We start from the raw sequence: 72089 nt of genomic DNA, 5'->3' as shown, positions 1-72089 counted from the left end.
GCTTCAGCGGCTCCGCACCTATAGGACCCAACCGCAGGTGCGGTTATGACAAAAATCAGCAGCTTCACCTGCAACTCCAAAATTCCAAATGCTTTCGCCAACCATTTGAAATAATCCCGAGGCCCCCAGGACCTCAACCAAAAGCACAAACAAGTCTAATACCACTGTCCAAACTTATACAAATCCTTAAAAAAAACTAAAACAACATCGAAACACTGAATCAACCATGGATTCAAGCCTAAGAACTCCAAAACTCTCAATTTACGCTTTCGATCAAAAAAAGTCTATCAAACCTCGTCCGAATGACTTGAAATTTTGCACACATGTCAGATTCAACACTACTGAGCTACTCCAACTTCCGGAATCCCATTCCGACCCTTAGATTAAAATCACACTATCGAACCGGAAACTTAAAAAATTCAACTTTCGGCATTTTAAGCATAAATTAGCTACGACCCTCCAAAACACAATCCAATCATGTCCCTAAGCCCGAAATTACTCAACGGAGCTAACGGAACCAATAAAATTCCATTCTGAGGATGTCTTCACACCACTCCGACTGCAGTCTAATTTCTAGAACTTTAACTCTCATTTAGGGACTAAGTGTCCCAAAACACTCCGAAACTCGAAACCAAACATCCCGGCGAATCAAAATAGCAGAAACAAACACGGGGAAATTGGTTAATAGAGGATCGGGGCGTAATTTCTTAAAACGACCGGCTAGGTTGTTACATCTTCCCACACTTAAACATTCGTTCGTTCTCGAACGATCATAAAGACATACCTGAAGTAGTGAAATGATGAGGGTAATAGCTGCACATATCCTGCTCGGTCTCCCAGGTCGCCTTCTCGGCCGGCTGACCCCGCCACTGAACCTTCACTGATGCAATGTTCTTTGATCTCATCTTTGGACCATGTCTATCTAATATTGCCACTGGCTCCTCAACATAATATAGATCCTTGTCCAACCGAACTGAACTAAAATCCAACATGTGCAACGAATTACCGTGATACCTCCGGAGCATCAAAACATGAAATACCGGATGAACCCCTGCCAAGCTGGGAGGTAAGGCGAGCTCATAAGAAATATCCCCAACACGCCTCAATATCTCAAAAGGGCCAATTAACCTCGGACTCAACTTCCCTTTCTTCCCAAATCTCATAATGCCCTTTATAAGCAAAACCCAAAGCAGAACCCGCTCTCTAACCATATAGGAAACATCACGAACCTTCCGGTCCGTATAACTCTTCTGTCTGGATTGGGCTGTGCAGAGTTATCCTGAATCACCTTAACCTTCTCCAAAGCATCTAGAACCAAGTCTATGCCCAATAATCTAGCCTCACCCGACTCAAACCAACCTACCGGGAGTATACACTGCATACCATATAAAGCCTCATACAGTGCCATCTGAATGCTGGATTTATAGTTGTTGTTGTAGGAAAACTCCACCAATGGCAAGAACTGATCCCAAGACCCTCCAAACTCAATCACACACGCATGGATCATATCTACAAAAATCTGAAATAGTGCAGTCGGACTATCCGTCCGTTTGAGGGTGAAATGTTGTACTCAACTCCACCCGAGTACCCAACTTATGCTATACGACCCTCTAGAACCGTGATGTGAATTGAGTACCTCTATCTGAAATGATGGAAACTGGAATACCATGCAGACAAACAATCTCCCGGATATAAATCTCCGCTAGACGCTCTAAAAAATGGGTAGTACACAAAGGAATGAAATGCGCGAACTTGGTCAGCCGATCTACAATCACCCAGCCGATCCTGAAAGAAGTTTTTGGGATATATGGATCCCGAATATTCAACTGATGGTACTCTGAACGCAAGTCAATCTTAGAAAACACTTGTGCACTCTGTAACTGGTCAAGCATATCATAAATACGAGGCAAAGGATAGCGGTTCTTCACTGTAACTTTGTTCAACTAGCGATAATCAATGCACATACACATAGAACCATCCTTTTTCTTCACAAACAAGACAGGAGCACCCCAAGGTGATACACTGGGCCGAATAAAACCCTTATCAAGCAATTCCTGTAATTGATCCTTCAACTCAGGAGGGGCCATATGATACAGAGGAATATAAATGGGCTGAGTTCCAAACAACAGATCAATGCCAAAATTAATATCTCTATCGGGCGGCATGCCCGGAACGTCAACTGGAAACACATCAGGAAAATACCGTACTATTGGGACTGAATCAACTCTAGTGGTATCAATACTGATATCTCTCACATAAGCTAGATATGCGTCAGACCCCTTCTCAACCATACACTGAGCGTTAAGGAAAGAAATAACTTTACTGGAAGTCAGATCTAAGGTACCCATTCACTCTACCCTCGGAGCACCTCGCATAGCCAACATCACAGTTTTGGCGTGACAATCAAGAATAGCATAATGGGGCATCAACTAGTTCATGCCCAAGCTAACATCGAAATCTACCATGCTGAGTAATAACAAATTGGCTCTGGTCTCAAAACCAGTAAGATCAATCAAACACGACCGATAAATACGGTCCACAATAAGAGAATCTCCCACAGGAGTAGAAACATTAATAGGGGTACTCAAAGAATCCTGAGGTATACCCAAATGCGGGGCAAAATAAGAAGACAAATAAGAATAGGTGGATCCTAGATCGAATAAAACCGATGCATCTCCATGACAAACCATGACAATACCTGTGATGACAGAATCAGAGGCAACAACCTCGGTATGGGAAGGAAGGGCATAATATGTGGCCTGGACTCCCCCTCTAGGGCGACCTTTACCTCGCCGACCTCCACCTCTAGCTGGCTAAGCATGTGGGGTAGCAATTAGAGCCGTAGCCATAGCCTGAGAACTCTGCGGGGCACGTTGTGGCTGAGAAGTCTGTGGAGGTGCACCCCTCCTAAGTCTGGGGCAATCCCTCACCATATGGCATGTGTCGCAACACTCAAAGCAAGCACTAGGAGGACGTGGTAGCTGTGACTGGCTCGGGCCAAGTCTGTTGTACTGACTAATCGCAGCCTACTCTGTACCACTAATAAGTAGCGAGAGAGGGTCGCAATAGCTTTTACCCGATTTTGGGTCGGCACCGATTTCCACAAAGAGCTAGAAATGGGGTGGTGTATCTATTTAGCTTAGGATTGCACAGAGTTCCAAATTGCATTTCTCATAAGTTTTGCGGTTATCTTTTAATTCTACTTTTAACAAACTACAAATTGTAAATTAAGCTAAGAGTTAAATGCTACGGGCTGTTCAAACAGTTAAAGGCACTAAGGTAGTGACATCCGCCTAGGTGGTAAATTTACGGGTACTTGAAACTGAGGCACAATTGACATGATTGGGGAGTATGATATAACCGTTGCACTACTTTACCCACTCTACACCTCTCGGTGATTCAAGTGATTTTGCCCAATTGACTTTCTCAAGACCAATTGGGTATGCAAATTTGCACAAGCAACTTAGGGTTGAAGTCGGGTATTACTCTCTCGAGGTTTAACCCTTTTATTGGGGCTATCAATCTCTTGAGTATGCCCCAATATCTTGTTGGATCAATTTCAGAGACTTAGGCTCTCTTTCTCAAGAAGAGCCCTAGTAAACTAAATACAAACTAGTGTTTGCAACCACTAATTCAACAATTAACCATGAAATTGACCCAAATATCAGACACCCATAGTCAATTAAGCCCTAAAATGCAAGACCCATCAATTACCCACATTATGGTTGAGCCACAACCCTAGCTATAGGGTCTAGCTACTCATATTCAAAGAAGAAAAATAAGAAATAGATGAAGATAAACACATATTAATTAATTGCTAAGTTAAATACAAAGAGATGAAAAGTAAGTAACATTGCCCAAAATGGCTACAAGAGTCGTTCCCACGAACGAAGCTGCTTCTAAAATCTGTCTCATCACCTAAAAATGGAAAAATGTTCTATTTATACTAAGCTAAAAAATCTAGACAAAAATACCCCTGCGGGGTTAGTGCGGACCGCACAGAATGGACTGCGGCCGTACTAGGACTTTTGGCTTCAAAATCCAGCTCCCTAAACTCAGGCTCCGCGGACCGCATAGAATGGACTGCGGCTGCGGTGACTTCTAGTGCGGTCCGCACAAAGTGGACTGTGGACTACATTGGCTTGAAAGATCCACTTCAACTTCTCTGAATCTAGTGCGGTCGCATTGCCTTTTATCCTGAAAAACCTGCTCTATGAACCTCCTATGCGTACCGCACTGGACCTATTTTTCCTGAGCTTGTCTTGTCTTCGGCACTTGTGCAGGTTTCACTCCTTTTGAGCTGCTCTTTGACATCTTGTCACTTTATTGATTAAACCTGCAATCAAGCAGAACTTATGAGCCTTTTGGGACTATTTTGTATGAATATTTAACCAAAGCATAAGCAAGAAGGAGTATAAAATGCGTCAAAATCCCTAGTTATAAACTCCCCCAAACTTAAGCTTTTGCTTGTCCTCAAACAAACAAAATAAAACCCAACCTTTTAGGGGAACATCCAAGAAATTTTCAGCTATCCTAAAGCAACCTCAACTAGCATCAATTGGGACTAACAATTGTCCTCAATACAAATGAATCATTAACATCATTTACTCTTTGAAAAACCATGGATCAAGTGTGACACAAGAGCATCAAGAGTAGACTCAACATATAAAAGAACTCTTTCAATTACTTTGGTCACTGTGGAACCCAAACTCACACATCCTCAACTCTCCCTAAGCAAACCTCACCTTTAGAATAGTGGCACGCAAAATAAGGTTAATGGAAATTCACTCATCTCTCTCAAGAAAAAGTCACGAGTCCGACTCTAAGTACCATAAGCTTGCCCCTTATGTGAGTATCCACTAATGCAAGCTTCATTCAACTCAAGATCATATAGGGCTTTTGTGGAGACATTGTTAAGGCTTTTGGTTCAGGGTAGGAAATGTTTTGGTCTAAATGGGTTCCATCTTTCCTTAAGCACTTCTTTCGATTCATTTGGCATTCATTCAGTTGACTCTTTGAGTCATTTTCACTTCTTTTTAAGGGGTTAGTGAGACACATTGTAACCTTTTCTTATGCACTTCAAAACCCTTTTCTCCTCTTTCAACTTTCCACGCCTTTCATTCTTTGTTTTTTTTGAATCCCTTTTTATTCTTTTTCACATTGATCATTCTTTTTGTCTTTTTGCTTTTCTTTCTTTTTCATTGCCTTTACTTTTCTTCATTTTTGTGCCTTTTTACCACTTTGTCACAATCCTCATCTCTCCCCCCAAACATATACTTTTGCCATGTGGTAAAGGAAAGATTGGGGTGCCAAGAGAGGGTATCTTTTAGAATGGGTATAGTCTTGTATCATGGTTCTTGAAAGGCTCAAAAGGGTTGACTAGGGATCATATTATTAGTAGGCTATGGCATTGTTCAAACTATCATTTGGATCAAAGAGAGCCTATAATCATGTCTCAAGTCAAAATTCACTTATGATTTTGCCTCAACAAACATTTAGGACAAGTTATAGACCAATGGCTCGGGACTTGGACTTGCAATTCAATTACTGACCACACAAGCTAAGGAATTGCTAAAGACATAGAGTCAGGGACCCACAATCATCTTAGAAACAATTTGAGCACACAATGGTCCTGAAAAATCACTTGATGATTATCGGTCAACACAACAGTCTCAAGGTCACGACTTTCACCATCCTAAACACAACCAATTATTTTTGGCCATAAGATAAAAGGTAAATGTGCTAGGCCCAAGTGAAGCTTTGCTTGAGTCACCCATAACTACTAACTACTAAAGACCAAAAAGAAAAACAGACTCAAACCCTTCAGAAGGTTGTCACACCATCCATCATTGGGAAGAGCCAACCGGTTCACACAACATTCCACCTTTGTAAAGAACCGTGGCATTAAGAAAACCAAAGGCTTATTGCAAACTTCAAAAACAAAAAGCTACGAATCACAAATAAGGAGCTAAAAATAAAAAAATTTGCGGAAAATAGAATGAATATATACAAGAGGGGATTTGTCGAATATACAATAGTTGGGGATGAATATGTACAATGTAGCATAACTTTATATTCAAATCCAAAGTAAAATAAAAGTATGATAAATGTAACGAAATATCAAAATTATATACAGACCAAAGATAAAAAGATAAAGAAAAAATAAAAATGTATCAAATATATATACAATCATCCAAATGAATAGTAGGGACTACCCCCTCAAATAAAAGCTGGCATTGCCCCCAATGCAAACCAGTCTAAATAAATCATCAAAAGATAAGATAAAAAGGATATAGGAAACTCCCTAAGGCCTGTCTGTCTGCTTAGGGTCATGTGTGGTCCCTAGGTCCTTTCTGTGCTTGGGGACCTCAGACTGGTTCACTGTGGTCTGCTGCTCTGCTATTGGGACCTAGGCCTGGACCTGGACAGGCTTTGTAGGTAGTGCATCTTGTGGCTGACTAGAAGAGGTCTCCTGTGGGTCAGCCAGCTGGATGACTGCATCATCAGTTCGAGGGATCATCCTTTTCCTCTTAGGAGGCCTCTGTGACTGCTCCGGCTCTAGATGAACTATTGGGGCTGGGTCCTGGAGAAATAAATATAAAGGCAGGTAATTTGCCTACAATCTGTCTATATCTGCTCTCAGCTCCTTCACGGACTCTTTGGAGGCTCGTGTCTTTCTTAGCTTCTTGTGCTCCCGAGCAAGCTCCATGAGAGCCTTGCTATGTGAATACACTGCCTTGGAAAGCATTGCCTGAGTGTCGAGGATCTTCTTCTGGTTGTCTAGTATCTCCTTAAGCGCATCCGCTATCGGCTGTGGAACTTGTGTAGGCTGAGGTGCCAACTGAGCCTCTACCACAGTGGTGAGTGTGGACAACTTGGATGAGGCAGTCTATATCCAGTTGTTTATGCTAAGAAGCGCCTGGCTCAGTCGGTGAGCAGTAATAGAATGGGACTGAAATGATGGAATCTCCGGGCCTACTGAGGAGGATGGACCGGCAGTAGTGGCTGTGGATATGGAAGGACCGGGGGATGTCTGTAGAAGTGGAGGTAGGCTCAGCAGGAGCCACTACCACAACATGCTCTTCAGACTGGCCAGTTGTAGTAGTAGCGGTACCTTTGATGTTCTAGCTTTTGGGGTTGTCATCCCTCTGCATGTTGTACTAGGAAAATGGGGCTTTCGCCTTGACCTTTATGTCATAGGGCCTCTTGTCCACATTCAGGTACCGGAAGTACATTGTGAGGAAATTGGGGAAAGGATAGTTCCAGTCATGCTCCGCGCCCACAATAGTAATGATTCTGGACATAATATTCCCCCATGTTGATGGGATACCCTGCCATGATAGAAGCCACTAATACAGCCCGGTGAAGAGTTAAGGTGTTGTCACGAGTTATAGGGTCTAACCAGCTACAAACAACGGTCTCCCATCCCCTTGCTTCAAAGTTCAAGCTCCTTCTTAATATCTTGACTCCAACAGTCAACCAGTCGGGGACGGTACCTGGGATTGACAGGTACTATGCTACCCATGGACGGACCTCCTCGTCCATTTCCATCTTCGCCATGTACAAGGTCTCATCCTCCTCATTGAAGCCCAGGTATTCATTGATCGACTTCCCATCAAACAACACTTTTATATTCCGAACCTTGGTCACTTTGGAGCCCTTTTTGATGTGGCATACATTGCAATAAAATTCCTTGACCAAGTGTTCGTTGGCGTCCACACAGTCATCCATAAAGTGCTCCCAGCCCACTTTAGTCCTAAACTGTCTTTGCACGTCGGGGTTGTGAGGTAATAGGTCACTATCTATGAAGCTCCTCTCTTGAATCAATTTTCTCACCGGCCACCACTCCCAAAACTTATGGTACACCACCTCACTCACAAATCTATCTTCCCAAACTTCAGGCTTCCTAGTTCTAGCAACGCCTCCCAACCGTGGCTCACCTCATTCAGCTACCTCCTCATTTTCTTGTACTTCCTCCTCACCTCCTTCTGCACCCTTCTCAGATAATGAAGTTATGGGAGAGGTGGAGTATTCCCCACTACCTGCTACTGAGCCCTCAGACAACTCAGAAGAAATTTTCATTGATGCTTGGGCAGCGGGGGAAGTGGGAGAAGTGTCTCTCAGTCTGTGCCTCTCTGAATACGGGATGTATTCTGGTATTGAGTCTGAAGAGATCTCCCGGGAGGGCTCGTACTCACTCCCCGACTGTCAATCTCTCTGTCACCAGCTTTTATGGCCTTCCTCATGTTTTTAATGTTTTGTCTAACTTGGGGAGTGAGTCTGACCATTTTCTATTTCCCTCCCCGGGAAGATTCACCCCTGCCAGATTGTGTGGATCCTTTACCTTGTTTTTTCACCATTGTCTGCAATTACCTTTCAAATGACTTGTTAGTATAAGTTGCATCAGCTAAGAAGCAGTCAAAAGCAGTGTTGCAGAACAGAGAAAATTGCAAAAGGGTTGCAGAAGCCACCCAAAGTGGACCACAAAAAATGGTGTGCGGCCGGATAGGGGTCAATGTGGACCGCACAAAATAGCCATGCGATCCTCACATGTATAGGGATTAGACTACCCATCCTCTATATCTATGCAGTGCGGACTGCATAAAATGGTAGTGCGGCCACACTTCCCAAGGTTCAGCTTCGAAGAAGATCATCTGTGTGGTCCGCACAAAATGGTACTACGGACCGCATAGGGTCACCGCGGACCGCACAGAAATGACTGCGGTCCGCACAGGGTGCCCAGCTATGGCACTAAGTTAGGGTTCCAAAATTTTGAAATTATGTCTAATCTAACACCTAAATCATGCTCCTACGTGTTTGCCCAAAGTATTTAACTAACTAAGCCTATTTTAAACAAGAAATCAAATACCCTATAATAATCGAATGAAGAAACATACGGGAAAAAGAGAAAAAGAGCAAAAAATAACAAAAATTTAAAAGAAAATGACAAAATCAATCAAGTAAGAGGAAAGGAATGGTACCAGATGTGAGATGCAATGAGACTAATCGGTTCCAAACAATGAAATATGAGCAAAGGAGGATGAGCAGTGTTTTTAATATCTCAGAGATGGAAAAGTTCAAAAAGTTTGAACAGGAAGGCCTTAGGGACTATTTATAGAAAAGCCCTGGGGCCTAGCTTACCTACCCTAGTGTGGACCGCACAAAATGGAGCTTGAGGAGGCGACGCTCTGCGGTCCGCACAAAATTTATTGCGGCCGCAGAGGTCCACTGCGGACTGCACAAAATGTAGTGTGGCCGCAGTGGCAAACTTTAGAGAGGCTGCATTTTACCCATGCCAGTGCGGTCTACATAGAATGTAGTACAACCGCACTGGAGAATTCAGAGACCTGTGCAATTTTTCCACTATGTCTTGCCCTGCATCAATACATCCCTTTAACATCTCACGACCAGTTAGCCCAAAAATCAATCCCATACTTCAAAGAAAAATCAAAGAAGAACAAAAAGAAAAACACATGGGTTGCCTCCCAAGAAGCGCCTGATTTAACATCACGGCACGATGCAGGGTACCATCACATCATTTGAAATGAAGAAGTGCCACCACGTGGCTGTCATCAATTTTTCCAAGATAATGCTTGACGCAGTGCCCATTAACTCTAAAAACTTCACCATTTTTGTTCTTTAAATCAAGAGCACCAAACGGGGTCATACACACCATTTCAAAAGGTCCACTCCATTTTGATTTGAGCTTTCCCGGAAATAGACGTAACTGGGAGTTGAACAAGAGAACCAAATCACTTACTTTGAACTCCTTTCCACGAGCATATTTATCATGAATGTGCTTTATCTTGACCTTATACAAGGACGAACTGGAGTAGGCATGGAATCTGAATTCTTCAAGTTCATTGAGCTGCTCCATATGAAGATTGGCTGCAACATCCCACTCAAGATTAAGCTTCCTCAAAGACCACATGGCCTTGTGATCTAACTCAACCGGTTGATGGCAAGCTTTCCCAAACACCAAACGATACGGGGACATACCAATCAGAGTCTTGAAAGCCGTCCTATAAGCCCATAGAGAATCCAACTTCTTCGACCAATCGGTCCTATTTGCATTGACTGTCTTTGACAATATGCTTTTGATTTCCCTGTTGGAGACTTCCACTTGAACACTTGCTTGAGGATGATAGGGGGTAGAAACTTTGTGATTGACACCGTACCTAGAAAGCAGCGCGTCGAAAGCTTTATTGCAAAAATGAGACCCCCCATTACCTATGATTGCATGAGGAGTACCAAACCTTGTAAAAATGCTTTTCTTGAGAAATGCAACAACACTCCAGGCCTCATTGTTGGGCAAAGCCACGGCTTCAACCCACTTTGAAACATAGTCCACCACCATAAGAATGTAACTGTTCCCACAAGAGCTAACAAATGGGCCCATGAAATCAATGTCTCATACATCAAAAATATCAACCTCAAGAATGGTATTGAGAGGCATCTCATCTTTCTTCGAAATTCCACTCGTTCTTTGGCATTCATCGTATATCTTCACAAAATCACCCGCATCTTTGAACAAAGTTGGCCAATAAAACCCACAACTAAGAACTTTAGAAGCTGTCCTCACCCCGCCATGATGGCCACCATAGGAAGAGGAATGACAAGCCTCCAAGATACTCAATTGCTCCTCCTCCGGGACACACCTTCGGATCACACCATCCGTGCAAATCTTGAACAAGTATGGCTCATCCCAATAAAAATCCAAACTATCCCATTTGAGCTTCTTCCTTTGGTTAGAAGAGAGCTCACACGGGATTATTCCGGCCACAAGGTAATTAGCAACATCACCAAACCATGGCATATCATTTACCGACACCGCAAGGAGTTGTTCATCGGGAAATGAATCGTTGATCTCTACGCCATCACTAGGCCTCCCCTCCTCCTCCGAACGGGACAAGTGGTCCGCACTACTAATAAGTAGCGAGAGAGGGTGAAATAGCTTTTACCCGATTTTGGGTCGGGATGGATTTCCACAGAGAGCTAGAAATGGAGTGGTGTATCTATTTAGCTTAGGATTGTGCAGAGTTCCAAATTTCACTTCTCATAATTTTTGGGGTTTTCTTTTAATTCTACTTTTAAAAAACTACAAATTGTAAATTAAGCTAAGAGTTAAATACTATGGGTTGTTCAAATAGTTAAAGGTACTAGGGTAGTGACATCCGCCTAAGTGCTCAATTGACTGGTACTTGAAACTGAGGCACAATTGACATGATTGGGGAGTATGATATAATCGTTGCACGACTTTACGCACTCTACACCTCTCGGTGGTTCAAGTGATTTTGCCCAATTGACTTTCTCAAGACCAATTGGGTATGCAAATTTGCACAAACAACTTAGGGTTCAAGTCGGGTATTACTCTCTTGAGGTTTAACCCTTTTACTGGGCCTATCAATCTGTTTAGTACGCCCCAATATCTTGTTGGATCAATTTTAGAGTAATGTTGTACGGTGGGCCGGGATGGGACAGGGACCGGACCGGGCCCGCGGTCCTAACGGGCTAAACGGGCCTGGCAGGCCGGTCCTTAATGGTGGAAAAAGCCCGTGGCGGGCCGGGTATGGTAAAAAAGCCCACGAGCCCGGGACCGCTAAGACCGGGAAAAATTAAAATTATAGTCGTTGGGCTGCAATTTTGACCGTTTGGAAGTTTAAAAAATAGCCATTTGGCCCCCAAATTTATTTAACCCCAAACTTTATATAATAATACTTTTTCCCAATTTTCAACTATAAATACCCCCTCATTTTTTCATTTTTACTCACCAATTCATCAATCTCTCTCAATCTCTCTCAATCTCTCTACTATAATTGCTTATTTTATTGTTGAAATTTCGTGAAAAATTGTGAAGTTGGTGAATTGAAGTATTCAAGTCTTCAACGATTTTCAATTTTCAAGAAGTTGTTCGGCAATTCGGTAAACGCGTTCCAACTCTTAAGTTTTAATATTATAGTTTTGTTAGTTTTATTTAGTATAATTATAATTAATATGGCATTTTCTTTGAAAAATATTTTTGGTGGTAAGGGTAAAGCTAAAATTGGTGAAAGTAGTGGCCAACCTACTACCCTTCCCCCGGCTCCCCGACCCAGACCTGGTAGACGTCCTGCTGCTCCTATTATTCTTGATAGTGATAACCCCTGTTTTCAATTTTCCGATAGTCAATTTTTCCATAATGTTGCACCAGGTCCAAATTTAGATGATTAAACTATGAATGCTCTTTATCCTAATGAAACTATCTTTGAAAATGATGAGGAAAATGAGGATGAAGATGAAACCCAACCGGATTTAGATGATACACCTACTAGTCCTGTTAATAACCCAACTGATGTACCGTCCGACCCACCTGTAGAAACCCCTAGTTTTAATAGTCAACCTTCTAAATGCCTAGAAACATCATTAGTTTGGAATTCTTTTACTCAAGTAAGAGAACAAAATAAGGCTAAGTGTAAAACATGTGGGAAATTACTGGCGCATAAATATACTGGAGACCGTAGCGGCACGGGTAGTTTGACTAGGCACATAAAAACATACCCTAGAGATAAAGCTATATATTTACAAATGAAAGCGCAGCTAGAGGGAACACATGTAGATTCTGATGTTAACCCTAGTACAGGTTCAAATCTAGTTCAACCAGGAATTAACACTGTGACCGGAGGTATTTTATATTACGATCCAAATAGAGATCGTGAAGAATTAGCAAAGATGGTTACCGTTATGTGCTTACCCTATTCTTTTCCCTCTAATCCTAATTGGGTGCATTATATTAGAAGAGTTTTTAATCCTACTTATAAAGGTTGGCCTCGCGCAACAGTTAAGAGCGATATTTATAAATATAAACATGAATATGAACAATATTTGCGGTATTTATTTACTCATATAAGTAATCGGATTTCTATTACTACTGATATTGGTAGAAGTGGTAATGATTGTGATTATCTAACTATTACAAGTCATTGGATAGATGAGGAGTGGACAATGCAAAAACGCATTATTGCGTATAGAATAATTAATTCATGTCACACATGTAAGTTTATAGCTAACACTGTTGCAGATATTTGTAGATATTTTTGCTTTAGAGATAAAATAATGGTAATTTCTATGGATAATGCTTCTAGTAACACTAGTGCTATAGGAATACTTACAACAACACTAAATCCCGCATTTAGGAATATATTCCATGTTAGATGTATTTGTCATATTTATCATTTAATTGTCGGTGATGGTATGCTAATTTTAAATTTAGAAATTGAAAAGGTTAGAATGACTCTTAATTGGCTTTTTTATTCAAACCGTAGAAGTAGACTAAGAGAATATTTTAAAAAATGTGATGAATATGGCCTTAGAGAAAGAAAGGTTCCTAAAGCTTGCCCGACTAGATGGAATTATATGTACGAAAGTTTAGTAGTTGCATATGAATATAGAAACCCAATTAATGCAACGTTTAATGCTCGGGTGGGTAGTGAAGATGATGATGAAATGCTTACTACTCAAGATTGGACGAATGTTAAAATTCTTATAGATTTTTTAGAACATTTTCAAATTGCTACAAATGCATTTTCTGGGCAATATTATCCTACTATTTCAAACTGTTTAGTTTATATTGCAGCACTATGTGATTTGTTTGTTGAATTTTCGGAGGGTGGGGAAATTTATCAACTTGCTATAAATGCAATGAAAGAAAAGTTTAAAAATTATTGTTTCCCTATCCCTCCTATTTATGGTGTTGCTGCAATGTTAAATCCTACAATGAAATTAGGAGGTCCTCATTTTTGGTACTCAAATATTTATAAGGCTTTAGATCTTTCAAATGAGAAATTTGCTACACTTGCAGATGCAAAAGCCTCAATTAAAATTAATGCTCAAACAATTTATAATGATTATCAACTTGCCTTAGAACATGCTAGGCCAAATGTTCCAACCCCTACTTCGTCTAGTTCACAATCGTCTAAAAGAGTTGCGGGCTTAAAAGCACTTAAATCTTGGACGGAGTTCAGGGGTTCTCAAGGTGATAATTATGATGAAACTTCACATCTAAATGAGCTTCAAGTTTATTGGTCGCAGGGACTTGAAAAGGAAAATCCAGACGACACTTTTGATCTTTTGGAATGGTGGAAGGAAAGGGAAAAACATTTTCCTGTTCTTGCAAGGATGGCTCGGGATATTTTATCTATTCAAGCTTCAACTGTTGCATCAGAGAGCGCTTTCATTCAAGAAAGACTTCAAATAGGTGATCATAGAGCGTCAATGAGGGAGAGCTTGGAAAAATCTGTACTGTTCAGAGATTGGATCCGCTCGGAAAGAAGAAACTTTGGAATTGCGGAATCACAACTGGCGATAGATGAAGCTTATGAAGAAATGATTGCAGAACTTGCGGAGGATGCTGCTTCGCCCGGAAGTGGTGATGAACAAGTTTCTTTTCCACCATCACCAACGCAACCTCCTTCGAACCTTGAAGGATTTATAAAATTTGTTAGAGATACAATGTAGATTATGGTGTACCTTGTACTTTGGCATATCTTCTTTTAGTTTTTTCCCTTTTAATGGTGGTATTAGTACCTTGTTGTGCTCATTTCATTGGGGGGAGGAAGACTAAGAAAGATATACCATTTTTGGTAATAAAAATTATAAGACATGCCCTTGAATATCTTTTTGCAATATTTTTTTGTCTTTAACTTGCAATTATTTATAAGCTATAATATATATACATAACATACAATATATACTACAAGAAAATATATAAGGTAATATATATACATAGCATACAATATATACTACAAGAAAATATATATATACACATAACATACAATATATACTACAAGAAAAAAAAAATATATATATATATATACATAACATGCAATATATACTACAAGAAAATTTATAAGATAATATATATACATAACATACAATATATACTACAAGAAAATATATAAGGTAATATATATACATAACATACAATATATACTACAAGAAAATATATATATATATATATACTACAAAACATTATAAGAAATTATATTTGGAAATATATATACATAACATACTATATATAGCATACTATACTGGTATACTATATATAGAAAATATATATATATATTATATACTATACTAGTATACTATATATACTACAAAACAAGATTTTTCAAAATTCAAAATGTGGGCCCCACCCCCAATGACCACCAACGGACATATTGCACAAATAGCCATTTTTTTTTCAATTTACAAAACTAACCTTCTCTAACACTATAAATACCCCCTCCCTCTTCTTCATTTCAATACTCAATACTCATTTCTTAGTCTAAATTTCTCTCAATCTCTCAATCTCCAATTTTCAAGACTTCAAGTCTCAATCTTAATTTTCAAGTTACATCATGCCTCGTTCGGAAAGAGTGCGCTTATTTGTTTCGCACTACTATGAAGTGCTTGAAGAAAATGAAGAAGGCCAAATATTAAAATGCAAGAACTGTGGAAGAGTCTTAAATTTTCGTTCAGGGTGTACCACAGGCATTTTAAGGAGGCATATAATGTATTGTGTTGATGGTATTTATCCGCAAATTCGTCTTTAAGATATTTCAACAATTTGTGTTATTTTAAAATTATTAGACGTATTTATGCTTCAAGTTGTACTTTCTTATTAATTTATTATGCATGGCAATTTAGTTTTACTATTGTTTTATTATTTTACTTTTTCGTCAAGAACTTTAATAATTAGATTTCTACATATATATTATTTATATAGCCATGATATGGTTTACAAGAAATTGCCTTAAACAAAATTTTTTTTTTAAAAAACCCCGTTAGGCCCGCTAAGCCCACGAGCCCGGCCCGTTTAGCCCAGGACTATATGGGCTTAGGCCCGTCACGGGCTGGTTCCACCCGTTGAGCCCACGAAGCCCGGGACCGTGAGGCCCGGGACCGTGAGGCCTGGCCCGTTAAGCCCGGCCCGTTTGGCCTATTTAGGCCTGAGCCCGGCCCAGAATACAACATTATTTCAGAAACTTAGGCTCTCTTTCTCAAGAATAGCCCTAGTTAACTAAACACAAACTAGTGTTTGCAACCACTAATTCAGCAATTAACCACGAAATTGACCCAAATATCAAACATACATAGTCAATTTAGCCTTAAAATGCAAGACCCATCAATTACCCACACTAGGGTTGAGCCACAACCCTAGCTATAGGGTCTAGCTGCTCATCAAAGAAGAAAAACAAGAAATAGATGAAGATAAACACATATTAATTAATTGCCAAGTTAAATACAAAGATTCAATGATGAAAAGTAAGTAAAATTGCCCAAAATGGCTACAAGAGTCATTCCCACGAGCACAACTACTTCTAAAATATGTCTCATCACCTAAAAATTGAAAAAGATTCTATTTATACTAAGCTGAAAAATCTGGACAAAAATGCCCTTGGAGGGTTAGTGCGGACCGCACAAAATGCACTGCGGCCGCACTAGGACTCTTGACTTCAAAATCCAGCTCCTTGAACTCAGGCTCCGTGGACCGCACAAAATGGACTGCGACCGCGGTGACTTCTAGTGCGGTCCGCACCAAGTGTACTGTGGCCCGCATTGGCTTGAAAGCTCCAACTTCAACTTCTCTAAATCTTGGCTCTATAAAACACACAAAATGGTAGTGCGGCCGGATGGACTCCAGTGCAGACCACACTAAATCTAGTGCGGCCGCACTGGACCTATTTTGCCTGAGCTTGTCTTGTCTTTGGAACTTGTGCAAGTTTCACTCCTTTTGAGCTAATCTTTGACATATTGTCACTTTGTTGATGAAACATGCAATCAAGCACAATTTATGATCCTTTTGGGACTATTTTGTATTAATATTTAACTAAAGTATAAGCAAGAAGGAGTATAAAATGCGTCCAAATCCCTAGTTATCACTAACCACTGAAAGCACCCCGCGTAGGAGGTGCACTACATACTGGAGGTGCATAATAAGGCTCCTGAGGCCAAGGAGGAGCTGGAATACCCCCGGATGCTGGAAGAGCTGAATGAACGGGGAGACTCATATGACCCCTACCATGACGAACTGTAGCTGGTGCACGGGCACCAGAATAATGGCCCTACTCTCGAGACCTCTTGGCCTCCCTCTCCTCTCTCTCCCTGGCATGCATACCCTCAATCCTCCTAGAAATGCTCACCACTTGCTGATAAGAAATACCCATCTCCAACTCACGAGCCATGCTAGACCTGATGTTGGGTATAAGCCCCTCAATAAACCGGTAAACCCTCTCTGAACAGTAAAAACCAAAGCTGGGGCATGTCTAGCCAAGCTAGTGTAATGGACATCACACTCCGAGGTAGTCATAGTACCCTAGCTCAAATGCTAAAACTCTACGCTTCGTCAGGCGGACTATCTAACTCATAGGTACGCCACCACTCATAGGCGGCTCCCTAAAGCTGGAAGGCAGTGAAAGAAACCCCACTCGATCCTGATATATCCATAATGCAGAGGATACAGTGACACTACTCCAGAAATCCCAAGGCATCATCGGATGCTAACCCACTAAATACAGAATGATCATATTTCTTAAACCTCTCAAGCCTCCACTGCTCATCATCTGAAGCCGCTACCCTATTCTCGGGCTGAGCTGGGTCTGCAGGCGGTACAGGAATAATATCTAGGACCTGATTAACATGCACTCGCTGTTCAGGAGTGTAGGCGGCAGGAGTCTGTACTCCTCCCCCAACCTGAGATGTGGCTGCAGTAATGGGAAACAACCCTACCTGAGCCAGAGTGCTGTACATGTTCATAAACTATGCAAGAGTCTCCTGAAGTGCTAGAGTAGTAGTAGCAGTAGGCGTATCAAGTTCCTGGACCCCGGCTAGAACTGCTGGTGGTACCTCGGTGGCAGCTCATGCGGGTGCTCTGGTTGCACCATGTGCACGTCCTCGGCCTCTACCCCGGCCTCGATCTCTAATGACTGCAGTAAGGGGAACGAGTGCCTGATCATCTCGGGTAGCACGTGTACTCACCATCTGTGAGAGAATAGAACATTCAAGTTTAGAGTTGTGACATCAAAATCTCGCACGAGAAGAAAATCAAATGAAGTAGAATTTTCCTAACAGTTACATAGCCTCTCACAGATAAGTACAGACGTATCCGTACTGATCCGCGAGACGTTAATAAACCGACTTGTGATTCATGACTCCGATGAACCTAGAGCTCTGGTACCAACTTATCATGACCCCAGTTCGCCCTCCGTGAACTGTCGTGATGGCATCTAGTCTCCACGACTAGGTAAGCCTAACAAATGCGAAAAATAAACAATTTGTGGAAGAAATAATTAAAACCAAGATAACCAAATGAAACAATATTTAAGATGTCGCTCGACATATACAATACAACCTTCGAAGCTAACAACATTTCCCAAAACCCGGAATCTCATGAAATCACAAGCCTTTGAATGCCTACAAGTTTCTAACTCCAGAATGTCTAACAAAAATAAGTATAGAAGGGCTAATACTTAAAGAGAGAATAGAAAGGGACTCCTAGGTCTGTGGACACGAAAGATATACCTCGAAGTCTCTGGGAAAGTCACCTCGTCTCAAGGGTGACAGGACGGAGTCGAAGTACCTGGATCTGCACATAAAAAACATGCGCAGAACGCGCATGAGTACACCACAATGGTACTCAGTAAGTGCCAAGTCTAACCTCGGTCGGGTAGTGACGAGGAAGGTCAGGGCCCTACTGAAGTTAAACGAAATACAAGGTATAAAAGTGTAAAAATAATACACTGTCATAAGTAGAACAATAAGGTGTAGCACAGAATAGAAAGAACAGCATCAACTACTACAAAGGCAAAGTAAACACAGAGAGAAATACATCTCAACACAGAAATAACAATCGGGGATCTCCTAGGATATCGTCCTATAGTCCCAAATATAAATATCCAGTGGATCTCCCGGGATATCATCCCGTAGTCCAACTCATAATGCGAGGGGATCTCCCGAAATACCGATCCGTTGTCCCAAATGTAAATACTCAGTACAAGGGGAATCTATTAGGTGCAGTCCTGTAGTTCCAATGTAAATGTGCAGGGTGATATCCCGGGGTACCGTTTCATAGTCCCAAAGTAAACATACAGGGGGATCTCCTGGGATACCGTCACGTAGTCCCAAAGTAAACATACATCAACAACACGAAGAATACACAATTCGATTTAAATTCCATACAAAGGTACAAAAAGGTATTTCTAGCCTAGCATGTTGCACATAATCCAAATAAGGCAGTTTGAGCAAGTAAAGCAATTAAGGCAATTAGACATGCTTTCCTAAGCTAGTAACATGCTTAAATTGCAAGAAGTATAAACATGAGAAGAAACACAATTAAAATTACTTAAAGAAAATTGGGTTTTTCAACAATTAGCACAAGTACGCACTCGTCACCTCACGTACAAGGCATTTAAATTATCAATAATACCAAATCCTCGGGGGAGTTCCCCCACACAAGTTTAGGCAAGTCACTTACCTCAAACCGGCTCAAAGTCAACCCGAAACCACGTTCTTGCCACGAGTACTCGACTCCAAATGGCACAAATCTATTCAATTCAATTGCATAATGTAAATAACACTTCAAGTAACCAATTCTACAAATAAATTCTAGGCTAATACGCGAAATTAGGTAAAATGACCAAAATGCCCTCCGGCCCCATATCTCAAAATCGGGTAAAATTTATATTTTCATAATCTTCATACTCTCACGAGTTTAGTCATACAAAAAGTACCAAATTCGCACCTCAAATGGTCCCTCAAATCATCACTCAAAGCTCTCTAATTAACAAAGCGTTAACCCCCAATTTACTATTAATTTTCCTTAAATTTTCATGCTTACAATGATAAAAGTCATCTCAATAATGAGTTTAAGGACCAAAGACCTTTTCCCACCTCTGAAAATCTCCCTTGAAAATGCTCCCCAAAGTTTCTTCCCATTTGAAAAGAGGTAAAAAATAAATCAAATTCGTGAAGGCAACTATTTATATGTTCTGCCCAGCGAATCCGCTTCTGGGATCATGGGACCGCACCTGCGCTCCCGCTTTTGCGGAACAAAAGTCGCATCTGCGACAATTACTAAACTCAGATTTCGCACCTGCAGTTACCCATACGCAGATGCGGTACCGCTTTTGTGGCTCTTGGTGGCTCTCCCCCTCTCCGCTTCTGCGATTCTAACGCCGCTTCTACATTTCCGCACCTGTGGGACCCAACAACAAGTGCGGTTATGACAGAAATCAGCAGCTTCAGCTGCAACTCCAAATTCCAAATCCTTCTGCCAACCATCCAAAATCATCCCGAAGCCCCCGGGACCTCAACCAAAAGCACAAACAAGTCTAATACCACTGTCCAAACTTATACCAATCCTTAAAATTCCTAAAAAAACATCGAAACATCAAATCAACCACAGATTCAAGCCTAGGAACTCCAAAGCTCTCAATTTATGCTTTCGATAAAAAAGTCTATCAAACCTCGTCCGAATGACCTAAAATTTTGCACACACGTCAGATTCAACACTACAAAGCTACTCCGACTTCCGGAATCCCATTCTGACTCTTATATCAAAATCTCACTATCGAACCGGAAACTTCAAAAATTCAACTTTATGCATTTTAAGCCTAAATTAGCTACGGACCTCCAAAACACAATCCGATCACACGCCTTAGCCCGAAATCACTCAACAGAGCTAACGGAACCAACAGAATTCCATTCCGAGGTTGTCTTCACAGTGCTCCGACTACGTTCCAATTTCTAGAACTTAAACTCTCATTTAGGGACTAAGTGTCCAGAAACACTCCGAAACACGAAATCAAACATCCCAACGAAGGAAAATACCAGAAACAAACACAGGGAAAGCAGTTAATGGGGGATCAGGGCGTAATTTCTTAAAATGACTGGCTGGGTCGTTATATCCTCCCACACTTAAACATTCGTTTGTCCTCGAACGAGCATAGAGACATACCAGAAGTAGTGAAAAGATAAGGGTAATGGCTGCGCATATCCTTCTCGGTCTCCCAAGTCGTCTCCTCGACTGGCTAACCCCTCCACTGAACCTTCACTGATGCAATGTTCTTTGATCTCAGTTTTGGACTTGTCTGTCCAATATTGCCACTGGCTCCTCAACATAAGATAGATCCTTGTCCAATTGAACTGAACTGAAATCCAACACGTGCAATGGATCACCATGATACCTTCGGAGCTTCGAAACATGAAATACCGGAAGAACCCCTACCAAGCTGGGAGGTAAGGCAAGTTCATAAGAAACCTCCCCAGCACACCTCAATATCTCAAAAGGGCCAATAAACCTCAGACTCAACTTCCCTTTCTTCCCAAATCTCATAAAGCCCATCATAGACGAAACCCGAAGCAGAACCCGCTCTCCAACCATATAGGGAACATCACGAACCTTCTGCTCTGTGTAACTCTTCTGTCTGGACTAGGCTGTGTGAAGTCTATCTTGAATCACCTTAACCCTCTCCAAAGCATCTAGAACCAAGTCTGTGCCTAATAATCTAGCCTCACCCGGCTCAAACCAACCCACCGGGGATCTACACTGCCTACCATATAAACCCTCATATGGTGCCATCTGATTGTTGTACTGATAGCTGTTGTTGTAGGCAAACTCCGCCAATGGCAAGAACTGATCCCAAGACCCTCCAAACTCAATCACACATGCATGAAGCATATCCTCAAGAATCTGAATAGTATGCTCGGACTGTCCGTCCGTCTGAGGGTGAAATGTTGTACTCAACTCTACCAGAGTACCCAACTCATGCTGTACGGCCCTCTAGAACCGTGATGTGAACTGAGTACCTCTATCTAAAATGATGGAAACTGGAATACCATACAGACAAACAATCTCCCTGATATAAATCTCCGTTAGACGCTCCGAAGAATAGGTAGTACACATAGGAATGAAATGCGTGGACTTGGTCAGCCAATCCACAATCACCTAAATGGCATCGAACTTCCTAAAAGTCCATGGAAGCCCAACTACAAAGTCCATGGTGATCCGCTCCCACTTCCACTCTGGAATCTCTATTTGCTGAAGCAACCCACCCGACCTCTAGTACTCATACTTCACCTGCTGACAATTGAGGCATCGAGCTACAAACACAACTATGTCTTTCTTCATCCGCCTCCACCAATAGTGCTGTATCAAATCATGATACATCTTCGCGACACCCGGATGAATAAAATACCGCGAGCTATGGGCCTCCTCTAAAATCAACTCCCGAAGCCTATCAACATTGGGTATACAGACCCGACCCTGTGTCCTTAATACCCCATCATCACCAATAGTCACATCTCTAGCATCACCATGCTGAACCTTATCCTTGAGGACAAGAAAATGAGGTTCATCAAACTTACACTCCCTAATACGATCAAATAAGGAAGACTGAGAAACCACACAATCTAGAACCCGACTAGGCTCCGAAAGATCCAATCTCGCAAACTAGCTGGCTAAGGCCTGAACATCCATTGCCATGGGTCTCTCCGCTGCTGGTAAATAAGCCAAGCTCTCCAAACTCTCTGCCCGACAACTCAAAGCATCAACCACCACATTGGTCTTGCCCGAGTGATACAAAATAGTGATATCATAGTCCTTCAGGAACTCTAACCACCTCCTCTGGCGCAAATTAAGGTCCTTTTGCTTGAATAGGTGTTGCAAGCTCCGATGGTCAGCATAAATCTCACAAGGAACACCGTTCAAATAATGGCTCCGGATCTTCAGGGCGTGTACAATAGTAGGTAACTCAAGGTCGTGGACAAGATAATTCTTCTCATGAACCTTTAACTATCTGGGCGCGTAGGCAATCACCCTACCATCCTGCATCAATATTGCTCAAAGGACAATGCTCGAAGCATCACAATAGATAGTGTAAGACCCTGAACTGGTAGGTTATGTCAAAATTAGGGTTGTGGTCAAAGCTATCTTGAGCTTCTGAAAGCTCACCTCACACTCTTCCGTCCACTGGAACAGAGCACCCTTCTGGGTTAGCCTGGTCATAAGGGCTGCAATCAATGAAAACCCCTCCACAAAATGATGGTAGTAACCCACAAAGCCAAGAAAACTGCTGATCTCTGTAGCTGAGGATAGTCTGGGCCAACTCTACACTGCCTCTACTTTCTTTGGATCCACCTAAATACCCTCAGTCGACACCACGTGGCCTAAGAATGCCACGGAATCCAACCAAAACTCACATTTCGAGAACTTAGCATATAACTTCTTTTCTCTCAAGGTCTGAAGCACAGTCCTCAGGTGCTGCTCATGATCTTCCCGACTCTGGGAGTATACCTGAGTATCATCAATAAAAACAATGATGAATGAGTCAAGATATGGCCGAAAGACACTATGCATCAAATGCATGAAGGCTGTTGGGGCATTGGTCAGCCCAAATGACATAACAAGGAACTCGTGATGACCATACCGAGTACTAAAAGCAGTCTTCGGGATATTTGGCTCCCAAATTTTCAATTGATGGTAACGTAAATGCAAGTCAATCTTAGGAAACACTCATGCACCCTGTAACTAGTCAAACCAATCTTCAATACGAGGCAAAGGATAGCGGTTCTTCACTGTAACTTTGTTCAACTGGCAATAATCAATGCACATATTCATAGAACCATCCTTCTTCTTCACAAACAAGACAAGGGCACCCCAAGGTGACACACTAGGCCGAATAAAACCTTTATCAAACAATTCATATAATTGATCCTTCAACTTCTTCAACTCAGGAGGGTCCATACGATACAGAGGAATAGAAATGGGCTGAGTGCCTGGCAACAGATCAATGCAAAAATCAATATCTCTGTCGGGCAGCATGCCCGGAAGGTCAGCTGAAAACACATTAGGAAAATCCCGTACTACTGGGACTGAATCAATTATAGGGGTATCAATACTGATATATCTCGCATAAGCTAGATACGCATCATACGCCTTCTCAACCATACGCTGAGCCTTAAGGAATGAAATAACTATACTGGAAGTATGATCTAAAGTACCACTCCACTCTACTCTCGGAGCAAATGGCATAACCAGCATCAAGATTTTGGCATGACAACCAAGAATAGCATAATGGGGTGACAACCAGTCCATGCCCAAGATAACATTGAAACCTACCATGATGAGAATTAACAAATTGGCTCTAGTCTCAAAACCACTAAGAGCAATCAAACACGTCCGATAAATGTGGTCCACAACAAGAGAATCTCCCACAAGAGTAGAAACATAAATAGGGGTACTCAAAGAATCCCAAGGTACACCCAAATGCGGGGCAAAATAAGAAAACACATAAGAATAAGTGGAGCTTGGATCAAACAAAACCGATGCATCTCTATGACAAACCATGACAATACATGTGATGACAGAATCAGAGGCAACAACCTCGATACGGGTAGGAGGTCAGTGAAGCTACCTCATCTGGAATGTCTAACTTATAGGTAGGCCACCACTCATAGGCAACTTCTTGAAGCTGGAAGACAATGAAATAAACCCCACTCGATCTTGTTATACCCATAGTGCGGAGGATATGGTGACACTCCTCCAGAAATCTCAAGGAATCATCTGATGCTAACCCACTAAATACAGGAGGATCATACTTCTTGAACCTCTCAAGCCTCCACTACTCATTCTCTGAAGCCACTTCCCTGTCCTCAGGCTGAGCTGGGACTTCAGGCGGTATAGGAATAATCTCTAAGACCTAATCAACATGCACTCACTACTCAGGAGTGCATGCGGTGAGAGTCTGTGCTCCTCCCCAGCTTGAGATATGGTTGCAACAAGGGGAAGCAACCTTGCCTCAGCTAGAGTGGTGTACATGCTCATGAACTGCGTTAGAGTCTTCTTAAGTGCTGGAGTAGTAGTAGCAGTAGGCTTATCAGGTGCCTGGACTCCGGCTGGAACTGCTGGTGGTACCTCGACGGTAGCTCACGCAGGTGCTCTGGCTGCCCCACGTACGCGTCCTCGGCCTCTACCCCGGCCCTGGACTCTGACGGCTATAGTAGGGGTCGCGAGTGCCTGATCATCTTGGTAGCACGTGTCCTCACCATCTGTGAGAGAATAAAAGGCAGAAGTTTAGAGTTGTGACATCAAAATCAAGCACGAAAAGGAAATCAAATGATGTGGAATTTTCCTAACAGTTACATATCCTCTCATAGATAAGTACAGACGTCTCCGTACCGATCCGCGAGACTCTAATAAACTGGCTTGTGATTTATGACTCCCATGAACCTAGAGCTCTGATACCAACTTGTCGCGACCCCAGTTCGCCCTGCGTGAACTGTCGTGATGACACCTAGTTGCTACGAGTAGGTAAGCCTAAAAATGCGGAAAATAAACAATTTGCGATATAATTAAAACTAAGATAACCGAATGAAACGGTATTTAAGATGCCGCTCGGCATATATAATACAACTTTCGAAGCTAAAAACATTTCCCAAAACTTGGAATCTCATGAAACCACAAGCCTTTGAATGTCTACATGTTTCTAACTCCATAATGTCTAACAAAAATAAGTACAGAAGGGCTAATACTTAAAAAGAGAATAATAAGGGACTCCTCGGTCTGCGGACGTGGCAGATATACCTCAAAATCTCAGGTAAAGTCGCCTCGCCTCAAGGGTGATAGGGTTGAGTCGAAGTACCTGGATCTGCACATGAAAAACATGCGCAAAAAGGGTATAAGTACACCACAGCGGTACTCACTAAGTGCCAAGCCTAACCTCGGTCGGGTAGTAACGAGGAACGTTAGGACCCTAATAAGGTTAAATGAAATACAAGGTATAACAGTGTAAAACTAAGACAATATAATAAGTGCAACAGTAAGGTGTAGCACAGAATAGAAAAAACAGCATCAACTACTACAGAGGCAAAGTAAACAAAGAGAGAAATACAACTCAACACAGAAAAAACAACCGGGGATCTCCCAGGATACCGTCCTATAGTCCCAAATATATATATCCAGTGTATCTCCCGGGATACTGTCCCGTAGTCCAACTCATAATGCGAGGGGATCTCGTGGAATACTGATCCGTAGTCCCAAATGTAAATACTCAGTACAGGGGGAATCTATCGGGTGCAGTCCCGTAGTTCCAATGTAAATGTGCAGGGGGATCTCTTGAAATACCATTCCATAATCCCAAAGTAAACATACATGGGGATCTCCCGGGATACCATCCCGTAGTCCCAAAGTAAACACACAGCAACAACACGAAGAATACACAATTCAATTTAAATTCCATACCAAGGTAAAAAAGGTATTTCTGGCCTAGCATGCTGCACATAATCCAAATAATGTAGTTTGAGTAAGAAAATAAATTAAGGCAATTAGACATGCTTTCCTAAGCTAGCAACATGCTTAAATTTCAAGTAGTATAATCAGGAGAAGAAACACAATTAAAATTACTTAAAAAAACCCGGGTTTTTCAACAATTAGCACAAGTACGCACTAGTCACATCACGTACAAGGCATTTCAAATATCAATAATACCAAATCCTAGGGGGAGTTCCCCCACACAAGGTTAGGCAAGCCACTTACCTTGAACCAGCTCAAAGTGAATCCGAAACCACGTTCTTGCCATGAATACTCGACTCTAAATGGCCCAAATCTATTTACTTCAATTGCATAATATAAATAACACTTCAAGTAACCGATTTTACAAATAAATTCTAGGCTAATACACAAAATTAGATAAAATGACCAAAATACCCTATGGGCCCCCGTCTCGAAATCGAGTAAAATTTAAATTTTCAGAATCCTCATACTCTCACGAGTTTAGTCATACTATAAGTACAAAAATCATCACTCAAATCATCACTCAAATCTCTCTAATTAACCAAGCCCTTACCCCTAATTTATCAGTGATTTTCCTTATATGTTCATGCTTACAATGATAAAAATCACCTTAATGACGAGTTTAAGGACCGAAGACCTTACCCCAATGAATTCCTCTAAAAATCTCCCTTGAAAATGCTCCCCAAAGCTTCTTCCCATTTGAAAAGAGGTGAAAAATAACTCAAATTTGCAAAGGCAACTATTTATACATTTTGCCCAGCGAATCCGCTTCTGCGATCATGGGACCACACCTGTGGTCCAGCTTTTTTGGAACAAAAATTGCATCTGCGACAATTACTAAACTCAGATTTCGCACCTGCAGTTACCCATACGCAAATGCGGTACCTCTTCTTCGGTGAAGCTCCCGCTTATGCGGCTCCTGCTGGCTCTCCCCCTCTCCGCTTTTGTGATTTTAGCGCCACTTCTGTAGCTCCGCACCTGCGAGACCCAACCACAGGTGGGGTTATGATAGAAATCAGCAACTTCAGCTGCAACTCCAAATACTAAATCCTTCCGCCAACCATCCGAAATCATCCCGAGGCCCCCGAGACCTCAACCAAAAGCACAAACAAGTTTAATACCACTGTCCAAACTTATACCAATCCTTAAAACGCCTAAAACAACATCGAACCAACCACAGATTCAAGCCTAAGAACTCCAAAACTCTCAATTTATGCTTTTGATAAAAAAACTCTATCAAACCTCATCCGAATGACCTGAAATTTTGCACACACGTCACATTCAACACTACAAATCTACTCCATCTTCCGAAATCCCATTCTAACCCTTAGATCAAAATCTCACTATCGAACCGGAAACTTCAAAAATTCAACTTTCGGCATTTTAAGCATAAATTAGCTACAGACCTCCAAAACACAATCCGATCACGCCCCTAAGCCCGAAATCACTCAACGGAGCTAATGGAACCAACAGAATTCCATTCCAAGGATGTCTTCATACTTCTCCGACTATGGTCCAACTTCTAGAACTTAAACTCTCATTTAGGGACTAACTATCCCAATACACTCTGAAACTTGAAACCAATCAACCCGGCGAATCAAAATTGTAGAAACAAACACGGGGAAAATAGTTTATAGGGGATCGAGGCATAATTTTTTAAAACGACCGACCGAGTCATTACAATCATGTTTGAAAAGAACTTTGGTGAAATGTGCTTTATTTTGTTGCCTTCAATATATTATTCTTCCAATTGATATAAACAAGCAGCATTGTCTTAAATATTATTGAAATCTTATTTTTCAAATAAAAATCATACACTTGTTATATGTTGAGTCACCTGCTTTATAAGTGGCTAATATATTGGAATGGCTTGAATCGATAATTGACAACCTTTGTAGAATATCATAATATGATAATACCCTCACATGCAAATAGATGGCTTAAAGAACTAACTTCAGCTAGGCATTTTCATAATCAATCAAACCTTGGCAATACTTGTTAGAATAAACAAATCTATGTGAAATATTCCCTTTGCAATAAAATACTAATTGTGTTCCAATGTAACGACCCGACGGGTCATTTTACTTTTTAGATCCCCGTTCCCCTAATTGTGACTCCTTGTATGTGCCTTTACTGTATTATGAATTATGGGCATGTTTGACTCGGGTTGGAAGGGTTATGGTTGAAATCAGAACACTTAGTTCCTTAATAGTGGCCTTTAATCGTCAAGTTTGACTTGAGTCTATGTTTTGAGTAAACAATCTTGGAATCAGGATTTGATGGTTCCAATAGGTTCGTATGATGATTTTATACTTGGTCGTGCATTTGGATCGGGTTTCGAATGACCCGGGACCATTTTGGCGGTTAGTATTGAAAGTTGGCGCATTTAAGGTTTTTCAAGTTCTTTAGGTTTGGTTTAGACTAGACTTTGGTGCTATCAGGGTCTGTTGGGGATTTCGAACCTCGGAATAGCTCTGTATGGTGATTTGTAACTTGCACACCAAATTTGGTATCATTCCGAGTAGTCTAAGAATGATTCGGCGCATTCGGAGTAAGTTGAAAAGCTTGAAGTTCATAACTTGATTCAATTTGGTTTTGGGGTGTGAGTCTTAGTTTTGACGTTGTTTTACATGTTTCGAGAGTTCAAGCAGGTCCGTATTATGTTTATGCAATTGTTGGTTAATTTGGACAGGGTCCTGGGTGGCTCGTATGGGTTTAGAACCACCCGGAGCTAAGTCAAAAATGATGTAACTGATGGTTTTTGTTTCCTTATTCACGATCATGTGGGTGTGGTCGTGTTTGCAAAGAAGGAATTGGGGACTGGGTTGTTTTGTGCTTCGTGTTCGCGACTTGGGATCAGTGGCCTTCCCGTTCGCGGGAGACTTACCGCGTTCGCATAGAGCCGAGGGCCTAGGTTTGTGAAACCCAGTTGACTTACACGTTCGCGAGGGATGTAACACATTCATGATGAGGAGGCATCTTAGTGCATCACGTTTGTGAGTTTCCTCCCGCAACCACGAAGAGTAATTTTCCTTGGCCGACCGAAAGCCAAGGCTAGAAATTCTGGGTTCTTCCTATGTTTCTTTGATTTGCATATGTTCTGATCTCTGAAGTTCATGGCATAATGTGTTTCTGGGTTATTATTATGCAGGATTTTATTAACTTTGCACTCATTTTAAGTCTATTTAGTATTTTAATTTCACCTAATGCTGCTAGTTCTGAGATTGTTCACGCCTAACTTGAATAATATGAACCCTCTTAAGTTTGTTTATCTAATGCATTCTAGACTGCTCCTATATGCAACTTTGTTAGTTTTGCACTTGCATTGAATCTTTTAAGTTAATATTAGTCTACTGGTCAATACCTAAATGTCTACATTATTTATCAACCTGAGATTGTTTTCCTACTCTACTTTGAGTTCTTGCAATGACTGCTTCACATTTGTAACAATTTGTGACTTGCTTCCCTGCTAATATGTCTCTTAGAATGTCTTTGGCTCACTTTATTCAATATTCCTTCAGCGATTACTTGACTCTAGGGTATTTATCAAAATTTGTGTTTCCCTACCATATCTAAATGCTATGCTGTTTATTGATGTGAGTTAACATGGCTTTCTTTTGATATTGGGATATATACTAGCATGAATTGGACCTTTTAGGCTTTAACTTGTTTGGTATTATGCATCTATGTATGACAATCTTTGTAAATCCTGCAAACTTGTTTCTCCCTAACTCTTTCAACATGATTCTGCCTATGTATTGTTTTGCTAAAAGATAAACCTGTTTCTAAGTCTTGTTGACATTTTGATCAATTGTTATGTGTTTTAAACTTTGCTATGTTTGCTTTCTAAAACTAATTACATCTTTTCAAATTATGTCCCTTAAACATTTCCCACTCTCTTTCATTTGTTATCTGTTCTGAATCCTCATTCTTAGTCGGCTGAAAGCCAAGGTTATTTAGGGTTTGTCCTTGACCTCCCTTGTATGAGCACTGCTCGGGGTCCATGTGAGCCCCTTATGAACTCTGACACACTGGAATTTGGTCTCCAGTCTTTCTTGAGTGCTTCTGATCAATTTCTCTAGTGTGAGCACTGCCCTGTGTTCTTGAAGCCCTTGGGAACTCTGACACACTAGAGATTTGGGTTTTGTATGCTTATCCTTGAAATATGGGTAAATCATTCACTACTGGTTATTGTGTATCTATGAACATGGGCTTTTGGAGATGGTTTGAGTTGAAGGCCTGGCCTGTCCAGGTGTATTTGGGCCTGCTGTAGGCTCCCTATAGTTTTACTTATTTTTGTAATTCATTCGTTAAATTCTGGGCTATAATAATTATTTATAATAACAACAATTCTGGGGTATTAGTAAGAATGGGAGTGGGTTCGTATTTTATGCTTGCAACATATTGGGTAGAAATCCTGCCTATTGGTTCAACAATGTTCTAATACATGTTTAGTTATCGTGTGTTAGAAATCATGCGTATAGGTATCCTATTATGTTCAGCCATTATATGTTAGCAATCCTGCCTTTAGGTTCAATACTTGGTTTAATTGTGTTAGAAACCATGCCTATGGAAATTTTATATTCAATGTGTGTGCAAAACCTCAGTCACATGTTGTTCTGTTTACAAATTATAGAAATCATGTCTATAAGATCTAAAAAATTGGAACAAATTGTAGAAAGCATGTCTATAGGTATGAAGCAACCAATTTATCATTTCTGCCTGTTTGTTCATCAGTTTCCAAACACTGCATTGTTACTCTAACTAGACAACATGCCTATAGGATTGAACAAATGATTATGGATCTGTTTCTGTGACCTACCACTATCTACTATTGCATAAATCACCTAGATATCATGCCTATAGGTTTAACTGCTTAAAATGTATAATCACTAGGGAGCTACGTAGTCTTTCAAAAATTGTATTAAGAAATTGGCTTCTATATATGAAGTTGTCTGCCCATACAAATCCACTATCTACTATTGCATAAATCACCTAGAGATCCTGCCTATAGGTTTTTGTAATCTTAACTATTTAAAATCAGTAACTATCTTTGTTAACCTCACTTGCGTGCATTTGTTGCCTAATTGCGGAGGCCAACATAAGCCCTTATTTGCTTATAAATGAAAGTCCTAACTATTTTGTCTGTCGCTTAGAATTTTTTCCTTTTGAGCAACCTAGGTTAAGGTCTAAAACTACCTAAATAGAGTTCCAAATCCCCTGGACCATAGGCATGGGACGAGTAGTGCATGCATATGGTATGGTTTAGAATCAACTAGTGCACTTTAGGTAACAACTTAAAGATAGTAATCGGGTAGCAGGAGATGATAGTCTGTGCTTGCTGAATAATATGAGTAACACCCCATCTTGAGGGAGTTATGAAATATTATTTATGTTGGACGGGGTGATCCGTTAGGCTAAAAAATTTAAGACCCCCCTACCTTGTCTTTCATCAATTATTTGCGTTTAATTGATTCCCAAATTCTGTATTTTTTTCCTTATCTTTGATCATATAGACTAATTCATATAATTGTGTTCGGCCGGGACCCACAGTTGTGGACCTCGAAGAGTGCCTAACACATCCTCTTCAAGATAATTTTGAGCCCTTACCCGATCTTTGGTGACGCTAACTGGTAAAACAGAGTTATCAGCAAATAGGTGCCCTAACGCAACTTGATTCGTTCGGTGGCGACTCTCTCTTTTAAAACCCTTCCTTAAAAGTGTTTTCAATGTTGAAACTCGATTTCGTGAGAAAAAGTGGCGCGACAGCATGGAGACTCTGCTGGGGAAGCTCTTACCATAAATAAACTTGATCTTTGTGAATTAGTCTTCCTTGTAAGCGTCTCTTTGTTATTTTGTTGTTACCTGAATCTCCCGCTCCTATTTTTCCCTTTTATTGCTACATGCATATCCTTTTCCCTATTTTCCCATTATATGAACTCATATGCAACTCTTCGTTTAATTTGATTACAACATGTGTTTCCTCTTATTCCCTAATCATGTTCACCTACTCCAAACTTTTTTGTTATATCATATCTCTCCCCGACCCTTACCCCTTTATTTGCTTTATTATAATTCATTCATTATGCGAACTAACTTCTTCCCTATTTTTCTTTCTCTTATGTATTTACATTCATTAAATACTGCATTTATTTTTCAATCTATGAAAATACTTGACAACGTGTTATTTCTGCATAAAGCATGCTCCATATCATTTTCCACTCGTGCGTTTTAATACCATAGCGGCACTTGATGAGTATCCATGCTCTTCCTAAAATCACCCTTTAAATTTGGAAGGCTTATTTGCGGTATACTTATTCGATCAGCGGTGCAATCGACGATTCTGTGCCTTTCCCTCTCAAGTTGTGCGCTTTAGGGTGCCAGTCTAGACTCTTCTAGAAACCTCATCCTAAAATCCGTTGTGCATGCATCATATTTCAACCTAGTATGAGTTAGAATGCTTTCCGTGCAATATTTCATTAAGACAAACCTTGTCCAATGTTTGCCGGGATTTCCATAATCCCAAGGGACATAATCACGATATGTGCATTATTTGGAGAAAAACATGTCAATATGTTGATCATTAGCGTGAAAATAACTGAATCTAGAGGGGGTAAGAGCTAACTTTATCTATTTTGTAGAAATGAGGCACGAGGTCCCCAGGTTTGGCATGGTTCAGAATATCCCACCTTTGCTACTGGATTGGTGGAAAAATCTCGCACCAAGTGACAAAAACCACGTAAAAAGAGCTCTTGGGAATTTACCTTCTCTAATGGACATTCAACCTAACAATGTACTGATGGAGGCCGCTACTATGTTCTAGGATGAAAAGAGGGCTATTTTTTATTTCGGGGATACAGAGATGACTCCGCTTCTAGAGGAAATATGGGGCTTTGCTGGACTTCCTTGGGATAGCCTTGGTTTATTAGTACTTGAGAATCGCACTTCTCGAGGGTTTTTGAAAATGATGAGTTTTAGAAAGAATGATGAGTTAGTCTGCTTAAAAAAATCTTATATATCGTTCGACTTCCTCTATGCACTTTACGGAAACAGTAAATCCTACCGCCTTTACCATGATGAGTTTGCTATTAATTCATTGGGTTGGACCCACCATCGGGTTTTCGTGTTCATTGTCTGTCTTCTAGGGAGGATGGTATTCCCAATGCAAGGAGAACGGATTCACACCCATTTAGCTATGGTTACTAAGGCCCTAATGGAAAGAATTAAGGGACAGACTTACACTATCGTCCCAATGATCGTGGCAGAAATATACCGAGCTTTGGACCGCTGCAAGAAGGGATTCAGATATTTCGAGGGCTGTAACTTGTTACTGCAAATATGGTTGTTGGAGCATCTTCAAAGAGGACAGTACCGTCAGGAATTTTCGCGGCTACCGTGGAATGACCACATAGCTTTTCACCATACAAAAAGACTGACTTTCATCCTAGATAGGTTTGCACAACCGGAAAATTATGTGGATTGGGTCCACTTCTTCAACAATTTGACGAACGACAATGTCCATTGGATGTTCGAGTGGTTCCCTACCAACGAGTTTATCATCAGGTCAAGATATGTTCCTCATTTAGTGCTTATTGGGTTGAGGGGTATCTATCCTTATGCTCCTATTAGGGTCATGAGACAGGCTGGGAGGAAACAAGTCATACCTTGAGTCTCCAAGATGGTTAACTACAAAGTAGATTTCCAAGGTGATGCTATTCCATTCATGTACGAGGCGCAACACATGTGGCATCTAAAGGTCGTGGTGGAAAAGGATACCATCAAGCCAGATCAATACCATGCTGGCCATGTGCACTTTTATCTGTCATGGTGGGTCTTTAACATGGCAGAAAAAGTCAAGCTAGGGATTGATTTGGGAAATAGGGTCATAGACGACATTTTCGAGGCCTAAGTCAAATATAGGACGCTAGGCAAAAGGATTTTTGAATCTGAGGCCAAGAATATGGAATAGCACAAAGCAGATATGGAAGCAATCAAGGAATGAAGACAAATCGCCACTAAATCAACAGAGAGGTTGGTGTGTTTTGAGCAGGGATTGATGGAGCTGGAAGGGAAGATGAGAAACAGGGTTACAGGTTGTCAAAACAAGGATGGAAACGAAGGAGGTCTCCTAGTAAAGGGCATATCTGCTGCTGGGCATGCGCTACCTAGGGAATTTGATCGATGGAGCAAAGAAGGCCAAGTATAGAGAAGGTCCCTCTAGGACCAAATAGATTAGAAATTATGTTTTACTTGTTTTCTAGACTCGTTTAGGCTTTGGTTGTAATAAGGCACATGCCATTATTGACTCTTTATCATTATTGTCATTTTAGTAGAGATTCGGTTTATTTTTCACATTAATGAAATGACGCAGTTATTGGCATCCATTTTTCTCTGAATATATATGTCGCTTAGGCCTACCTCCGGCACAATGAGGTATCCAAGTTAGAATGCAAATTTATCATTCCGTAATATGTGTTTAAATACTGCAAACAACCTTTTAATACTCCTCACTGTCTTATTTACCTTTTTGTTTTCTTGTTTTCTTGTTTTCTTGATTTGTTTATTCCCATTCCTTAAGGTTGTTTCGTGCATACTGACATCGTCAGAATATCATACAAGATAAAGAGGTCCTCCACCTCCTCCTCCTCTAAATGATCATAAAAGCAAAGGAAAGGCCAGAGTGGATGATACAAGCTATATCAGGAAAGACAATGCCACGCATGAAGACAATGCTGAAACTTCATATGGTCGAAGCACTCCAACACCAAATGACTTGGTTGACTGGAACAAATGATACTGGAGTTACAAAGGGAACTTGATCAGGTCCGGAACTTGGCAAACCTCTCCCTCACCTTGAACATCCCCGACATCAACCACCAAGACACCAAAAACCCTGCACATCCCCAAAATACACCGAAACAGCATCCACAAAATCCTGCCCCACCTTAGCAATATGCCACAACGCCTTAAAATCCAAATCCTCTACCAGTACCAACTCTTCCACAACATCATTGTCAGCAACCCAGTATCCATAAACCGCTACCTATCATACTCCTCAGAACGCACCACAACCTATTCCCGATCCTCAAAATTCAACCAAGGACCACCACTACACCCAAATACCTGGAGTCCATCAAAGCAACCCCATATATGTGGAAATCTTACCCCACACTCCTCAACAAACCTGATACATACCTGAGTCCGCCAAGAAGGAGCTGCTCATCAAGAACATGACAAAGGAGCTTAAGAAGCTCATAAGTCGAGTCCAAGGTGTCGAAGGGGGTAAATGCATTAAGGGATTGAACTATGAAGATCTATGCATTCAGCCGGACGTAGAACTGCTAGAGGGTTACAAACCTCCTACAGGTGACCCAAAGGTGCATCTAAGGACATACTGTGACAAGCTCGTAGGAGTTGGAAAGGATGAAAGGATACGCATGAAATTGTTCTTAAGGAGCCTCACCGGAGATGCCCTATTTTGGTACATCAGTCAAAATCCAAAAAAAAGGGTTAGTTGGGTACACATGGCATCGGAATTCATGAATCGATTCAGGTTTAATACAAAGAATGAACCAGATGTCTTCTATATCCAGAATTTCAAGAAGAAGCCAACAAAGGCTTTCCATTAGTATGCTACTTGGTGGAGATCGGAAGTGCGAAAGTAAGGCTGGCATTGGAAGAAGAGCCAATGAACAAGTTCTTTGTCCGAGCCCAAGATTTACAATACTATGAAAGGTTAATGGTTATCGAGAATCACAAGTTCTCTAACATCATTAAATTGGGGGAAAGGATTGAAGAAGGAATCAAGAGCGGAATTGTAACTAATTTTGAGGCATTCAGGCCATGAACAAAGCTTTGCAGTTAGGGGGTATATCCAAAAAGAAAGAAGTAAGAGGCATGATGGTAGTCCAAGGACCAAAATCTCCTCCCATATACCAAATCCCACCACCCACATATCAGCCTTCACCTTCCAAATACCAATAACCAGCCACCACCTACCATACTTATAACACATAACCTGCATATTACCACTCACCACCACCAGCCCGCCAAAACTACCAGAAACCCATACAAAATTTCGACCGAAGACCACCCAGACAATACACTCCTATTACTGAACCTATTGATCAACTCTATGAAAGACTAAAGGCTACCGATTATGTCACCCCCATTCCCGTTGTTGCTATGGAAATCTCTTTCAAGTGGGTCAATCAGAACAAGACATGTGCCTATCACTCGGGCATAAAGGGACACACTATTTATGAATGTCGCACTTTGAAGGATAAGATCCAGACGATGATTGACACCAAGTTTATACAAGCAAAAGAGGCTACACCTAATGTCCACAACAATCCCCTCTCTGATCACACAGGCGAGGGGGTAAATGTGATAGAAACTGATGAAGAATGGGATCCAGAAGGATTAACTGGACTCATTCATGAGAGGGATGAAACCACAATATCTCTGGTCACTCTCACACCCATTATAGTGCAAATTCAACCAAAAATTGAGGTTGAACTTGCCACACCAACTCCATTTGAGGTTAAAACAATAGAGCCCTCAGCCATACCAGCTCTGTTTGAGCTGGAAGTGACCACACCCTTCACTCTGACGGTAACACACACACCATCCTTTAATTAAAATGCTATACCTTGGGACTATGCTGCAGAGGCAAAAAGGAAAGGAAAAGGGAAGATGGAAGAAACAGGTGCCACACAAGGCATGACCAGGACCGGTAGGGTTTACACGCGTGAACATTTGGGAGGAACAAGTAAAGAAGCCGCTCCCAATCAACCTATTATTGAAACTGACTCGGATGATCTTTGGAGGAAAGTGCAAGCAACTGAGTAATCTGTAGTGGATCGTTTGAACAAAACCCCTGCTCATATTTCCATTATATCACTGCTGCAAAATTCTGAGATGCATAGGAATGCGTTAATGAAATTATTGAGCGAAGCTTACGTGCCTAACTACATCACTAGTGGAGAGATGACCAACATGGTAGGGCAGGTATTGGAGAGCCACAAGATCACCTTTCACGAAGACGAACTACCACTTGAAGGACTGAGTCACAACAGGGCACTGCACATCACAGTATAGTTTGAGGATAAATTCATAGTGAAAGTCCTAATAGATGGGGGTTCAAGCCTCAACATTTGTCCGTTGACTACTTTGAAAAGGTTGGGTAAGGATTTCCATGCGATACGAGTAGGGAGTATGAATGTGAAAGCATTTGATGGGTCTCAAAGGGCCACAATTGGAGAAATCAAGTATTGGACATATTTGCTACGTACAATTTGTTGTTGGGACGACCTTGGATACATACTGCTGGAGTCGTAGCTTCCACGCTACACAAGGTGGTGAAGTTCGAATGGAATCATCGGGAGGTGATCATTCATGGAGACGGAAGTAATCTACACTAATCAAACCATTTTAGTTGTCGAGAATAGAAGGATGTTTGGTGGAGAAACGTACCATCGCATCTAGTGTGTAAATGCAATAGAGAAAGACAAGTTATGGAGTAATAAGATCGAAAGCATACTGTTATGGACAGGGTATGAATGAGATAAAGGTCTCGGTAAGAATATCCAAGGTATTACTAAGTCGATACAACCAAAACGTCACGGTACAACATTTGGACTACGATATCAGTACACCTGGCAGGAGTACGATGATTGGTCATCACCATGGAATGGCCCCTATTACCCTCTTGAATAGCCAATACCGTATCTACATCAGACATTTCAAAAGACTGGCATGATATGGGGATCTAAAGAAGATGAGGCTTTAGCTGGCCTAAGGAATATGTTTTTGGATAATGAATACATGGACTGCAATGCAATAGTTGAGGAGGAGAAGGAAGAAGACCTCACCATTCACAGCATGGAGAAAGGAGTTGTTCTCAAGAATTGGACTGCTACACCATCCCGAGCCTGTTGAGTTCTTGGGTAGCCTGCAATTAGCATGATCTATTTTTAAGAAATTTTAAGCATTTAAGATATTTTTAGTATTTTGTTTTAAGATGCATTTTGTTTTGAAATAATTGCTCGAGTCATCGAGCTCTGTTTGATGTTTTCATGATTTAATTAATGCATTGCTATTTTAGTATTTATTATTATCTTTTACATTTTTCCTCTATAATATTATTATTACTTATCCTGATGAACCAATGACTGTGACATGTAAAGAGACAACGCAACATAAGGATAGTGATTCACGAGAAATAGAAGAAGAAGATATAATCCCTGAGGAAATAGTCAGAGAAGTTGAGAATTTTGAGAATAATCCTACGTCCAACCTAGACAAAAATGAGATAGTAAACTTGGGAGATTCTGAAACGGCCAAAGATACCCACATAAGTATCCATTTGTCACCATCAGAAAAAGAAGAATACACCCATTTGCTGAAGGAATATGAGGACATTTTCGCATGGTCTTATGATGATATTACTGGTTTGAGCACATCCATAGTGGCTCATAAACTACCTACCGATCCGATGTGTCTGCGTGTAAAACAGAAGCTCAGAAAGTTCAAGCCTGATATGAGTCTGAAAATCAAAGAAGAAGTCACCAAGCAGATCAAAGCCAAAGTTCTCAGAGTGGTCGAATATCCTACTTGGTTGGCCAACATCGTGCCAGTTCCGAAGAAGGATGGGAAGGTCAGAGTATGTGTCGCTATCTAGATTTAAATAAAGCAAGTCCCAAAGATGATTTCCTGTTACCTAATATATACATACTGATTGACAACTGTACCAATCATGAACTTCAATCCTTTGTGGATTGCTTCGCGGGATACCATCAGATCTGGATGGATGAGGAAGATGCCGAGAAAATAGCCTTTATCTTTATCACTCCGTAGGGGATGTATTGTTACAAAATGATATTGTTTGGCCTGAAGAATGCTGGGGCCACTTATATGAGAGCCATGACATGATTCGTAAAGAAATAGAGGTATACATGGATGACGTCATCATCAAATCTAGAAGAAGCACAGATCATATAGCAAATTTAAGGAAATTTTTTAATCGACTTCGAAGGTACAATCGGAAACTGAATCCTGCAAAGTGTGCCTTCGGAGTACCTACTGGAAAATTGCTTGGTTTCATCGCAGTCGCCGCAAGATTGAATTGGACCCCTCAAAGGTCAAAGCCATACAAGATTTGCCACCTCCGAAGAGCACGAAAGATGTGATGAGCTTCTTTGGGCATCTCAATTACATCAGCCAATTCATAACATAGTCGATCGTGATCTGTGAGCCAATTTTCAAAATGTTAAAGAAAGATGTTGCAACAAAATGGACAGAAGAATGTTAGAAAACATTCAACAGAATCAAGGATTACCTATCCACACCACCAGTCTTGGTCCCACCAGAACCTGGTAGACCTCTACTACTCTATTTGTCCATAATAGATGGAGCTTTCGGTTATGTCTGAGTAAGAAGTTCACACACTATGTGACACAATATTCTTTGCTGAACACACCTGCTATGCCCTAACGTGGATAGCTCAAAAATTGAGGCACTTCTTCTATGTCTACACTACATACCTCATGTCAAGGATGGATCCTCTGAAATAAATATTTCAAAAACCAATGCCTACAGGGAAACTAGCCAAACAGCAGATATTGTTGAGTGAGTTTGATATCGTCTATGTGACTTAGAAGGTGGTCAAGGGACAAGCACTAGAAGATCATCTTGAGGAAAATTTTGCGGGAGGGGAATACGAACCGTTGAAAACGTATTTTCCCGATGAAGAAGTGTCGTTTGTAGGAGAAGATATTACTGAAGCCTATGACGGTTGGAGAATGTTCTTCGACGGAGCTACGAATTTCAAAGGATTAGGTAATGGAGTAGTTTTGGTGTCCGAGACAGGTCAATATTATTCGGTATCCATGAAGCTCAGGTTTCCATGCACCAACAATATGTCAAAATATGAGGCTTGCATTATGGGGCTCAATTTGGCCATCGACATGAATATACAAGAGTTGCTAGTAATTAGTGATTCAGATCTTCTGATACATCAGGTTCAAGGAGAATGTGATACAAAGAATATTAAGATACTACGATATCTATATCATGTGCAAGAGTTGATTAAGAGGTTCACGAATATAGAATTCAAACATGTTCTGAGAATCCAGAACGAGTTTGCAGACGCACTAGCTACTTTGTCTTCCATGATACAACATCCATATAAGAATTTCATCAACCCTATTCCAGTAGGGATCCATAGTCAGCCAGCTTATTGTGCTCATGTTGAAGAAAAAATAGACGAAAATCCCTAGTTTTACGATATCAAGGAATACTTGGCAAAAGGAGAATACCCGAAGCGTGCAAATCATACTCAGAAATGCACACTCTGGAGATTGTCTAATCATATCTTCCAAAGTGGAGGAATTTTATATAGGAGGACTCCAGACCTAGGGTTATTATGGTGTGTCGACGCCAAAGAAGCTTCCAGACTGCTCGAGGAGATACAGGCAGGAACCTGCGGGCCATACATGAATGGTTTCATTCTGGCCAATAAGATATTAAGAGCTGGATACTTTTGGATGACTATGGAAACAGACTGCATCAGGTATGTCCAAAAGTGTCACCAGTGTCAGGTACATGCAGATATGATACGAGTACCACCAAATAAATTTAATGCAACAAGTTCACCTTGGCCTTTTATCGCTTGGAGAATGGATGTCATCGGTCCGATTGAGCCCGCCGCTTCAAATGGGCACAGGTTCATTTTATTGGCCATAGACTACGTCACAAAATGGGTTGAGGATGCATCCTACAAGTTTGTAACCAAGAAAGTCATCGCAGATTTTGTCAAGGATTATATTATTTGCCAATTTGGTGTACCAGAATCCATCATTACCGACAATGATGCCAACCTCAATAGAGATTTAATGAAAGCTATGTGTGAAACCTTCAAGATCAAGCATAAGAATTGCACAACATACAAACCTCAGATGAATGGAGCTGTGGAAGCCGCAAACAAAAACATCAAGAAAATCCTGAGGAAAATGGTAAATAACCACAAACAATGGCACGAGAAATTACCATTTGCCTTATTGGGATATCGTACCACAGTTCGGACATAAACCAGAGCAACTCCCTACATGCTAGTTTACGGTACTGAAGCTGTCAATACTGCCGAGGTCGAGATCCCTTTTTTGTGAATAATACAGGAAGCGGAACTTAGTGATGCAGAATGGATAAGCAGTCGCTATGAATAATTGGTTCTTATTGACACAAAAAGATTGAATGCAGTATGTCATGGTCAACTTTATCAGAACAAAATGTCCAAAGCTTTCAACAAAAGGGTCAAACATAGACATTTCATACCGAGGCAGTTGGTGTTGAAACGAGTCTTCCCACACCAAGATGAAGCCAAAGGTAAGTTTTCGCCCAATTGGCAAGGGCCCTACATGGTTCACAGGGTACTCACAAGAGGAGCGCTCAAACCTGCAGAAATGGATAGAGAATTTTGGCCAAAGCCTATCAATTCAGACGCAGTCAAGAGATACTATATTTAAATTATTTACATTTATTTCGATGTAACTGAACATTGCTTGACCTGATTCCCGTTTAAGAGGGGATACGAAGGCAGCCCTGTAGGTGCGGTCATATCTCAAAATTTCCCCACAACTAGAAACTGGTGCATAATTTTGACGAGTATCCTCAAAATTATGGATCAAGTCCAGCCGAAGTCATCATATGCAAGACAGTCAGAGAATTGGTTGAATAACTGGGGCTGAAATTTGAGGAGGACCCTCAAAATTCTAATGCAAGAAAGTCGCAATGTCTCTAAAAGTGTCGCAGTCATTAGTTCATCTAATTTGTTTGATATTACATACCACTATTTTTACAAATAACTCTATTATATCAAATACATGAATATTTTTCGGAAACTTTATCTCTACGCCATCTAGATGTTACCCGAGACAACTCAAATAGGACCTCCGAAACGAGGCAAAGCAAAGCAAGCAGATGAAGACACGAACCAATCTTCCCCGCAAAACTCACGATCTATCTTTGGATGCAGGAACAATGAAGACAACAGGAATATTTGCAAGTATACACAAATCAAAATCACTATCTTCATAATGACAAGGCTGCCAAACACAAACATGTCTCCAGATAACAAAATACTCTATTGTCACCCATTGTCTTTCCGTTACATGAGACTGAGCATTGTCCCATCTTCTTGCATGAGGCTAAGCCCTACCTCCCTAACTACATAAGGCTAAGAACTGCTTTTGTTCGCATAAGACTAAGCTTTGTCTCCTATTTTGCAAGAGGCTAAGCATTGCCTCCCCAGTTGCATAAGGCTAAGCATTGTCTTCCATTGCACGAGACTAAGCATTATCTCCTCTTCTTGCATGAGGCTAAGCCCTGCCTCCCTAATTGCATAAGGCTAAACACTGACTTTCCTCGCATGAGACTAAGTATTGTCTCCTTTTTTTTGCATGAGGCTAAGTCATGCCTCCGTAACTACATAAGGCTAAGCACTGCCTTTCCTTGCATGAGACTAAGCATTGTCTCCTCTTTTTTGGATGATGCTAAGCCCTGCCTCCGTAACCATATAAGGCTAAGCACTTTCTTTCTTCTCATGAGACTAAGCATTTTCTCCCCATTTTGCATGAGGATAAGCATTACCTCCCCAATTGCATAAGGCTAAGCATTGTTTTCCATTGTATGAGACTAAGCATTGTCTCATCTTCTTGCATGAGGCTAAGCCTTGCCTCCCTAATTGTATAAGGCTAAGATCCATCTTTCCTTGCATGAGACTAAGAATTAGAGCTCTGTCCTGTCTCATCTCAAACATCATGTCTTTGCATCCCATAGGCTGAAGCATAGCTAAATTTTCCGAAGATGTCATAGTCCGAAGGCATCATCCTTATAGTTGGAAGACACCATGTCATGGCCTAAGGATCTCAATATTGCACACCATTATTCAAGGGAGTCATAGTTCAGAGGCACCATTCTCATGGCCCAAGAACATTATTTCATGGCCTGCAAATCCCTTATCGCACGATTCATGGCTCAGGATGTCATTATCTAAGGACATCGTCCGAAGACAATCATCATGGTCAAAAGGGAATTTGCTTCATATTTAAATTCTCGCAATAATCCATATATATTTTACGTGCATCATGTTTTAATTTGCATGTTATCTAGGAAATAACCGTCCTTCAAACAGGAGCAACCTTCGCTCCAGTTTCCTTTCTCATCATTCACACCCTTCCGTTATTTCAAACGTAATCGACTCCCGTCAATTACTCGCTTTTTACTCTATGACCATTCAGATATCTACCCTGTGATATATACATAACATCTCAAATTCACATTCGTTACCTCACACAAATTCATCCGACACTATCCTACTCAAAAGAACCCTTTACGAAACACACGACCATTCTTATAACAACACTATCGATTTCGTTCACCGTTGGGTGCAAAAATACACATAGCCTGATTCCTGTAAAACCAGGGATATGTAGGTAGCTCAAAGGCCAGAGTGCAGCCTATATTTTTCAAATCACCCCATTCGGTCAAAATCGATCATCATTTCTTTATCCGACAACTCTTTCATCATTTTCTGGTAAAGATGGGCAGTTGTTGATACCTAATTTTGACCCTCATATTTTTAAAATAATATATATGCTTTCAAATATCATATTTGCATCATTATTTAATTTATAAATCTTATACACATATTTCCATAATTTTTCATAATTTCCAGAGCTTTTAAATTGATTTTTCTATAGTTAAATTACTTAAATATTTATTAATTACTCCTTCAAATTATCTCATGATGACTTAATCACCTAAAATTATTATTTGCACCTATAATATATGTTTCAAATATTTTTTACTTCAATTTATATAATTATATTATATTTTAAGCCATTCGCCCAATTTTTGTAGTAATAGCCTGCATTCACACATTAATGCTCTTTATTTATGTTATTTGTGTTAAAATGATATTTTATATTTTTATAATACTAAATTATTATATTTTATCATTTTGGTGCATAAATATTTTTACTTATTTATAAATTATTTTTGTGTATTTAAATAATAGCCTAGTTTTAAAATCTATTTTGGACCAAACAAACCCCAAGTCTTTGGCCCAAGCCCTCAAAGCTCAATCCAAATGACCCCTGTAATTACTCGGTTGGTAACCCATTCCATAAACCCAACCCAACCCCTATTTTTTTAATCGTCCATTTAAATCCTAAACCATCTAACCCCAGGGATCATTATCCCAGTCCCACCGCCCTCGAACTCTCTCTATCTCAACTCTCTCTGAAAAATTCTAGCGCCGCCCCCTAAATCTTATCCTAAATCTCACCTAACATGGGATTCCACGACCGATTCTTGCCATATATGACTTCTCCCTGGTACTGGGTCCTTCTCTATACTGCTTGACTAAACATGGCAAGCAGATCTTGTAAAAATCGAACCAAAGTTGGTTCAAATCCTTAACTTTTCTATTTATTCCGTATATGTTCATCATTTGCTCTTTGTAAGTACGATTGTTTTCTATCTCTTGTTGATTCTTACTTACCTTAAATTGGGGTTTTCAGAACTCTTCAGATCGAACCAAAATTAGTTTGATTCTATAATTTTATGTGTTATTATGACCATGTTCATCCTATATTCTACTGCGTGACCAACTTTTATTATATTTTTGTCAATATCTGTTTTCCTTAAATTTTGCTTGATTAACACTTTTTTGTTCTGGCTTGTGTTCTAGGATATAAATATTTACAGATTATCCTAACATCAATTGAAATCATTATCCGTCCTAATCTCCGCCGACCATTTTTACTTCGTTCAAATTCCCGCCGAAAAATCTTGAATTCGTGTTTTATTGAGAGCTTCCTTGCGTGTACCTTCATCTCGCTTAACAGATCTTGCACTTTACAGTATCTATTGAAAATCACGTATTTTTTTGATTCAGAGGCCGGTCGTCATCTTCCTTCTGCTAGTCGCTGGAACTCCATAGAACTGAACTTCAATCTCCTTCTAAAATCTTTTTTAACTGAAAATTTTGAGTCATTGCCTTCAAGATTTTCAAAATCTTTTGATTTTAGCCACCAATTTTTTAACAATTTTGTTTATTTTACGAGATTCCAAATCACTCATAGCAAAATCATATACTACCATAAATGTCTTACTGTGTCTATTCATTTTACAACTTCTATTTCATTGACTTCAAGATTTTCAAAATATTTTGATTCTTACTGCCAATTTTTTCACAATTTTATTTACTTTAAGAGATTCCAAAATCTTTGACATAACTTATTGTGTAAACAATTTTTACAAATTTCAAGAATTCAATTTCTGAACTTTGAATTTGTTAAATTATTTTTCTCGTATTTGAGCAAAATTATCCAAGTTTCTTCGATTCATTTACGCATTCGAGAACTCCTCGCCGGTATCTTTGTGTGTTTTGCAGGTATCACTTTTGTGGCTATTTTCGGCGGTAGAGAGGTGCATGTACATAAATAGTAGAGCAGTTGCTATATTTCAGGTTCCACAACATCGGGAGTATAACAAGTTGAATGTTCCAGGTTCTATTTCCGGGAATTCCTACCTCCCGCCTCTAGTTTTTCTGTCTCCTATGTTAATTACTTTGTTGCCGTAGTATTTCGTACTAGTCTAGTCAGTCTAGTTGTGGGCTTGTAGGTATGATTTGCTTCCTTTGTTTTTTTGTGTGGTGTTTTTTTCTTTTTCATTTTTAGACCTTCGTAGGTATAGAGACTGTGGTTTGTAATGGCAAAGTAGGGTCATGTCCTCAGGGAGATCGGGTGGTGGGGAGTGGGGTAGAGCAAGGTCAGGGGTGGGACGGGGCCCAAAGGGGGTAAAGGAAACAAGGTCACCTGTAGGTTGACAATTGGATCGTGGAATATAGGGACATTGACAGGTAAGTCTATAGAGTTGGCGAAGATTTTCCAGAAGGGGAGGGTCAATATACTGTATGTGCAGGAGACTAGGTGGGTTATATCGAAGGCGAGGGATATAGATAGGTATAAATTGTGGTTCTCTAGAGAGTGGGAATGATAGTGGATAGGGAGGTCAGAGAGTCGGTGGTAGAGGTTAGGCGGGTGAATGACAGATTGATGGCGATTAAGGTAGTAGTTGGAGGGAGCACTCTGAATGTCATTAGCGCTTAAGCCCCACAAATGGGCTTGGAAAAGGAGGTTAAAAGGCGCTTTTGGGAGGTGCTAGACGAGGTGGTATGGGGTATTCCTCTTATGGAGAAGTTGTTCATAGGAGGGGAATTCAATGGTCATATTGGATCGTGAACTCTATGTTTCCGAAGAAGGAGGAACATTTGGTTTTTGGAGTATGGTGGCTAAGACTCAGATTGACTATCTCCTCCTCGGGAGGTGTGATAGGGGTTTATACGAGGATTGCAAGGTGATCCCGAGTGAGAACCTCGCGACATAACATAGGCTCCTGGTGATAGACGTCGGTATCTTGATGAAAATTAATAAGAGGTTTATACGGGGTCAGTCGAGGATTAATTGGGGAGCTTTGTCTAAGGATTATGCACGAGAGTCGGAGGGGCGACTAACAACTATGGGTGCCTGGAAGAGTGGTGGGTACGCTAGCTCTACGTGGACGGCGATGACAGACTGTATAAGGGAGGAAGCGAGAGAGGTGTTAGGGGTTTCAAAAGGTTATTTTGGCGGGCACCGAGGCTACTAGTGGTGGAATGATGTGGTCCAAGGTAAAATGGAAGCTAAGAAAGTAGCTTATGCTAAGTTAGTAGAGAGCACCGATGAGGATCAGAGGAGAGAGAACAGAGAAGGATATAAGGAGGCAAGGAAAGAGGCGAAATTAGCGATCACAGAGGCTAAGACTTCTGCATTTGGTCGGCTGTATGAGGAACTTAGGGGCAGAGGTGGGGACAAGAAGTTATTTTGGAGGGCCAAAGCTAGAGAGAAGAAGGCTCGTGACCTGGATCAAGTGAAGTACATCAAAGATGAGGACGACCAAGTATTGGTGGAAGAGGCCCATAATAGGCAAAGATGGCAGTCGTACTTTCATTAACTTCTGAATGAAGAGAGGGATGGAAACATCATGACGGGAAAATTGGGGTACTCTGAGAGCCATCGCGACTTGAGGTACTGTAGGAGAATTAAGGTTGAGGAGGTCGTGGGTGCGATGGGTAAGACGAGTCGGGGAAAAACGACCGGACCAGATGAGATTTTAGTAGAGTTTTGGAGATATGCGGGAAGAGTAGGCCTTGAGTAGTTGACTAGGTTGTTTAATATTATCTTCAAGACGAAGAAGATGCCTGATGAGTGGTGGTGGAGTACAATTGTTCTAGTGTACAAGAACAAAGATGATATCCAGAATTGTAACAACTATAGGGGTATTGAGTTACTAAGTCATAAAATGAAAGTTTGGGAGAGGGTGTTAGAAGGGAGGATAAGGAGGGCGGTATCTATATCGAAAAACTAGTTCAGGTTCATGCCAGGTCGTTCTACTATGTAAGCTATCCACCTTTTCAGAAGGTTGGTGGAACAATACAGGGATAGGAAGAGATTTGCATATGGTGTTTATTGACCTAGAGAAGGCGTATGACAAGGTACCCAGGGACGTCCTTTGGAGATCTCTAAAGCTGAAAGGTCTGTCGGTGGCTTACATTAGGGTGATAAAGGATATGTATGATGGAGCTATGACTCAGGTTAGGACTGTAGGAGGTGAATCAAAGACTTTTTCGGTGGTTATGGGGTTATACCAAGGATCTGCGCTCAGCCTATTCTTATTTTCCCTAGCAATGGACGTACTGATACACCATATACAAGGAGAGGTGTCATGGTGTAAGTTGTTCGCTGATGATATAGTTCTTATTGATGAGACACAATCCAGCGTTAATGGGATACTAGAGGTATGGAGGTAGGCCCTGCAGTATAGTTTCGAGTTGATAAGGACTAAGACGGAATATGTGGAATGTAAGTTTATCGACGTGATGGGGGAAGCGGATGTGGAAGTCAGGCTTGACTCACAGGTCATCCTCAAGAGAGAAATTTTTAAGTACTTAGGGTCAGTTTATCCAAAGAGATGGGGATATCAATGGGGATGTTATGCACCGTATTGGGGTGGGGTGGATGAAATTGAGGTTAGCGTCTGGAGTCCTGTGACAAGAATGTGCCACCGAAACTCAAAGGTAAACTCTATAGAGCAGTGGTTAGATCGGCCATGTTGTATGGGGCTGAGTGTTGGCCAGTCAAGAATTCACATATCCAGAAGATGAAAGTAGGAGAAATGAGGATGTTGAGATCGATGTATGGGCAGACTAGGATGGATAAGATTAGGAATGAAGATATTCGGAAGAGGGTGAGCGTGGCTCTGGTGGACGACAAGATACGGGAAGCGTGGCTTTGATGGTTCAGACACGTGCAGAGGAGAAACCTAGATGCCTCGATTAGGAGGTCTGAGCGGTTGGCTTTGGCAGGTACGAGAAGAGGTAGATAGCGACCTAAGAAGTATTGGGTCGAGGTGATCAGACAGGACATGGCGTGGCTCTAGATTTCCAAGGACATGGCTCTTGATAGGAAGGTGTGGAGGTCAAGCATTACGGTTGTAGGTTAAGGGGTCGTCAAGCGGTTTTGTTCTTTGTCCCGGTTTCCCTCTTTATACCAATGAGTATGATAGGGTTTTGTCTAGCCCTGTTAGCAATTTATGTTGTGGTTCACACTTTTTCATAATATTTGTGTTACTGCTTTTCAATTTATTTGTTGTCTCTCACGTTGCTAATATTATTTTTCAGGTTTTGTTATCACATATCTATTGTCTCTGAGCCGAGGCTCTCCCGGAAATAGCCTCTCTACCCCTTCTAGGCTAGGGGTAAGGTTTGTGTACAATCTACCCTCCCCAGATTCCACTGGCGGGATTTTACTGGGTTGTTGTTGTTGTTGTTGTTTTTGTTATCTATTTTCCCTAAAATTAGGGTTTACTTATTTTTTCCTAAAGTCCGATTTTATTGATTCTGCATGCTATGCTTTCCTCATTTATGTTTGATTTTACAGTATTTCCTTATTTACTTGTTTAATTCCCATTACTATATAAACCCCTCCCCATTCCCCTTTAAGAGAATACACGAATCGTTAATGTTTACTAAAGACTGAAGTTACTACTCTTTGTTCCCTCATATTCTTGTTCTATATTATGGTTCTTGGCCGGCTAAAAGCCAAGGCCAGAAATTCTGGGTTGTTGCTATTATGGACATTGTTCTTTCTTTTTTATGCTTAACTGTTGAGTTACTGAACCTATGTAGTTTCATTCCGATGTATCTATGATTTGCATATGTTCTCATCTCTGAAGTTCATGGCCTAATGTAGTTCTGGGATATGGGTTATTTTTATGCTGGATTTTAAAACTTTGCACTCGATTTAAGTCTCTTTTGTATTTTAACTTCACCTAATGATGCTAGTTCTAAGATTGTTCATGCCTAACTTGAATAATTTGAACCCTCTTAAGTTTGTTTAGCTAATGCATTCTAGACTGCTCCTGTATGCAACTTTGTTAGTTTTGTGCTTGCATTGAATCTTTTAAGTTAATATTGGTCTACTAGTCAATACTTGAATGTCTACATTATTGATCAACCTGAGTCTGTTTTCCTACTCTACTTTGAGTTCTTGCAATGACTGCTTCACATTTGTAACAATTTGTGACTTGCTTCCCTACTAATATGTCTCTCAGCATGTCTATGGCTTACTTTATTCAATATTCCTTCAGTGATTACTTGACTCTAGGATAGTTATCAAATTTGTGATTACCTACCATGTCTAAATGCTGTTTTGTTTCATGGTGTGAGTTAACTTGGCTTTCTTTTGATACGGGGATATATATTTAGCATGAATTGGACCTTTTAGGCTTTAACATGTTTGGTATTATGCATCTGTGTATGACAATCTTTGTAACTCATACAAACTAGTTTCTCCCTAACTCTTTCAACATGATTCTGCATATGTATTGGTTTGCTAAATAATAAACCTGTTTCTAAGTCTTGTTTTTGATAAATTGTTCTGTGTTTTAAACTTTGCTATGTCTGCTTCCTAAAACTAAGTACATATTTTCAAACTCTGTCCCTTAACCATTACCCACTCTCTTTCATTTGTTACCTATGCTATTCTGAATCCTCATTCTTAGCCGGTTGAAAGCCAAGGCTATTAGGTTCTGTCCTTGACCTCCCTTGTGTGAGCACAACTCAGGGTCCATGTGAGACCCTTGTGAACTATGACACACTGGATTTGGTCTCCAGTCTTCCATTCACTATTTCTGGTAGGTTTCACGCGTGTGAGCATTTCCTTAGGTTCTTGAAGCCCTTGGCAACTCTGACACACTAGAGATTTGAGTTTCGTATGCTTATCCTTGAAATATGGGTAAATCATTTACTACTGGTTATTGTTTATCTATGAACATGAGCTTTTGGAGCTGTTGTGAGTTGAAGGACTGGCGTGTCCAGGTGTATTTAGGCATGTTGTAGGCTCCTTATAGTTTTACTTATTTTTGTAACTCATTCATTAAATTCTGGGCTATAACAATTATTTGTAATAACAATTCTGGGGTATTATTAAGAATGGGAAAGGATTTGTATTTTATGCTTGCAACATATTGGATAGAAATCTTGCCTATAGGTTCAACAATGTGATAATACATGTTCAGTTATCGTGTGTTAGAAATCATGCCTATAGGTATCCTATTATGTTCAACCATTATATGTTAGCAATCCAGCTTTTAGGTTCAATACATGGTTTAATTGTGTTTGAAACCATGCCTATAGGAAATTGTATATTGAATATGTGTGTACAAAACCTTAGTCACATGCTGCTCTGTTTAAAAATTATAGAAATCATGTCGATAAGATCTAAAAAATTGGAACAGTTTGTAGAAAGCATGCCTATAGGTTTGAAGCAACCACTTTATCATTTCTGCCCATTTGTTCAGGAGATTCTAAACACTGCGCTATTACTTTCACTAGACAACATGCCTATTGGATTTAGCAAATCTGGATCTCTTTTTGTGACCTACCACTATCTACTATTGCATAAATCACCTATATATCATGCCTATAGGTTTAACCGCTTATAATGTATAATCAGTAGGTAGCTGTATAGTCTTTCAGAAATTGTATTAAGAAATTTGCTTATATATATATATATATATATATGAAACTGTCCGCCCATACAAATCCAGATTCATATAGAAATCCTACCTAAACATTTCTATAATCTTAAATATTTAAAATCAGCAATTGTCTTTGTTAACCTAACTTGCGTGCATTTGTTGCATTATTGCAGAGGCCAACTTGAGCCCTTGTTTGCTTATAAATGAAAGTCCTAACTGTTTTGTCTGTCGCTTAGTATTTTTTCCTTTTGAGAAACCTAGGTTAGGGTCTAGAACTACCTAAATAGAGGTCCAAATCCTCCTGGACCATAGGAATGGGACGGGTAGTGCATGCATAGGTTACGCATCAATTATTTTCGTTTAATGAACTTCCCAGATTCCCTATTTTTTTTTCTTATCTTTGATCACATTGACTAATACATAGAATTGAGTTCGGCCGGGACCCATAGTTGTGGACCTCGAATAGTGCCTAACACCTTCTCTTCGAGGTAATTTCTAGCCCTTACCCGATCTTTAGTGATGCAAACTGGTTAAACAGAGTTATCTCCAAATAGGTGTGCTGGCGCACCTTAATTCGTTAGGTGGAGACTCTCTCTTATAAAAACTTTAAAAGAGTTGTCAATGTCGAAACCCGATTTCGCGAGAAAAAGGGGCGCGACACCCGCCCGGTCAATACCCAGGTCTAATGGTAGATTCTGTCTACCCACGACCCCATGAGTTCATATTTATGATTAGTTCAAAATCTGAGTCCAAATCAACTCTCAAAACTCACTTTCTTATTTTTCAAAAACTTGACAAATTTTTACAAATTTTTACTTTGATTCATATGATTTTGATGCTAAAATCTAAGGTATGTTGATGGAATATGATTAGAAATAGATTAGAATTATTTACCTAAGGTTTGTAGATGAAAATCCCCTCTCCAAATCACATCCTACCGAGTTTATGGTTCAAAAATGAAAGAATGAGAGATAAAATCCCAACTATTCAGACCTTAAGTTCAGTTGTAGTTATTGCAATTGTGATATGGAGAACCCTCACAATTCAGATTAAATCCTCGCAATTGCATCACTGAAGGCATTGGGAGCTTCTTTAAAAATGCGAAGATGGTTTTGCAATTGCGACAAAAATCATCGCAAATGTGAACCTAGCCAGACCAGACTTGCTTTGCAAATATAACCAAGGCATCACATTTGTGATACCTGTAAGATCCCTATTATAGTCTCAAATAAGACCATGTTGTTTGTAAGTGTGACACCAGAGGGCACGAGACACCACGCTTAAATTTTTACTCCAAAACACTTCCGGATGCATCTGAAACTCATCCGAGCCCTCGGGACTCCAAATCACACATCCACACAAGTCTAAAACCATCATACAGACACACTCACATGACCAAAACACAAAAATAAAACCTAAAATTACGAATCAAACATTAAACGCATGAATTTCAAAGAAATTTTCAACAAGTTCTAGAATTACAACTAAACGTCTGAATCCTATCAAATTAACTACAACCGACACCAAAATTTGCATACAAGTTCTAAACACCATAACAAACCTATTCCAAGTCCCAAAATCAAATTCCAAACTTTATAGCTAAAAGTCAACCTATGGTCAAAAGTTTCAACTTCAAATTGCTAAATTTTGGCAAATACACATAAATTAACCTACAGAAAATCAATTCCGGTCATACGCCCAAGTCCGAAATCATGATACGAAGCTATTGGCGTCATTAAAACACAATTTTGGGGTAGTTTTTACAAAAGTTAAAGTTTAGTCAACATTTTCTAATTTAAACTTCTAAGTCAAGGATCAAAGGTCCAAATCAACCCGAAAGCTTCTTGGAACGAAACTAACCAATCATGCAACTCATAAAATCATAAGCACATGTTTGAAAGAAATTACACAAAATGACCCATCGACTTGTTTTGGATGAATGATTTTCATTTTAGAAGATTTAAGTATGAAGAGTTATTGACCTAGGTTTGACTTTTGGGTAAACGGACACGAAATCGAGTTATAATTATTCCAATAGGCTTGTATGATAATTTTGGACATATCCACAAAGTTTGGTCAAATTTCGATGAGTTTTGGATAAGTTTGGTTTGTATGGTGATTGATTTCGTTTTCGACGTCGATTTGAGTATAAAGGTTACCATATTGAGCCAACGACCTTTGATTTATTTTTCGATTAAATAATTATATCCATATCATAATTTTGGAACTATAACAACTGCAATCATCAAGTTTCGACGTTGTATGAGAAACTTACGGTCATTTTACCAAGAATTGGATTTTCAGATTTTTTTCAGATTAATTACGAAATTGCCACCGAATACCTATTAAAAATCTGCACTATTTCCAAATATTGAAACCAACATGTATCCTTCACTGTAAGGTCAAATGGAGTGTTTCAAAAGCTTAACATGACTGGAATTTCTTGAGGAATCCATTGGAGGTATCAAAAGTGAGTTTCGGGATTATGCGGCACAAGAAACGAGGGAGAACAGCTGGGTAGAAGCATATATATTAAGGATTTGTTCATTTTGTCATATTTTGAGTTGGAGAGCTCGGATTTGGACGATTTTGGAGGTAATTTTTGCCACATGGATTGGGGGTAAGTGTTCTATACTCGATTTTGGTTATATTTCATAAATGTGTTTTCGTTTTTGGCATTTTATTGATGATTCCAATGTGAAATTTAGGGAGCTTTGTCTAAAATTTTATAAATCAAAATTTTGAGTTTTGAATATCGATTCGGAGTCAGATCTGAGTGAAACTAGTATGGTTAGACTCATAATTGAATGAGTGGTTGGATTTTGAGAGTTCCGTCGAATTTTGAGGTGCGGTCTCGGGTTTGACTTTTTGATTGACTTTGAGATTTTGATTAAAATTTCTACCTTTATCATTTGGGTTTATTTTCTTTGGCATTATTTGATATTCTTGAGTTTCTTTTGGCTATTTTGGAGTTGTTCGGTGGTCGGTACGCGCGAGATGGCATTTTCGGAGTATTGCTTGGCTTTCTCGATATTGGATTTGGCTTGTTCGAGGTAAGTAAAACTTCTAAACTTGGTGCTGAGGGTATGAATCCTTGAACATAGGTGTTATATGTTTGGTGTTGAGGTGTCACACATGCTAGGTGACGGGCATATGGGCGTGCACCATATGAATTATGACTCGGTTGATTTTGTGATGCTGTGTAGTTACCTGATCTTGTTTCTATCCATGAATTTCTATGTGTTAGAGTAATTGAGTTGTGAATCATGTTTAGGCTGTATGTTTATTCTGTTGGGACCCACTGAGCTCATCTCTTCTATTGAGTTATTTGCTTAAATTACAATTACATGCTTAGTCATATTCATTCATTCGTATATCATATCTCACTCTCTGTTATCATTTGTGATCACATCATGTTATCATTGTTTGGGCTGATTGGTATGAGATTTGTGAGTCCACACATATGGAAAGATTGATGACTGAGTTGGGTCCCAAGAACCATGTTGTGAGAGATATGGTGGAGGAGGCTGCATGCTACAACAAGCAATATTGGCTTTATTATTATTATTATTATTATTATTATTATTATTATTATTATTATTATTATTATTATTATTATTATTATCATTATTATTATTATTATAATATAGATTGGGCTGCATGACACAGTAGGCCATATGGGTTTTATATTAGCGCTTGGATAGGATCCGCCCCTCTAGAGTCTGACATACCAGAAATGAGCGCATGTACCATACAATGCTGAGTGACTGAGTGTGCAGAGTGATTGATCATGATGAGCGGGAGTGCGAGATAGTGAGATTGAGTACTCTGAGAGTGTGAGTACCTGAGTTCATCACTATGATGCATTGCATATGACATGCATACTTAACTTACAAGCATAGAGTTACATTTCCTCATGCTACACGATTTGTGACATTCATGACTTCACATGCATATTGACATGTAATTATAGAGATGTACTTCTCTCATGCTATCTGATAATGAAAAATCTTATCTATCATTGAATATTTTTAGGGAAAAATCATTGTTTTCAGATATACTCATGTTTTGGTGATTTCGGTGAAAGATTTAAGTTTTACCATTATACCTTAAAAGCATGCCTATTTTCCGTAACTGTGGACAAGATGATCATAATATCATTTGAGTTATTACTTGTACTATTTTTATTATATTATTATGAGTTGTTTGTGGATATTGGTGTTGGGCTCTGACCGTTATCCAAGCTCGTTGCTACTTTTAACCTAAGGTTAGGTTTGTTTCTTACTGAGTACATGAGGTCAGTTGTACTCACGTGCAGATTTTGGAGCTGATGTTGCTATGTATGGCAGGAGCTGACATTGAAGATGTACCTGTGTTCCGGTTACAGCTGCATCTTGTTCTTGGTAGCTTTAGTTTTTTAAATCAATTTATGTATGTTTCAAACATATGATATATTTATTTCATATCGGCTTTGTAAAATCTAAGTCTTAGAAGCTCATGATTTGTACTACCAATCCTTGAGGAGTTGTATAATATTCAGTTATTTCATTTTTTACTCTAACCATTATCATTTTATTGTGGTTTATTGTTAATTGGCTTACCTAGTTGGCTGGGTTAGGTACCATCACGACTAGTTAGATTTTGGGTCATGATAAGTTGGTATCTGAGATCTAGGTTCATAGGTTCTACGAGTCATGAGCAAGTGTCTAGCAGGGTCGTGTGGATTGGTATGATGACGTCCATACCTATCTTCGAGAGGCTACATGCCATTTATAATAAACTTCCCATCTTTCTTTCCTTATCGTGCGACATTGATTCATCTTGAAGAATATCTCTTTGAATTTCCTTCCACTCACTCGTATGCATATGTGAGTGCTTGGTATCGGTTGTACATCGACAACTTGTGATTCTATGGATGAGGTACGATATGTGTTTCATGTGTTTTTGGTGATGGGCCAGTTTGGAGGACTTGATGCCGGGTTAGGACCGCAACTTAGGCTCGGTAGTTTTAGTTATGTAAGCATGTGTTTTGGACTTGTATGTCTAGTTGTGTCCCTATGAGTGGGACTGGTGGCTTGGTGAGTAGTTGGATGGCTATATGATCAGTAACATGTGACTGCGGGATGTGTTCAAATGGTTTGAATGTGACCGAAAGAGTTTTCTTCAGATTTAAAAAGGACTATTGGATGCTCAATTTATGTGGATGTGTTATATATTTTTATGTTATGAAGGTTTTTGAGAGATTCTTTCGTGTTACTTCACTTGTGGAACGAAGTAGATTTTCATGTCTTCTTATTTAGTTCAGACTCAGGAAGATAAAGTGATTGTATAGTAGTTGTGGTTGTGAAAAGGTATAGAGTGATATCATTTTGATGCTAAAGCAGGGTGATCGGAATGAATTTAGAAGAACAGTTATCTATTTGAAGCATAAAATTTGAAAGGTTTGACTAAGTTTTGACTTGTTAGTATATATTCTCGGATTGGAGTTTATATGATTTGTTTAGCTCCGTTAGGTGATTTGCGACTTAGGAGCGTGATCGGAATGTATTTTGGAGGTCCGTGGAAGGTTTAGGCTTGAATTGGCGAAATTGAAATTTTGGCATTTTCCGGTTGATAGGTGAGATTTTGATATAGGGGTCGGAATGGAATTCCGGAAGTTGGAGTAGGTCCATTGTTTCATTTGTGATGTGCATGCAAAATTTTAGGTCATTCGGGCAAGGTTTCATAGACCTTTTGATCGAATTCAGAATTCGGATGTTTTTGGGATTCTTAGGCTTGAATCCAATGATGCTTTAACGTTTTGATGTTTTTTTGAGCGTTACAAAGGTTGGAACAAGTTTGAATGACGATATTGTATATGCTGGCATGTTTCGTTGAGGTCCCAATGGCCTCGGGTGAGTTTCGGGTGGTAAACAGATCAATTTTTGGACTTTGGACTTGGCAGTTTTGCTGGTTTTTGTTGCAGAGATTTTTGTTCATCGCATTCGCGGTTAGGGACTCGCGTTCGCGAAGAGTGTTCTCGAGGAGGTGAATTCTGTTCTTCGCATTCGCGCTTTAGGTGTCACGTTCGCGATGTGTTGATGTTGTGTTCTTTGCGTTCGCGCCTTGGTGGTCACGTTCGCGTAGTTATATCTCCAGTAGGTATCGCGTTCTCGAGGCTTGTGCCACAAACGCGTAGAGCATTTTGGGAATTAATATTTTTTACTCATCGCGGACGCGATGGGAGTCTCGTGTTCGCGAAAGAGGAAGCCTGGGCAGCCTTATAAAGTACTCTATTTCGAGGATTTCGGTCATTTTTGCATTTTTAGAGCTATGGAGCTCGGGAGAAGACGATTTTGGAGGGGATTTTCAGAGGAGTGATTGGGGTAAGTGTTATTCACCCAAATTTGGTTAAATACCAAGATTTTGTCTTAATTTTTATCATTTAAATTGGGAATTAGGAATGAAAATTGGAAGAAAATTGGAGAGTTGAATTGGGGATTTAAGGGGCCATTTGAGGTCCGATTTTGATGTTCTTGGTACGTATAGACTCGTAAAAGTGTAAGGATTCTATTGATGTAATTTTTATCAGATTTCGAGATGTAGGCCCGGGGGTCGGGTTTGGCCAATTTCGGGATTTTCGATGTAAATTGGTTATTTTCAAGTGGGCTTTGTTCCCTTAGCACATTTTAATGGTATCAATCTGATTTTGGTTAGATTTGGAGCAATTGGAGGCCAATTCAAGGGGTAAAGGCATCACGGGCTAGAGCTTGGACCAAATTGAGGTAAGTAATGATTGTAAATTCTGTCCTGAGGGTATGAAACCCCGTATTTTACATCTTTGTGCTACTTTGAGGTTATGAACATGCTAGATGACGAGCGTGGAGTCGTGCACTATTGGGGATATTGACATGGTCCGTCCCTTGTGACTGTTAAGTCGCGTATTTGATGGAAAACTGTTTGATATAATTGTGTTTCGAAAAGTATTGCTATGTTTTGGGAGGAATGCCATATCTGGGCCTCGTGCCAACTGTTTTGGACCCTTATGGGCTTTTTAACTACTGTCCCTCACTTTTTTGACTTAATAATCGTGCTCAGTCATGTTCTGTTTTATTGATTTCTTAACTCAGCTTTATCTACTAAATTTTGATACTATAAATGATATCTTGAGCTGAACGACCTGTTTTACTGATAGTCCGAGTGGTTTGTGTGGTTGATGGCTGAGGTAGACCGAGGGTCTGATCATGAGGTTAATGAATGGGAGAGGTCGAGGGCCTAGTTGTGAGGATTTTATACTTATGGATCGGGCTGCACGCTACAACAAATATTTTGGATTGGGTTGTACGCTGCAGCGATAAAGTGCTTGAGCTGTAAGAGCCCCTCCGGAGTCTGTTCACCCCCAATGAGCGCAGTCGACTACATATATGGATCGAGCTGCACGCCGCAGTGGTTATGATGAGGTAACTATTGAGCGTGAATGCTAAGTGTGAGCACTAATTGCTGAGAGTTGAGTCATGAGTGACTGAGTGGCTTGCCTGAGGGGCTATATATATATACACATATACGAGTGATGCTTTGCCTGAGAGGCCTGTTTATGAACTTACTGTTTTTCACTCCTCCTTAAAGTCAGTTTTTGTTGAATATGTTGATTAAATTACTGCTTTCACTCATCTTTGGACCGAGTCTGTATTGAAAATGTTGAACAAATGCTTAAACAACTTTCATTTAAATTGAAGTTTTACAAGGTGTTCGGAATTTAGTCACTAATTTGTCTTTGTTACTACCTCCGAGTTTTTTCTTAAGTTATGAAATGGTTATGAATTTCTATTTGTCGAGGGGCTGTATACGAACTATGTTTTGCCCGAGGGGCCGATTACAATTTTCATCACTTTCACTATATATATTTCATTAAACCTCTATTGAAAAGGTTAGAAAGATATTTTCTAATGGATTTTACTGAAGTTGGAAATTTTAACAAAATGATTTGAATGGTATCCTGTTTTGGGAACATAATGTAACCACTGTTATGCTATGATGTGGTTTACTTGATTTCTTACTACTCATTTTTCATTTACTTTTATTACTTACTGAGTTGTCATACTCACATTACTCCCTGCACCTTGTGTGCAGATTCAAGTATTTCTGATCTCGGTGGCATGTTCATCGCAGTTAGCAAGGTAGCTGCCTAGCAATCGCCGCCCTGCTTTTCTCCCTCCTTTAATCTTCCTTAATGTAATCTTGTGATTTTCCCGGCCATGTTGATCTTTATGTTGTTAGACAGTTGTAGTAGATGCTAATGACTAGTGACACCCTGATGTCGGGCTTATGTATTTATTCCGCACTATTCATTTAAACTTACATCACGAGATTATTGATTAATAAATGGTATAAAAATAACTTTTATTGAATAATGGTAGATTTGGGAGTTGTGTCGACCGTCCTAGTTTCACGATAGGCGCCATCACGACTGGGTCGGTTTTTGGGTCATGACAGGTTCTTATCAGAGCTTAGGTTACATAGGTCTCACGAGTCATAAGCAGGTTTAGTAGAGTATCGCGGATCGGTACGGAGACATCTATACTTATCCTCGGGAGGCTGCAAAACCTTTAGGAAAAACTTCACATTCTTGAATTCTTGTTGTGCGTCCTTAATTCAGTTTGAAATGTAACTATTGAAATTCCTTCCACGTGTTCGTATGCACGTATGAGCTCTCAGTATCATATATGATTCGATGGCTTGTGATTCCCTGATCGAGGGGTGAGATGTGATCTCTCTGTGTTGATGTTGGGTTAGTCTGGAGGACTTAAGGTCGAGTTTTGCCTATAGCTTGATCATTGAGGCGTTGATTGTGTGAGCACGTGTTTTTGGATTTGTATGTCCGATAGTGTCCCTATTAGTGGGAGTGATGACCGGATAGCTATGTGATGAGTATGATGTGACTACGAGATGTGTACATATGATTTGAACGAGACAAGAAGGGTCAGCTTGGGGTAGTAAGAACTATCCGGTGTTTGATTTCCATCATGATTTGATGTATATCCCGAGTTGTAAGCGGGTTGAATGACCTTTTCATGTTGCCTAGTTGGGAAGTGAAGTAAATTTCACGTTGTGATATGAGTTCAGACTTAGGAAGATTAAGTGACTGCGTAATGTTTATGCCGGTGGAAGGGTATAAAGAGATGTTAGTTTGAGGCGAAGCATGTGAGTTATCTCCTGGAGATTGTTCTGAAGTTTGCATGATCCTTATATCGTTCATTGGAAGATCTTTCTTACCAGTGAAATATATGTGTTACAATTTTAATTTGGGTTGCTTAAGAGAGAGGGCTTGTCTGTCACGAGGGTGAATACGAGATTTGCAGAAGATTTATAGTACTAAATGATTTGTGTTTCACTAGATTATGAAGGATTGAGTTTAATTTCACTATGGTATTATGGAAGTAATAGAGTATATGCATTATGAGTTATGGTGTGTTTTAATCCATGACTTTGAGCCAAGTGGGGGAGTCTGCTATTGATCAGTTGATTGCACGGTTATGTGCTATGATGGTTCCAGTTTGGGACATGCCAGTGAATCAATGATGGCTTACAGAGGTTGAGACCGAGGATGGCTCGAGTAAAAGAAATTTCAATAAAAGTTATGCTATGCTTATGGGTGTATGAGAATCACGGAATGACTTAAGTTGTTATTGGTAAAGGATGTACAGTGCATGGGACATGAAGTTGCTTGGTTGCATTAAGGTGAGGTTACATCCTACGGTGTTGGAGTGCTATTGGAGCACATGTTGTCTGGTCCGTTTGATCAGTCTAATTGCGGTTTGGGTAGAGTGGATGACTCTTGAGAATGGTTCTAATGGGTTCAATATGTTACATGTAATAATTGGATATTTTGAAGTTGTATATTTAGCTAGATCTGAGGTTTTCATTGGAGGGTGTCAAGACTTGTGGTATTTCTATATTTTTATGGATTCTACACATCAGTATCATGAAGGTGAAGGTAATTCGGAAGGAACTCAGAGAATTTGGAAAACTTGGTAGTAGGTTGGATCGGCAAGGTAACAGATATAATCAGTTCTTGGGTGCTTATGATGCACTGGGTTTCTACAGGTGTTTCGTGGCAATGCTCTTGGGTTTTGATGGCCTGTGTAGCTGGGTTGAGTTAGAGGAATTTAGTCCTAACGGTTTGGTCTTGTGAAAATGGAATTCGAAGAGTTCTTGATGGTTTTTACCACGGTTAGAGATGCATATTTTCTACTGGCATGAGGAGCATAGGATTTATAATGATTTTCTCCTAGATGGGATCAAATGGAAAAGTTCTTGGCTGGCTGAGTACGTAGTCGCTTGTAGCTCGCAGTGAATTATGAAGTTCTCATATTTATTATTGGATGGTATGATATATGCGTATGTTGTGTGGGGTTGAGATTTGCATGTTTAAAGTCACGGTTTAGTTTTGAAAGGAAGTTCATAAATTCTTAGGCAACATGGACAACTTCGCGTGACTAGATAAATGAGATCACTGATTGGTGTGGCTTGATGAGGGTATACATTTCAAAAAGGGCGATGTGTTTGAGTTATGGATGCTTTATTGGTATTTCGGTTGTTGATACCTAATTTTTCCTTATATATTTTTCAATATGCAAAATATTTTCAAAATAGCATATATATGCAATATATAAGTATGTCCAAATGTTTTATTATTTTTCCATAATTTTTAAAAGTTTAAATTGATTTATTTTCTCCCTTTTTATCCATAAAATCTCATTAATTATTTCCAAAATTATTATTTTTGATAATTCATCTATTGAATCTTTATATTTATGACAAAATATAGCTAATGTAATTTTTATACATTTTTACAATTTTATTTAGTATTTTTAAAGCTAAATTGCACATAATTGCAATATTGGCCCTTTTAAGGTTTAAATATGTTTTGTACGTATAAAATTTGGCCCTATATTGTTAAATTGTTATTTATGTGTTATAAATCATTTTAGAACTTTTAATTTATTTTCAGAAACTATTTACTATTTTTTATAAATTAAAAGGGAAAATGGCTATTTAAATAACAGCCCATTTGTATTTCAATTATAGCCTAAATTAGACCGCAAATCTCCAGCCCAATTTTGATTTAAACCCGACCCCGACCCTTTTAAAACCAACCCTAACCTGGATCCCCACCTGTTGATCATTCAGATCAACGACCATCATTCTGCCTTACCATTTTTAACCCCCAACGACCCCCTAACCTAAATCATTTCTCACCAGTCCGCTGACCTTGAATCCCATCTCCTCTCAAACTCTCTCTGAAAACCTAAGGCTAACCTTAGTTGCCGCCACCCAAATCCACCCTAAATCCCTTCAATCCTCACTCAATCCATGGACTCCCACGGCTGTTTGAGACGTGTACTCGTCTTCTATATCTCCTTGTGGCCTTATTTCGTGATCCCATGGAAAGATCTCAAAGAGATCTAATCCAGATCCTGCTCGACTTCCGTCTATGGTCTTTTTCCGACTATCTATCGCCGATCGAGTCAGATCCATGGCTTTACTGGCTAGATCGGTAATTTTTTAAAGTTTTTCTCACTTTTCTGGGTTCTCTAAAACCCTAACCTTTATGATCTTTCTATTTTCTATCAGATCCATCTTAGATATGTGTATGTTATGAGCCTCTTTAGTATTTTCCTCAAAGCTTTTTCGATTTTTTCAAAGCGACTCTCCGTCTTAAAAAATTAGGGGTTTTCTTAAAAGACTTCTTCTCTAATGTTTCAGTATTAGCTTATGATTTTACTGTGTTTAAATGATTTGTTTATGTTTTTCTTCTATCTGGTTCATCGTATTAAAAACCCTAAGTGTTTTGGTTATATCCAGGGTTCTGATACTCTCTTTGTTTACTTTATATGCATGCTTGGTTATATTAAGTTCTTTGTGTTTGAAACCTTTTTCTTGTTTGACTTAGCTGATTCTGAGTTCTTACCATTTTTTTAACTCGACTATTGTTAAAACGCTAATTTCTTAAAAGGTTTTCCTCATTTATTTTTGTGAGTTCTTTACTTGTTTCTGACTTTTTTTTACCTGTTAGACTGGTTTCTTCACTTTGGTTCTACGTGTGTGTCATTACTGCTTGACCTTGTTGATTACCATGCTTTGAATAGTCTTTAGCCTATTCATGTCACTCATGTATGTTTATGTTCATCTAGTTTGCTCCTTTTTATCAATATGCTTGACCCTGCATGTCTAATAAGCCTATTCATTCCTTTCTATTTATATGTTGAAGTGCAGAATCATGACCATTTCTTGATTGATCCTGATTTCCTTAAGTTACGACTAATTGCAAAAAAGTTTTCTTATAAACCCAAATTTTACTCATTTGTTTAAATTGATTGATTCCTTCCCTTTATTTGATGTGATGTTTTACCCCGCTGAATCCTTTCCCCAAATTAAGTAAATTCTGTACCTAGACTCAATTGTATACTCAATATTTTTACTATCCCTTATATGGTCAAAAATCAATCTTCCTCAGATTGATTTTATTTCCTTAATTATCCCGTTAGTATCCGTTAAGCAGTAATTCCTTGATTAAAGGGAAGTACTTGTATTAACGGGATTGTGATTATTGCCATATTTGTGTTCAACCTTTACTTGCTACCTTATTTTCTACTCATTTTCAAAGCTATAAAAACCGTACCCTCTCTTTTCTAAACACACGAACATATAGTTCAGAACACACACATACACACTCAAAACTCTCTCTTTCTCTACTGCTACTTGTGCTACTGCTTTGCCTAGCTGGCTGAAACCCAAGGCTAGACAACGGAATCCTACTTGCTTTACCTTTCTGCACTTTGCTTTCTCAACTGGTATGTCCTAGTTTAATGTTAAAGCTTCAACAATAATATTCTTCTTTAATTGTTTTAGTTTCTCTCACTCTTGTCTAATTCTGCTTGTGATTCTGTTATGAAACCTGCAGTCAAGTTACATTACTAGCATGCTATAATGTCTCCATCCCCCTTTAGATTATTGCACTCCCCTATGTGTGTTTCAAGGCATACTCTGACAGTCACTTAGTGTGTACTTGTCATCCCAAGTCCCTATCCCTTCAATGTGCTTATAATCTTTCTGACTAGCCTGTGATCATGCCAGTATCATTTATTCCTGTACATACCCAACTAGTCCTAAGACCCTTGATGGGGTTATATGTTTACAGTCAAATATGTGTGTGTCCCAAATCCATTGACCCCATGTATGACTACTGATTCTGAGTGTGATACCATCTTGGGAGTTTGAGTGTCCCAAATCCCACCTCTATTACTGATTGCTTTCAAAAATGGACTATCATTCCAGCTTTTAAACAAATCCCTTTCAACACGTGTTTTGCACTTCCACTATACTCTTAGAATCTAGGTTCTGCCCCTCTTGTGTGAGCCTTGCCTTGGGACCCTTGAGCTCCATCTGAATTTGGACACATAAGAGCTGGCCGTTCCACACTGCACTTACTCCTGGTTATGCAATTTGTGTGTGAGCATTGCCCGGGATCTTTTGAGGTCCTTAAAGAACTCTGACACACCCAGATATGAGCAAGGCTTTGGAACAATATTTGCATTGAAGTGGTTTATTACATAACTCAGAGAGAAGTGAGGATCAGGCTTCCTATGGTTGTAACTTCTTATTTTTGCACTTCTTTTGTAATTCAAGCATTTGGTCTGTAATAATTTGTAAACAAGTATGGGGTTGGCTAGTTAAAAGGGATGGGAAATATGCATGCTTTAGCTATCAAAAGGGTAGAAAACATGTTATTAGGTTTATATTCCTATTTGCACAATAGAAACCATACTTAGGACTCATTTCATACATTAGAGATCATGTTCCTAGGACATACACTTATTGTTTTCAGCATGTCCATTTCACTATAACATCACTTAGAAAATCCTGTGTTAAATATGTTAATAATTGGTGTTTATGTGACCATGTTCTTACTGCCATGCACACTTAGAGATCCAGTTTTAGGCTAAACTAATAAGCATATCATCTCTGCATATTCTGGAAATCGTGTTCAAACACTGTAATATTTGTGCATATAGAAATCCTGCCTAGGATTCTGCATTATTATGCATCTCTGTACATTAGATGCCATGTCTTTAGAATTTCATTTATATTCCCTTAAACATGCTTAGGCTAACTATGAATGCATAATAGGATTAAAGCAACTTTACTCAGTTTTTACAAGCAACTGACCGTAATTCTATGTGTTGAACACCTAGAACAACATGTTGTAGGTAATATAATAATCTCCAAACTGTCTTAGAAATCCTGAATAACTACTGAATACTGCTTATGCCTAGGCAAGCCTTAGGTAATGACCTAAATAAAACTGGAGCTACTTTTGTTTAATTATAAACTACTACAACCAGCAGACATGCCTGATTCAGACTTCTTTTCTGAGTTATTTAATGAATCTGTTTCTGACTTTAACACCCTGCTTTAGGATTTTTAAAATTCAAACCTTAACTGTGTATGAGTCGTGTTGTCTATGTGTACTGTTTGCGGAGGTATAACTAAACCTTCTATTTGCTTATATGTTTCCCCTAATTGCAGTTTTATATGTTTTGTATGTCGCCTTAGCATTTTATCTTTTAGCCTAAGGGTCAGCCTAGAACCTCCTTCTTATAGGAATAGAAGTCCTAAATTCCTCTGGGACTGATAGGAATGGGACGGGTAACAACATGCAATAGAGGTCAAGACCAACTCACACTTTAATTACCTTCATGGGGCAGGAAAGGGTAGATATGAATATGATGACAGGTGCGCTAATACCACGTATATCCCCTCTTCTAAGGAGTGTTATATCGGGTATTGCATTGATGTGATCCATATTACAAACAAACCTAGGACACCCATTTATTTTTATACGTATGCTTAGACTATAACTCTTTCCAAAACCTTGCTTTTATTGTTTTTCAAACACTTGTGTATTTAAACTCATAATCTCCTATTATTTGAGCCTTTATTTGTTTGCTAATTGCATAAATTCACAAAAACTATCTTGTCGGAAATCACACTAGTGGATCATGAGGGGTGCCTAACACCTTTCCCTTAGGATAATTTCAAGCCCTTACCCTATCTCTGGTTATCAAACATAGTTGTAGTTGGACCTTATAGGTGCCCTAACAGACCTTAAAGTTATTAGGTGGAGAATCTTCAAATACCCAATTCCTAAAAAGGAAATGAGTCATTACACCTCATGAACGTCAAAACCCGGACTCCTCTCCGTGGACGGAAAATGGGGGCACGACATTGGCACTATCTTGTCTGATCGACTGTTGATATTTAAGGTTTGCTTGGTGGCATAGAAGAATTTTTCGAAGTACCCCTTGTGGGATGATCGAGTAGTAGGGATGTGTTAGATATTCGGGTGGTGGAGTTGGGATCAGATATAGTAATTCATGTGCTTTATGGATTTGAAGATTGGGAGTTCTCATGAACATGCTATTTCACGGTTGTGGACTGTAAAGATGTGGGTAAGATAGTCAGATGATAGTATGTGCTATGATTCAGTCATTGTGAACCTTCAGAGGGTTATTTATCTATTGTGGCTGACCAAAGTCGATGTGTGGTTCATTGGTAGGCCCAACATGGATGTGTATTCTGCATCGGGTCGGAATTGTGACTCCAAACTGTTTGTGTTACGAGGAGTTGTGATTTGTTGGTTATAGGCACATGTGTTGCGATTTTATTGGGGTCTCTCAGTGGAATTCGAGTGGGAGGGGTATTGCGTATTGCTCGGCAGATGGCATATCGGTTGTGTCCTTTCTGGTTTGTGTAATGTTATGTCAATTGCTTCGTAGTGGTTATGATGATTTCTTTGGTTCTAGACATCAAATTGCATGTGGTTGTCGATTTGAGCATAGTGACTTGAGGTGTTTCATGTTGGACCAGTGTTTGGATGAGGTCGCGCATTGGAGTGAAGCTATGTGGAGGTATGACCCTATGAGATAGATTCGTGTGTTCTGGTTCTATGATGTGTGATGGGTTCTCAGCATTGTGTTGTGGTGATACTAGTGAGCTTGCAGTACAACTCTTTCATTCGGGTCATTTTCATGATTTGAGTGCATTCGGATTATTGCTTATTGGTGTGTGGGTTGCACGAGTTGTGGCTTTAGATGGTATTTATATGCCATGTCACCAGAGTAGTTGTGTTGGGTTAGATGAGATCGTTGGGATCTAGAATAAATACAAACAAATTCAGTTTCAGCACGTTGGAAGGATAATATCGAGGTTCGACTTAAAAATTTACTATGGTTCTTACCAAAAGAGAGGGAGCTTCATGAATGGTTGATCTGAGAAACGATTACAAATCTGTGTGTTTCTTTTATCATTGGCAGTATATAGAAGTGTTGGAATGAAGCTTTATTTGATAAGAGGTTTATTATCAAAATTTGGATGTTTTGAGCAATGGCTGTGATCAAAAGCTATTGCTACGAGAGTTTAAGCTATGTGGTATATCATGTAATTGCATATAAGGTTGCAGGTATGGCTTGTCACAACTTATTTAGGCTTATTCAGAGTATAGATGTGAGATTCTGATCTTGTGGATGATTAGAAGTGGGAATGTGGATCTAAGGTCTATGGGCTAGGTTGGATTGTGAAATTTCAGTTACATTGTGTTATCGAACCTATATGAGATAGGGTGACGTGGGATCACCCCCGGGTATATGCATGATAAAGTTACATAGCGATTTGATGATTTTTTGAACAACTCTAGGCACGTTCGAGGACGAACGTATGTTTAAGTGAGGGAGAATGTAACGGCCCGACCAATCATTTTGAGCTTTTGCATTTTTGCTCACCAGTTGTTGGGAACGACTAACCCCGTGCGATGTATTATGACTTATGTAAAACGTCGGTTTTCGTTTTCTGGGTGATCAGAATGAATTTGGAAGAACAATTCTCAGTTGGAAGCTTAAAATTTGCAAGGTTTGACCAAGTTTTGACTTGTTAGTATATGATCTCGGATTGGAATTTTTATGATTTGGTTAGCTCCGTTAGGTGATTTGGGACATAGAAACATGATTAGAATATATTTTGGAGGTCTGTGGAAGGTTTAGTCTTGAATTGGCTAAATTGGAATTTTGGCGTTTTCCGGTTGATAGGTGCGATTTTGATGTAGGGGTCGGAATGGAATTCTGGAAGTTGGAGTAGGTCCATTGTATCATTTGTGATGTGTGTGCAAAATTTCAGGTCATTCGAGCAAGGTTTGATAGACTTTTTGATAGAATTCAAAATTCGAAAGTTATTGGGATTCTTAGGCTTGAATCCGATGATGATTTGATGTTTTGATGTTGTTTTCAGCATTTCGAAGGTTGGAACAAGTTTAAATGATGAAATGGGATATGTTGGCATGCTTGGTTGAGGTCCCAAGGGCCTCGGGTGGTAAATAGATCAAGTTTTGAACTTTGGACTTGGCAGTTTTGCTGGTTTTTGTTGCAGAGATTTTTGTTCATCGCGTTTACGGTCAGGGACTCGCTTTCGCGAAGAGTGTTCTCGAGGTGGTGAATTCTGTTCTTCGCATTCGTGCTTTGCGTGTCGCGTTCGCGATGTGTTGATGCTGTGTTTTTTGCGTTCACGCCTTGGTGCTCACGTTCACGTAGTTATATCTCCAGTAGGCATCGCGTTCGCGAGGCTTGTGCCGTGAACGCGTAGAGAATTTTGGGAGTGGATATTTTTTTTTCATCGCGGACGCGATGGGCGTCCCGCATTCGCAAAAGAGGAAGCCTGGGCAGCCTTATAAAGTACTCTATTTCAAGGATTTGGCCATTTTTGCATTTTTGGAGCTATGGAGCTTGGGAGAAGATGATTTTGGAGGGAATTTTTAGAGGAGTGATTGGGGTAAGTGTTCTTCACTCAAATTTAGTTAAATACCATGATTTTGTCTTAATTTTTTCTTTTAAATTGGGAATTTGGAATGAATATTGGAAGAAAAATTGGAGAGTTGAATTGGGGATTTGAAGGGTCATTTGAGGTCCGATTTTGATGTTCTTGGTATGTATAGATTCGTGAGAGTGTAAGGATTCTATTGATGTTATTTTTATTTGATTTCGAGACATGAGCCCAGGGGTCGGGTTTGGCCAATTTTGGGATTTTCGATGTAAATTGGTTATTTTCAAGTGGGCTTTGTTCCTTTAGCATATTTTGATGGTATGAATCTGATTTTGGTCAGATTTGGAGCAATTGGAGGGCAATTTAGGGGGCAAAGGCGTCGCGGGCTAGAGCTTGGACCGGATTGAGGTATATTGATTGTAAATGTTGTCCTAAGGGTATGAAACCCCGAATTTCAAATCGTTGTGCTACTTTGAGGTGATGCACACGCTAGATGATGAGCGTGGAGTTGAGCACCATTGGGGATTGTGACTTGGTCCGTCTCGTGGTACTGTTAAGTTGCGTATTTGATTGAAAACTATTTGATATCATTGTGTTTGGAAAAGTATTGCTATGTTTTGGGCAAAATGTCATATTTGGGCCTCGTGCCAACTTTTTTGGACCCTTATGGGGCTTTTAAACTACTGTCCCTCACTATTTTGAGTCATGGCATTTGGATTAGTTGAGAAAGTGTACGTGACCGTCACGAGGATGAATGTGAGCTTATCAGATGATTTGAGATATTGTATGGTTTGTATTACATGAGCTTATGAAGGATTTAGTTGAATTTTAGTGCAAGATTATGGCAGTAATAGAGTATGGGTATTGTGATTTTTCAAATGTTTTACTATATGGCTTTGAGCCAAGTGGGAGCAGTCTGCTATCGACGATTTGATAGCATGGTTATGTGTTGTACTTGTTTCTATTTGAGGCATACTTGTGAATCAGTTATGACTTGCAGAGTTTGAGATCGAGGATGACTCAAGTAAGGGAGTTTGTAGATAGGGGTTATATTACACGTTATGGATATATGAAAATCGTGGAATGATTTGAGTTGTTATTCATGACGAATGTACTGCGCATGGAGTAGAAATTTATTCGATTGCATTAAGTCGGGGTTACTTCTTTGGGTATTGTTATGCTAATAGGGCACGGGTCATTTGGCCCGCTTGGGTAGTGCAATTGAGATTTTAGCAGAGTGGATGATACTCGAGTGGCTTCTAATGGATTCAAGATTTATATGTGGCAATTGATAATTTTTTGATTTGTATATGGCTAGAATCTAAGATTTCCATTGGATGGTGTCAAGACTCGCGATATTTCGGTATCATTGTGGATTCTACATTCCAGTATGAGGAACGTGAAGGAAAAAATTTTAGATTCACATAAGGCCTCTTCATAGTAGGTATCTCGGGTGCAGTATTTTGAGTGTTTGAATAGGAATACAACGGTTTATGGGCCTTAGGGTGATGTCATTTTATGCTTGGATCTCTCGTGGTGAGCGTTGAGTTAAAGTTCGTAGTGTGCTAGCAAAGAAAAGTGTTAACTTGAAGGAAATTCAGAAGAAACTCAGAGAAAATAGGCAGCATAGTAGCAGGTTGGATCAGTATAGTAATGGAATGCTCGGTTCTTTTGGTTCATATGATGTGATGAGGCTTTACAGGTATTTTGTGGTAATACTCTTGGGTTTGAAGGCATGCTTAACTTGGTTTATTTAGAGGAATTCGGTTCTGATGGCTTGGTTATGTGCAAATGGGTCTAGTAGAGTTCTCGATGATTTCTACCACGACTTGGGATGCATATTTTCTATAACATGGGGAGTTTGTAGTGCATTGCATTTTTCTGTTAGATGGGATCAAGTGGAAGGTTTCTATTTTTTGAGTATGTATTCTTCTTGTGATTCAATGTTGGTAATAAGGTTCTCCTGTTTTCATATGATGGCCTGATAGATGCGGTGCGTCGTGTGAGATTGAGACTTGCATGTGCAAGTATTTGGTTCAGTTTCAAAAGGGATGTCATGAATTCTAGACAACATAGACAGTTACAAATATTTAGAAGAATGCTCGCACTATCTGGTATCCCCTAAGAAGACTGCGTATTTCAAAGGGGCGCACTGTGTTTTGACTTACAGATGATTCATCGGTATTGCAGTACTCGCCTGGTTGATCGACTGCTTATGCTCAGATTTTGCTATATGACAGGGAAGAATTATAGAAGTATTTCTTGTGAGGATGATTATGTATAAGAGATGTGTTAGTCATTCAAGTGGAGAAATTGGGACCGGCTATGGAGGTTCATGTGCTCTATGGATTTGGAGACTAGAAGTTCTCAAAAGCAGATTATTTTGGGGTTGCAGACTGTGAAAATGTGGCCAAAGTTAGCTAGACTGTAGTACGTGCTATGATTAGGTCATTGTGGACTTTTGGAGGGCCATTTATCCATTTAGGGATTACCGGAGTTGATTTGGGGGCCCATTAGTAAGCCCAATGAGGATGTGTATTCTGCATCGGGTCGGAATAGTTGACTCAACACCGTTATTGCTGAAATGAGTGTCATTCGGTTAGAGTTGAGCTTGTTCGTGCTATGATATCTTCTATGTGTTACTCTTATGTGCTTTGAGGGGTTGTGATTTTTTTGTTATGTGCACCTATGCGGGTCTATTTGAGCCTTGTAGCAGAATTTGAGCGAGATGGTAATTAGGGTGTTGAAGAGTTGATTGCACGTTGGGTATGGTCTCTCCGGGTTGTGGTAC

The 72089-nt window shown here is 39.8% G+C and overlaps 3 protein-coding genes across 3 annotated transcripts in view; 1 reads left to right on the top strand and 2 right to left on the bottom strand.

Annotated features, from left to right (window-relative positions):
* The window catches only part of LOC138885877 (uncharacterized), a 7087-nt gene extending 5924 nt beyond the window's left edge, over positions 1-1163 (bottom strand). Inside the window, exon 1 of the mRNA XM_070166869.1 lies at positions 785-1163. Coding sequence (XP_070022970.1) covers positions 785-1163 — 379 coding nt within the window. The remainder of the gene's footprint in view (positions 1-784) is intronic.
* Positions 1164-9535: 8372 nt separating this feature from the next.
* On the bottom strand, positions 9536-10399 carry LOC138885876 (uncharacterized). Its single transcript, XM_070166868.1, has 2 exons — positions 10179-10399; positions 9536-10064 (listed from the first exon to the last, which is right to left on the bottom strand). The coding sequence occupies exons 1-2, from the start codon at positions 10397-10399 to the stop codon at positions 9536-9538; spliced, it is 750 nt and encodes a 249-aa protein (XP_070022969.1).
* Positions 10400-47044: 36645 nt separating this feature from the next.
* LOC138885875 (uncharacterized) lies at positions 47045-47362 on the top strand. Its single transcript, XM_070166867.1, has one exon. The coding sequence runs from the start codon at positions 47045-47047 to the stop codon at positions 47360-47362; it is 318 nt and encodes a 105-aa protein (XP_070022968.1).
* The last annotated feature ends 24727 nt before the right edge of the window (positions 47363-72089 follow it).

Source organism: Nicotiana sylvestris, chromosome 2 (genome assembly GCF_000393655.2).
Source record: "Nicotiana sylvestris chromosome 2, ASM39365v2, whole genome shotgun sequence".
NCBI lineage: Eukaryota > Viridiplantae > Streptophyta > Magnoliopsida > Solanales > Solanaceae > Nicotiana > Nicotiana sylvestris.
Note: the sequence above shows the minus strand (reverse complement) of the source record. Positions and strands in the feature narration are given on the sequence as shown.

What these genes read in the sequence shown, in the direction of transcription:
- LOC138885876 (XM_070166868.1), bottom strand. Translation starts at nt 10,399, where the DNA reads ATGGGCCCATTTGTTAGCTCTTGTGGGAACAGTTACATTCTTATGGTG. An exon ending in TTCGACGCGCTGCTTTCTAG is followed by an intron (nt 10,065 to 10,178) that starts GTACGGTGTCAA and finishes CAATGCAAATAG; the next exon opens with GACCGATTGGTCGAAGAAGT.
- LOC138885875 (XM_070166867.1), top strand. Translation starts at nt 47,045, where the DNA reads ATGGAAGCTAAGAAAGTAGCTTATGCTAAGTTAGTAGAGAGCACCGAT.